Here is a 72,089-nt window from a genome sequence, read left to right on the forward strand (position 1 = left end):
TTTTGTCAGTATAATTAATGTCTCAGTCAGACAAGCTAACTAAGAGTTAACGAGATGGTATCATTAATCGATTGAGATTATCGTCTTTTATTTTTATGAATCGATATTTTTGTAAAATCATATTTATATTCATAAAATTTAAAAATATATACGCATAAATATCTAAAAACTTTTCTGTAATCCGTAATGAATTATAATAATTTCAAAGGATATTATTAATTAGTGGTGTATTTTCTAATATTTCAAAATAAGGAAAACCCCTTTGATAATGACATTGCTCTTAGCAAAATCAATTAACTTAATTAGCTAAAACGTACTCTCAAAAAACATATAATTAATGTTAGTATAACATAATAAGAAATTCAAGCTCTGGTTGACAAATTACAAATTTAATTTGCTATTACATCATATATATATACATAAAATATATGTATGGTATGATTAAAACACACACGCCTTACTATATATTTGCAAAGCCATATACACAATAACAAAAATTCATCGTTAATTTTATTTTAACGACAAATCAACAATCTGTATAAGATGTTTACCTTTTACTCTTTTATAATCTCATATTTTATAAAATTACACTTAATATGGTATCATTAAATTAATCAACAGTCGTGTAAAAAAACAAAGTCTACTAGAATTATACCATAAAATAAGGCTCTTTTTCTCTTTTATTTTTTGTGCAAATTGGGTAAACATGACGTGTATTTTAATAAAAATTGCTTAAAATTAGCTGTATAACATTAATTACGTTATGACATTAATTAATTATAATGCCGTAGGGCTAAGATTGTGATAGTAGAGATTAAGTAGAATAAAAGAAATACATTATAAGTACGTAATCTTGACAAATGACAATGGCGGCATTCTTAATTATCTAACTAATATTAAAAAGGATTAGATTAAAAAATTCCTTTTGTTGAGAGTGTTATTGATCTTAAGAAACAAAACTTACATTGCGTCAATTCAAATTAGTCAAACTTCAATATATACATAAGTCCTAGTTTAACTGTCACAAGAACATTATTACCACTAATTACAACTTAGTACATAAAGCTTCTTGCTTTCGTGTAGGAAAACTAACTTAAAAGACTAGCTTAAAATAATGATGATTACTTTCACTAATTAAGTAAACATGTTCACACATGGACTATGTACTTGCTAAGTCAAAAAAATTTAAATTTTATAAAATCTTTTTAGTTAGGTTGTAATCATGATCTTGATCACTTCCACTAAATTACTAATACCACATTAAAAGGGTAGGATTATTACCACGTTTACATGTTTTTATCCTTTTCACCAAAGTGATAGCCATAATCATGGTAAATTCCACTAAAACCTTTATGGCTTTATCTTCTTATCACTTGATTTACTTACTAGAGTAGTAAAATAGGTTATTTTACCATTCACCGACGAAATAAGTGGATATTTTCTATTTTTATTAGATTTTTTATTTTGTTTGAGTTTTGAAAATGGAAGAAGTTTAGTTAGGAGGCGTTCAGAGGGGTGGAACTAGTATGTTAATTATGAATTTGACAGAATTCAATTTATTTGACGCAAATCATGTGTTTGTATTTAAAAAAATCACTTAATTATTAAGAATTCACTCAAATTATTTTATAATTTAAAATCCATAAATTCAAAATTATAGATCCACCTTTTGAAGGCGCTTTCCGATAAAATTAGTTCGCAGAAATATGTCTCGTGCAATTCACTTATGTTTGAGTTAATTAATGAATTGCTCATTCGTTAACTTGATTTATTTTGTCTCTTTCAATTCTGACTTGTTTTAAAATAGATTGAACTTTCTAAATATGTAGCTCAAAATTATCTTATAAGAAATCTAATTATAAATTTAAGCAAATACAAAAATTAAAACTTGATCCATTCCATCTCTCCCTAAGTAACCTTTGAACAACTTAATAATTCACTTAGATTATTAATCTACTCAATTTTAACTCTAATACAACTCAATTAACTTATTTAATAGTGTTAATTTATCATTTTATCAGCCTCTATATGATATTAATTTGAATTAATCTGACTACTTTCTGATTCTAAATAAATTCCAAAAGTACACACAATTAGTTTCTCTTCTAATTAGATTCCCCAAAGTACACATAATTAACATCTCTCACATGTCAACCTTAATGTGATTTACTAGCCCTAATGTTTAATAGATTCCTTGTGGGACAATATATTTTAAAATAGGGGACAACATAATCTTTTATTTTTCTATATAATTAATTAGTAATACAAATTTGTGATTAAGTTGGTAAACTACTCACCGATGTTGCATTTGAACATAACAAATCACTAATTAAAAAATTAATTAAAAGCAATTGAGACCAAAAATTGGCATTATCCTATGGTTCAATTATAATCTATTAAACTATAGTTTTTATTTACATTTTTTTATTCCATTATATGCCAAAAAATTCTAATTAAAGGTTCCTAGAATGTTTATAAAGTATCTGATTACTTTTTTTTATGTATAATAATAATAATAATTTGGAACTAATCATGTCTATCTTCTAATGATTTTAAGTGCTAGGAGACAAAATATATATATATATATGTAAATTATTTTAATAATTAAAAGAGTTTTAAGTATTATTATTATAATAATATAATGACGTTTGTTCTTTTGACTAATAAGTTGGCAAAAAGAATCAAGCAAGACGCAAGTTCTTATACATTGAGTTTTATTATTTATTTATTTTTCTAATTGAAATGTACAAAACATATATTTTGATAATAATTATAATAAAAGATAACTAGCTTGTTGTAATTAGAAAACAAAAGATACATTGAACTATGATTTCTAGGGACGATTTGAAATTTATTGATTTTGAAATACTACATTTTTAAAGTTATTGAATTAAGATAATTATAAGCTTTTACATATGCAGTATATTAATATTAATAGTAGTAGTAGGTTTTTTTTTTTCTAAAACAAATTGAAAAAATGCGAAGTAAATGTATGTACATTTGACAAACTTTGAATCAACATAGAGTACACTGTATTTTTATACAATACTGTATTTTATGTACTTTTTTATTTCTTTATTTAAGATTTTTCTTTTCTTTATTTATAATATTTTTCTTTTTTAAAATAGCACAAGAATCCATAAATAGCCGGCCTCCAGCTTGCCACCACGTGTACAGAATGAACAAAATTTCTTGAAAATTACGTAAATTTAAAATATAGTTTGGAAAAAAAATTGTTATATTTTGTTTGGCACTATAGCATAAGATAAATTTATACGATCATCTAATTGAAGTTCGTATTTTAAAAAAATTGAACGTAAAATTTCTGATTTATTTTTTTTATCTTAATTTAATTTGACAAAGTAAAATTAGATCAAATAATATGAAATCATAGAAATATAAGTTACTTGCGTCGGTAGTCTATTTTTGATAATTAATGAAACGAAGAGGACACTGTAATTACAACTTGTCAACACGTGTCAATTAAAATGCCACACCATTTAGCTTATTTGACTTTTTGTCATAATATTTTTTACCTATTTATTTCATTCTGAGTTAACGAGGATTATGATGGAATGATAATAATTATAGGGAAAATTTTAGGTAATAATAAATTATTAATTTAATAATTATAGTTTCATTTAGTTGTGTCTAATAGTGAATTGTTGTCAATTGCTTGTCTTCATGAAATTTTGGCTCGTTATTTTCTCTCGCTTTATATAATCAGAAATGTATAAATTGTGTCTTTGTTGGTATAAAGCGAGAGAAAATTGTATATATACACATACATATATATATATTTTTGTCATATATATTCATAGTTATATAATACAAATATTCTTTTATCGAGTTCTCTTTTGTCTTTGTCTCTTTCTCGCTTTATACGAATACAAATTATACAAAACAATGTATAATTTATGTATACAAAGCGCGAGAGAGAGGGTTTTAATATATTCCCTCCGTTTCAAAAAGAATAACCTTTTTTTTTTAGCATGTTTCAAAAATAATGACATCTTTCTTTTTTTTGGTATCAACTTTCTACGTAGAATATTTAAAGGCCACAAATTAAAGGACAATTTTGTACATTTGACATAACATTAATTTAGAACCACATGATCAAAAGTCTTTTTTATTTTCTTAAATTTCGTGTCAAGTCAAACTAGACCATTCTTTGTGAAACGGAGGAAGTATAAGCGTTTTACTTCGATTTAATTGTGTACAAGTTCAAATTTTATACAGATATACAAACACATAAAATTGAATTGAAAAGCTGCCGACGATTTAAACATACGAGAGATTGAAACTAATTTATATAAATAATCTTTTAACGAAATTATACAAATATAAAGATGAGTCAATAAATTATATAATTATTTTATATATATATATATATATAGCGCAATAGACATAAAATATTTTTTATGAAGCGCAATCAAATAAATTGAAGTTATAACTTATAAATATATATTTTTTGCGCTCGTTAGAGGTAAAAGCTAGCTCTTAATAATTAGATGAATAACTATAAAGTCTTTTTGAAGATTATAAAATAAGCTTTAACTAAAATTATTTTTAAAAACTATTTTTATTATTCGATTTTTAAAAACCTACTTTTATTATTCGATAAGTGTAGTAGTAATTTTCAGCAATAAGTATTTATTGTGACTAATTAATTTTGGTATATTTGAAAAATAAACTGGTCCACGTAAAGTGAGAGTGACTTAATTGAGTGGTACGACGTCACTTCATTCTTCTTCACCGACGTTCTATTAAAGCAAAAAAAAAAAAAAACGCACTGTACAAAAAGCAAGCTGCTAATATCACACCCCTCTTCTCTTTTTTTTTCTTATCCCGCTCGATATTTGGTTTCTATATTAGTATCTAATTAAATTCATAATTATGTTGAAATATTTCATATTGAAAATTAAATGCTCTTTGCTAACAAAAGTTGATATTTCATATTCATAAAAAATCAAATCTAAAATCTCTGATTAAAAAAAATAATTTACCATCGCCTCTTTAAAATCATTTTGTTTATTTTTATTCTGACTTCACCTACTTTCCAAGTCGAAAATGGGATGAATATAGGGCCCGTTTGGATGGGCTTAATAAAAGCAACTTTAAAAAAGTACTTTTGAAAATACTGAAACTTATTTTTAAAATAAGCAGTTATGCTAGGTCAAACCAAACTCCAAGTTGCTATGCCAAACGTGAAAAGGGAAAAATGGAAGAAAGAGATGTTAGGGTTATGTTGTAATTTGAAGATTGTATAAAAATATTAAGGGCAAAAAGATAAAAATGTGGTCAACTTAAAACAGCTTATAAGCTAAAAAAAAAAAGCAGCTCTACCCCAGCTTTTAACTTTTGGCTTAAAATAAGTTTTTTTTAAACTTAAAATAAGCTATTTTGAGTATTGCCAAACAGCTAAATAAGTCAAAAATCAGCTTTTAAGTCAGTTTGACCAGCTTTTAAGCTGAGCCAAACAGCCTCATAGTGTGGTTATTTATATTTAGCTATTGTTTGATTATAGATTTTTTAAATATTCTATATAAATATTATTTGAGTTAAAAAATGGGTGAAATTCATCATATTTAGGAAACATATTTAATTTTTTTAGAAAAATATATTTTTTATGCATAAATTTTAAAAATTATCAAATCTATGCCCAAACGAATCCTCAGGTTTATAATTTTTTGATACATAAATTTATTATATTGATAAATTATATATCTTAATAAGAGAAAATTAATTTTTAAAAAAATTCTTTTTATTATATGGTTTTTCAATACAAAAGCTCGAATTTGGGGGTTCTAATTTTAAAATTGATAAGTTTTATTATATTATAGACTAAATCAAATGGTTTTATTTATGCTTTCGTTTAATTATAAATTTTAAAGTCGAAACTTATAATTTAAATAACTTAAAATGTAATGGTTGTGATGCTAAATAGACATCACAGACACGTTATTTTAGCACAAAATCTAAAAATCCATAGTCACCATTCTACTCTTCCTATAAAAATCCGCCATTTTTATCATTTCTCCAAAGCTCTCTTCTCAAAATCCGCCATTAAAGCTCACCATAAAAAGCATGAAATTATCATCTTAACAAACACCCATTTCACAAATTTCAATCTTTTTTTCATCTTCTCCGGTTTGTGATTCTCAAAAAATGGTTTCACTTGAAGATTCTAATTCTCATAACAGTGTTTCTTCTAGTGCCCATTTTGGCCAAACACGGCCTTATTACTACACCCCACCGCCGCCGTCTTCCATTAAAATCAACCGTGCAATGGGTCGTTCTATGAGAACTATCCGGTCAACTATTTTCCGTACTGATTGCTCTGGTTCTGAACATTCCGGCGCTATTTCTGAAAACATGACAGACTCTGTTATCGATATTCGTCTAGGTGAGCTCGCTAAGAAGCCGCCGGTGAATAACAAAGGTTCTTCTTCCGATGAAGATTATCTACAACTTTCTCAAGTTTTCAGTGATTTTTCAGCTTGTAGTAGTGATATCTCCGGCGAGTTACAACGATTAGCAAGTGTTCCTGTTTCGGATCTGGTATTAACCCAGAACCCAAATTCTAAACCCGAACCTGAACCCGAACCCTGTTTAGGGTTTCTAGAAAGAGAGAAATTTTCAACGGAGATAATCGAAAGTATCTCCCCGGAGGATCTTCAACCGACGGTGAAGCTTTGTGTTGACAGCTTACATTCTCCATCTGTTGCAGTGAAAAGATCAGCGGCAGCTAAATTAAGACTATTAGCAAAGAATCGAGCTGATAATCGAGCGTTAATCGGAGAATCCGGTGCAATTCCGGTGCTTATACCTCTTCTCCGGTGTACGGATCCATGGACACAAGAACACGCAGTTACAGCCCTGTTAAATCTCTCACTTCACGAACCGAATAAGGTTTTAATCACTTCCTCCGGAGCTATAAAATCTTTAATTTACGTTCTGAAAACCGGCACCGACACTTCGAAACAAAACGCTGCTTGTGGGTTATTAAGCTTAGCTTTGATTGATGAAAACAAGCTTTCCATTGGTGCTTGTGGTGCTATTCCACCATTAGTATGTTTACTTATCAATGGAACAAATAGAGGTAAAAAAGATGCATTAACAACCCTTTACAAACTTTGTTCAATGAAATTAAATAAAGAGCGAGCAATTAGTGCTGGTGCAGTAAAGCCACTTGTTGGACTTGTTTGTGAAGAGGGGAATGGTTTAGCTGAAAAAGCTATGGTTGTTTTGAGTTTATTAACAGGGATTGATTCGGGTAAAGAAGCCATTGTTGAAGAAGGTGGAATTGCTGCACTTGTTGAAGCTATTGAAGATGGTTCTGATAAAGGAAAAGAATTTGCTGTGTTGACATTGTTGCAGCTTTGTATGGATAGTGTTAGAAACAGAGGGCTTCTTGTTAGAGAAGGTGGAATTCCTCCTCTTGTTGCCTTGTCTCAGAATGGTACTGCCAAAGCTAAACACAAGGTGAGTTTTCGAATTCTTGATTTAACACGCATCCATCGGCATTTTTGAAGAGTCCGAACTAATAGTATCTTTCAAATTATTACTAATGATTATTATAGTTTGTTATGTTATGAATGTTGTTTAACTTGTACCAGTAGTTAACTATGAGGTTAAAGATTGAATTTTTAATGGCTAATATAAACATGTAATATGCTGTGCTCTAATAATCTGATATATGAGTTTTGGAAGATGAGTAAGATATGAGGTTAAAAATTGAATTTTTTAATGGCTAATATGCCATTTTTTAGCTTGTATAATCATAACAGATCATGTCATATGGTGTGTCCTAATAATCTGATATATGAGTTTTGGAAGATGAGTAAGATATGAAGAAAGAAAGAAAGTGATATTTTTGGGATTACAATTGTATGGTTTGGGTTTGCGTTTTCGCTACCGTTCCTAGAATTCGCTCGTGGGATTACACTGAGTATGTTGTCGTAGTCGTAGTAACGCTATGGAATGAATACTGCTGCTATGTTGCTTTCAATGACTGTGATGTTGTAGTCTGCTTATGCGTTTTTGGTCCAAGAAATGAAGTTGTATTAAGGCCTTAATGTTTTGGTTTTTTCTTCTTTTTTGCAGGCAGAAACACTACTAGGATACTTGAGAGAACCAAGACAAGAAGCTTCAAGTTCAACTCCTTGAGTGAAAAATTATAGTGTTAGACTGGTATTTCTACTGTAATGGTTTTGTTCTGTGTATAGGAACAAGTGTTTTTAAGAGTTTGTACAGAGTGTTTTACTAAATAAAAAAAAATTATATGAGAAGGTAGTGAGGAAAAAACTGACCTTTTTTTGACTAGGTAAATTAGAGGAGGGGTTCTTTATGACCCTCTTTAAGTATTAACTGGTGCTGGTTTTTGTGGGAGCAGATGGTTGTTTGCCTAGTTTTATTGTTTTCTTTTTGGTTTGGTGAGAATTTGGGTTATAATCCTCTAGTTTTGTTTGTGAGGTCCAAGTTCTTGTAGAAAGGTTTTACTAATTTTCTTGATTTTTAGGGTGTGAATATCAACTATAGCATAGTATGCTAGAAGTTGTTTTTGTTCCCTCTTCTTGAATATGAATATATGTTTAAGTGTATGAAGCATCATATTTTTAGTTTCTTATAGTTCGATTTCTGTTACTATCTATTGTTTCTTGTACTTTCATTTGCTTTGAACTGTTTTGTCTTGAACGGTACCTTTGAGGTAGGAGTAAGGTTTGCATATACCTTATCATCCGAGTCTTGGTTGGACTGTAATGGTTATGTTGTTGTGTTTTGTTTGGACCAACATATTTGGTCAGTTGTGAGATATTTTCATGATTTGTGAACATTATTTTGTAGCTCTCTATGCAACTAGTGAGCATCAGATGCTTGTGTTTGGTTTTAGTAGAAGTTGTACAAAAAAAAACCCACCTCCCCCCACTGGACTTTGTACCATTCTTGTTGTAATAGTGTCTTTAGATTTTTGTCCACCATCCAGATTCTCTTTAAAAGGTTTCGGGTTTGAGATTTGAAGTCTTTGGGTTTCAGCTTTGTTTAAAATGTTATGCGATATAAATTTATCAGTAAATATTGAATACGAAATTATCATTAAAGAATAAAGAGGCTTCTATGCTCATCTTTGTCTTTGTCCTATGTCACTAAGTGACTTTTAGCTGGCAAGATTTGCTTAGAATTTAGTCAATCAAGGTGAATTCATATTAGTTGGTTAGCTAACCATTTATTGGTCCTCCCACCTTTGACCCCTTTTATCATGAATATCTTTTTAAGTAATCGTGGTGTTTTAGCTCAGCTTGCACACCTTGACTAATTTTACGAGAGATTTTATAACTTTAAACCAATACAAACATCACATAATCGTTATCTGTATTTGAAATTTGAACCCGAGACTTCACACTGAAACCATTCTTTAATCAATTTATGACCTTTTGAGCATTCCCCACCCCCCACCCTTCATGTGCTATGTGGTCCTCCCTTATTCTATTTTTCTCTAAAGTTTTGGCATGCTCTGATCTGAAACTGTTAGCTGATAAGTCACTGAAATGACTTGGACCTTTCTCCTTTTCATTATTGTTCTTGTTCCTTCTCCCATAAGGTGTACAGAGAGAGGTATTCAAGTATTATAAAGCGCGTTGCGATTTTAAACAAGTTATGATCGACTATATGAATCGGGATCGACTATATGAATCGGGATAGTTCTGGTCTCCTTATTGGAGACTAGTGAAGGGCAATGCTTTTATTACTAGTATAAGTGGCCATATGCTTTGATAGTTCATAAAATCAAATTGCCTAGTATAGAGAAGCTAGGTACAAGTTATTTGGTTTATGAAAATATGGTAAAGTTTTAAATAGGGTATAATAGGTAGCATTTAATTTAGCCTTATCAATAACTAAATTTTTGTCATCATAGGTTTTATAGTCACATGCTATTAATTTGCTCTTCATCACTTCTATAGAGAGGTATGAGGGAGGTAAGATGAAAATTGAAATGTTCAAACGAGTTTGAAGAATCGAAGGATCTCTTAATATATGCTTTTGCTCAGATTTTTCAAAAATGTTTTTGCTCATATCGAAATGTGATAATTTTGTTGTTCGGATCATATCGTGTTTATTAAAACTTGGACATAACGGAAGTGAATGAATATTTTTAAAGAGGAAAAATGACAAATATACCCCTGAACTATCGTAAATGGTATACAAATACCCTCCGTCATATTTTTGAGACATTAGTGCCCCTGTTTGTCCAAAAACTAAAGCATGTATACCCTTTATACTAACGGACATACACGTGTCACAATCTTATCCACCGATTTGACATTTATCAACGATAAGATAGCGCCACGTGTTTCTATTTAGTCTTCCGTTAGAGTGAATGACATATATACTCTAATTTTTTGACGGCAAGGACACCAATGTCCTCAAAGTATGACGAAAGGTATGCACATACTATTTACAACAGTTTAGAGATATATTTGTCGTATATCCCTTTTAAAGATTCCGAACAACCGAATGGATAACTATTAGTAGGATATAAGACTACTATTTTTTTTTTAATTTTTGGGCAAAGGGGATTGAAGGATGTGTAGGGTAGGGTCCTAGAAAGAAAGGGTTATTAGTGCATGCACAGAGATTTTTATATATGATGAATAATAATGGCAAGCACCAACCCCACAAGAGATTACCTTGTTTGGTAAAAAATAGTAGACATTGTCCCTTTTTTATTATATGATGAAATGCATTAGCTGGCTCAACACAAACAGCTTGTCATTTGTCTTCATGTTTGGATGGATTATTATTTCCCTCCTATTATATCTTTCAATTTTTCTCTCAATTATTTAACTACGTAAGACCATTATCAGACTCCATTTATGAAATTAGACTGAATATTTTTTTATTATTATTATAATAGGCTCTTTGTGTGGTTGTCTAAATTGTGAAAGTGTTGATTAGGTGAAATCACTCCATTTAGTTTGATTTTACACAACACGAATTCATATTAGTAAAATTCATATAAATGAAAAAGTGGCTACTCGCAAATTGCTACCATTTTATCTTAAGGAAAATTACGCGGTTTAGCAAACTTATGCTACTTAATTACTCATTATAGTTATAGTTTGCTATAATTACCATTCACGACTAACATTATGCATTAATTATGTGGGCTGACTTCGAGTTTGTATAAGTAGCCACATTTGTATATGTATAATTCGCTATAATATACAAACACATATGTACAATTATCTAATCAATATACATATATAATTCACCTCTCTCCCGTTCTCTGCCCTCTTTCGCTCGCCTCTCTCCTCCCTCTCACAATATAGCTCACCTTTCTCCTCCCTCTCCAATCTCGCTCTTTTTTCTCCTCTCTCTTCTAATCTCGCTTGTCATATATACAAATACATATGTGTAATATACAATTATATAATCAATAACATATACAATTTATCTCTCTCCCACTTTTTGCCCCTTTCTCTCCTCTCTCCTCTCTCTCCCAGTCTCACTGACTCTCTCGTCCATGTAACATGTAGCTACAAATTGTAATTATCAAATTATAGATACGGAGAGTAATTAGGCTATTTTTTAGTGACTATCCGTGAAAGTTCCCCTCTCTTAAAACCGACCCAAAATAAAATCCAACCGACCCAAAATAAAATCCATGGGCTTGAACTAATTTTTGCTTTATCTAGATTGTCTCTTATATGCACTTGGTAATTCAAAACATAACCACTTTTAAGTTCATCATTTAAATTTTGTCCTTTTAGAATAAAAATCTTACTAGAAATATTGAAAAATGAAAATGACTATTAAGAACGTTTTTGGCTAAAAATGAAATACTATGTCATATATAAAATCTCTAATTGAGAAACCAAAATATTTATACTCTCTGATCATCTTATACTATATAAAACATCAACTAAATACTCAGAGGTTTTTCACCATAATCAGACACAAATTATACACTAATTAAGATTATGGATTAAACTAAACTTAGCTCGTATCGGCTTTTTCGCCTGTTTTCTTGCGAAAATATTTCGGTTTATAGCCTTTCTCAAGCATTTTTTCAACTTGCTCAAATGGTAGGCCTTTAGTTTCAGGCACCAGAAAGTATATGGCTATTAAACCAATTGTTGAGAATCCAGCAAATAGAAGAAATGTACCAGATGAACCAATCGCCTCCGTTAACGTTAAGAACGTCTCACTAACGATAAGATTGGATACCCAATTGGAGACGGCCGCGATCCCACCACCAATGCCTCTGTATCTTAAGGGGTATATCTCAGAGTTAACGATCCACGGAGCTGTTCCCATTCCAGGAGAGTAGGCTATGATGTACAAACCAAGAAGCATCACTGCAAAGAACCCAAACTTGCTAGGACAACCTTTAGTGAACCATTCACGTTTTTCTGATCGACATAAACCTTTAACGTTGTCATTTAGAGACAAGCATGCACCAGGATGATACTGATCACAGAAACTTAACGTCAGTACCAATAGTAGATACGCGGAAGTAGAAAAAAGAAGGTCGAGCATGAAAATGCAATGCAATTGGCAACAAAAAATCCAATGTTATCCCACAAGTGGAGTCTGGGGAGGTACAGTGTATGGAGAAGTAGAAGGTAGAGAGGTTGTTTTGGCCCTCAGATGAGCGAACGATGAATAGCAATGCAATAAACGCAAGATTCCATATGCAAGAATTAGCGTTAGCAGTATTGGCCTATAGTCACAAATTTGACTTGTAGGCCGGTTTGAGTTAGGGAACGTCAGGTTCTAAACCTTTACTTCATGTTTCAAACTGACGTTTACTTCAGGCATTGACGTATTTTATACGGATTCAATAATGAAACGGCAACAGATAAGTAGAGCAAAGTATAACGACAGAATCAACAAAAAAACTTACTTTGTTGTTTCCATTAGAGCAGAAAGCACAATCTGTGGAAGCCTGCAAGCAACTCATGCAGTTCCAGGACGACGCTCCCGGAGCATTTAGAAACGCCGAGCATGTGGAGTTTGATCCAAAGTGATGGGATTCGAAAGCACTGATTCGTGGGGAGTGTATAGAAGCTTGCATGAAGAGCACAGACAACACCACTAGGCACGTTATGATACCAAACATGGAGACAATCATCAACCTTCTTCTTCCGTACCTATCGACAAAACACATACTGATAATGGAGCCAACAGCATTGAGACCAGACGTTATGAGCGAGAGAGCTAAAGCTGTCTTGTTAGAAGCAAATCCAGCCAGTTGCACAATAGTAGGACTGTAGTACATGACCGTGTTGATTCCGACAAATTGTTGTGCCACCTGGACTGTAATACCAGCATAGAGACCCCGACGAACAATAGTGTTGCTCCAAGCACTCTTGACTTTTGAAAACACACCATCCCCAAGGAACTCTTTGTCAGCCTTCTCTACTTCAATGGAAGTCTGCAATGCTTTCATCTCGTCTTCGACTTCATGAGCAGGATAAATCTTCTCTAATATAGCCCTAGCTTCGTCTTTCTTGTCCTGCAGAAGAAGTCAACGGACATGTACAAATCGATCATGGCAATGACAATAAAATCTACTAGACAAAATATGAGCAAAAAAGAGAAACTCTAAGAGGCGATAGGCTAACCGCTCTATACAACCATCGGGGTGACTCGGGCAGAGACAGCATTAGGATAAACTGAACAAGAGCAGGAATACTAGCTACGCCAAGCATCCATCGCCAGGTTCCTTTGGTCTAAAATGTGATCAATAATCAGTTAAAACATTCCGAAAAAAAAACATATCCAATGGACTAAAAAACTGCAAAAGAGATTCAACATGTATCATTACCCTTGTAAATGCTAAGTTGATAAGATAAGATAGAAACTGTCCTCCCGTAATTAGCAGACCATTCGTGCTAACTAAAGCTCCTCTAATCCGAGCAGGGGAAGCTTCTGATATATAAAGAGGTGAAGTCATAGAAGCCATTCCAACTCCTAAACCGACGAGTACTCTTCCAATAATTATCACCCAAGGTGCCGGGGCAACTGCCATGACGATGGCACCAATAAAGAACAGGATATCTGCTAAAAGAATCGATTTTCTCCGACCATACTTGTCATTGAACCATCCACCAAATGCTGCCCCGAAAATTGCCCCTGCAACAGCCATGCTTACTATGGTTTCCTACATAGTTATGAGGAAACAGCCCGACTTATTTCATTTTCACAATACAATCAAATTAATTTTAATGTACAAACCAGAGTAAACTACTTACTTGCAACCAAGTATGCTTATCAACAGATTTGAAATCATCGCGAATATAAAGCAATGCACCAGATATCACACCTGGTTTCCAAGAAAATAACATTAAGCCAAACTTTTGAAAAAAAATGACAAGAAACTGTACCAACAACATAGTGTTGAACACGAGCGGAGCTACAGACCGTGAAGGGTGCACAGTTAAGCACATCTATCGGGAAATTATTCAGTGTATTTAGGTCAAACATCACTTGTATATACATGTATACTAAATATTCGCGACTGGTAGTTAGAAAGTCAGTATAGCCTTATTGCGGTATCATAACCAAACAGCCTACGAAGAGTGACCAATTGACCACCCAGTGACAGAATACGACGTTCTATATATAGGTGAAATATCACTTTTATATATACATACATACTAAATCTTGAACACCATTAACGAAATTCTCCACTATAAAAACAAGAAAGTACCAAAAAAGGAGTAGTCTTTTACCAGTATCATAACCAAACAGCAGCCCTCCTATACCAGCAGAAAAGGCGAGACGCATAATGTAAGGCGTTTTCCATGAAGTCCTCCAACATTCTGTAAACTCCGTCTTCGCAGCTTTGTGAGGAGCACCCTCCATACTATCTCAAAAAAAATTCTCACAACACAAATCTACTCTGCAAACAACAACAAAAAAAAAAAAACCTTCAAATACTCTAAATCACATACATTATTCAATACAAAGCATCAAGTTCCTTTCTTTAATACAAATTGCAACAAAAAGGTAGCACTAGGACCAAAAAAAGTAAGATTCTTGATATAATAATTGATCAAATAAGGAAATTCTTTTACCCCGAATGAGCGATCCTCGAGCAGAATATAAATTAGTCAGACTCCAATGCAGGTAACATGACAAAATATGTGATTATGAGAGGGAAAAGAAAAAGAGAGAATCTTTTAGCACAAAAAATATCACCAATTTCTACAATAGATATACTTATTAAGTTCATTCATATTCCAACTTATCCATAAACAATACCAATTCTACAAAAGCAAAAATTGACAAAAAGTTCCAACTTTATTACTATTTATTAACAAAAAAAAACACCATTTTCTTTTCTAGACTTATATTTACACAGAAAATAAACAAAGATACCTATGAAATCAAATCAAATCAAAATACATCATAGAATCATGCACAATCAAAAAAAAAAAGCAGAGCCCAAAATTACAAATTTATTATTAAAAAACATAAATAAATTGAGAATTACAACAACAAAAAATCATATAAACACACAAAAAAAAGTACCTTAAGTTCAGTTTTCAACCTTTTTTTTTTTTTCTGAAAGAGAGTCCACAACTTTTTTTCTACTTTTTCATGATAAGATTATAAAAATGATGTTTTGTGTATACATATATATATGTAATGTGTAAAACTCAAGTCAAAAGGGAAAAGAAATTATGAGTCACTCAAATCTGATAAAGATTTTATTATATATTTATTCTTTCTTTTAATTATTGAAGAAATATCACAATTAGTTTAATAAAATTCCTAATATAGAATTCGGAAAGTAATTTGTTTTTAGAGCTAGAGGTTATCTTATAAAGTGTGTTGGATAATTACAAATTCATATTTAGAATAAAGTTTTTTTTTATAGAATTATTAATTTAAATATTATAAATTCATATTTAGAAAAAAAAACTTTTTTTTTATTGAATTACTTGTGAGTTCGCTTTTGATTTATTTTGTAGTTTTTTCTAATACTATAGATATGTGCCGTAAATTTTGGAACATACTAAATTACGTAACTCATTTTTTTATCACACGAAATTGTTAATTTGTGGAGATAAAAAAATATGTTAATGATTTATTTTTAAAATTATTTATTTCTTCTCTTTTCAATTTAAGATTTGACTCTGACGAAAACAGACATGAATCTTTAGAAGAAATTTATATAATTTTATATAAAAAAGTGATTAATTTAGAAATTTGTGTTACACTTCTATTCTTACTATTATTTCTATTTTATGAACATAGAGCTTGTATATGATCGAACAAAACACTTTTTTATTGATTAAAAAGAAAGTTAACATATATCTTAATTAATTTTATTATTAAATTAGCATATTAACGATCAATAATCAATAAATTAATTTAATAATATATAAAAAAACATACTAAATTGATCGATACATGATTTACTAATCAACCGTAACGACTTTTTTCCATGATTGGAGGAAAAAATGAGATTTTTTTCTATCATTTCATAAGAAAACAAAAGGAAAAAGATAAACTAACAAAGTTGATAATTGTTCACAACACAAAAGACCAAAACTAAAAAATAATTAATTGCTAGTCCATACTTTTAAAAAATTATTTCTAATTATTCATTTATTTTAATAAATCAACAAAAGGACAATTTTCTTCTATCTATTATATTCTTAATTAATTATTTTTAAAAAATATATTTTTTTTAATATTTTAAACTTTTAATTCATTAATTTTATAATTAATAGTATGGATAAAATAATATTTTCTTAATAAATGTATGAATTGATCACTTATGGGATAAGTATTGAGAACAAATTTAATGCATTTGATACTAGGAAACTGATGTTGCATTGGTGTTGATGCTATAAATTAAAGACTTTATTATGTTAGTATTGGAAAAAACAAAGAAAGATAAAGTAAATTAAAATTACCATTTGTTTCGTCACTCTCAAAGTGGAAGTTTTAAAATTATGAATTCAGATATTAATATTTATTTAGAAATTAGTATATGAAAGATATTTTCGGTCCTTAATTATTTTTTTTATTTTTTATATTTATTTTTAATTATTTGTTTATTATGACAATTAAGAAAGGGTAAATTTCTTTTATCTATTATAAGCTCAATTAAATAACTAAATATTTTTAAAAATATAAAACTTTTCATGCACTTCATAATTAATAGGGGTAAAATGGTAATCTCACTATGTTATTAATTATTTTCTTAATGGGTATGTCAATTAAATGGACATATAATTAAAGATAGAGGAAGTATTGAGTTTGAATAAGAGTCTGTTTGGATAGACTTAAAAGTTGATCAAACCTACTTTTAAATAGGTTTTTGACTTATGAAAGTATTTGACAAATATAAAAAATAACTTAAAATAAGTCTAAAATGACTTAAAATAAGTTAAGACGTGTTTGACAAGGTAAAAAATAACTTAAAATAAGTTAGAAACCAAAATTAGATCTCCTCCTGCTTTTACTTTTTTAATAAAAATTATTTTAATTTAATTTTTTATTTTTAACTTAAAAATTATTTTCTTTAGTCAATCCAATCGGACTCTAAATTTATTGTTGAGTAGATTCAACGATGTAACCATTCATGGAAGAGGAGCACATGTGTTGTTATTTGCGTGTTTGAGGTTTAAAAATCTATATAAAAAATCAGTTGTTAATTAAAAATGGGCTAAAATGACTTTATCAAATTTAAAAGTATTTATCATTTTGTCTAAAGCCATAGTATTTGATTATAAATGCATAATTTTACTTTTATATTTACTTTTTAGATTATATTTATCAAATAAACACCTTAATCGATCATGATTTCGATTTAATGTAAGACTAGACAAAATCTTATTATAAGCAAAATATTAACGTTATTCGAAAAAATTTAAAATAAAAAATTACCTTTTAATCAGTTATCGTATGAAAATATTTTTCTTTTTGTTAAGTGGGTGGTTGTTACTTGTTGACTACAAAAAGATTCTTTATTTAAAAACAAAAACATGATTAAGAACATACTATTTATTTTTATGTTCAAAATATTTATATCTAACTAATTGCACATTGTGTATTATTTTTAATAATTATTTCTTCCTTTTTCTTTTGGTTTTTGGTCCATATCATGTTGTTTTTCACATAATAAAAGGTAAAATTAGTCAAGAAAATGACATTTCTTCTGTCCTTTATTTAGGGGTTTATTGTGTTTTTTAGTATTTTTGACATTGATACTTTGTCCTTTGTAGCTTAAATTATTTAAAATATTATATTTTTATTTATTTAATTATATTTTTGATATCAACGTATCTAATTTATTGAAGTTATCACGACAAATATCCTTACTCTTTAACCTCAATATCTCAAATATTTAAATTAAAATAACATATCATTATTAAAGTAATATATATCTTTAATTGGAATAAATATAAATCCTTGCACTATCAATATAATTAATATATCTTTAATTGGAATAAATATAAATCCTTGCACTATCAATACAACTGTATTTTACAATAAAATAACCTAAGAGATGTATAATAATCATAGAACAACTAGACTAATGTGCATAGAATCTTCATATTTAATTGTTACTAAATTTGTGTAGAAGATAAGTAAAGTTATATTGCTATGTTTTTAAGAGAAATAATAACCTATTATTTTAGGGTACTTACTTGATTGAATATTGTAAATGTTTAATCATCTTTATTTGGTATAAGTAAAATTATGGTTTTTTTGTTTTAGAAGAATTTTAGGTATGCCAATAATCGTAAAATAAGGTAAACATCGTTGATTGCTTAACAATAACAATAATGACATCTTATAAGTAGGGTTTAGGAGGATAGAATGTACATGAATCTTACAATTAACTCGTAGAGATAGAGAGGTTATTTTCGAAACTATGTAATTATAAAAAGATAACTTTCACATATAGCAAACAAACAATTCATATTTGTATGCTATAACAAAGTTTACATAATTGCGCTCCATAGCAAACATATAACTGTATAATTCGCTATACATATACAACTATATAATGTTATCGATATTATCCTTTTGTGCAAATTATACACATCCATAAGGGCCCAAAATAGAGAAAGCAAAAGGCCCAAAAAATCTAGCCCATTATATACATATTATGGAGTTATGTGTATACAAATATTTTTTATTATTCCACAATTTATGTTAATTTTAATAAATACAAAATTGAACCGATAAGTTCATAATTTTAAAAATATAATGAATTCAATATTAACGATTTTAAAGATAAAATACATTAAGGTCTAGAAATAAATTTCATATCATTAAATGTATGTAGCAGTAATAAGACAACATGGCCAGTATTGCAGGTACATTTATTTGCTAGGCAACATGCATGTGTCTTGCTAGGGATCGTCCTTTCGAATTCGATTCATAAAATTTAAATTTTGAATATTTATTTTTATTTTTGAATATGAGTGATATATAAAAGTGCATTTATAATTGAAATATAAAGTCGATTTTCAAATTCTTATAACTGAATATATTAGTATTTTTGAATTATAAGGTATAAAATTATTATTTGTTAAAATTATAGCAGCGTTAACATAAAATTATTTAAGTTTTATGATTAATGTTGATTCTTACCACTTTTTAATTTAAGTTTATATATTTAAGATTGTAAGATTTAAAAGTATCTTAATACATACTATACATCATTAGTATCATTAATTTAAGACCACGTGATTTATTTTTTTTACTTTCTGAAACTTCGAGTGAAATCATAACTAGACAAACAAATTAAAACAGAGAAAGTATAATCTAACAAACAAAAAAAAGTTACAAATATTTTAATAAGATTTCTCGTGGATTAAATTGACTGAATTAATAAACAAGCAAATTAATGATTTCTTCTTCTATGATCGATCAATATAAACATCAACAACTGCGAATTATATCAGTTTCTTCTTAACTTCACTAGAATGATGTGAAATTATACTAGTTGGATCACATAGCAGATATCAAATATTTCACATCGGGAGCAACTTGTCTATTCTTCTGGTGCACTTATTCTCATTACGATAATGAAATGATGTCCGGACTTAAATCGAGATCAAAACTCCTTATAACTCGCACCAATCACGATACTGAACGACCAAAGATTAATTAAAAAAGCAAGCCTAGTGACCCCTCCCCCCACCCCAACGACATATCTACTCGTGTTCATAGCTCGATCGGAGGTCAAGACTGTGATCGATAAAGCTCATGTATGTACATTTAATTGGGCCAACTAAAAAAGATCCGACCCATTTAGAAAAGCCCATTTAATGTGACCATCTGTTCCTTCCAAATTTGCACAGTTTGTAGAATCTTGGTTTTCTTCCCCCTTTTGGCCCCTTCTCTTTCTCTCTCTCTCCCTCTCCTGCTCTTTCTTCTTCTTCTTTCTTCCCCTGGATCTTCAAACCCAACCCAATCTCTCCAAAAATCATAAAAAATCGAAACAATCCTTTAATTTCTGTGTTTCTTTAACACATTTTTCTCAAAATCTTTCTTTTTAACTTTTTTTTTTTTGGACTGATCTGGTTTAGAAACGGGTCTGATTTGATCACATCGTGGGAGATTGATAAAAGGGGAAGATCCTTTCGTCATATAAAGAAGTGGGTATGTGTCAAAATTGTTTCTTTTTATTGATTGCTTTGTTTATTTTGTAGTTACATTATGCTGGTTTATAAGCTTGTTATGGTGAAAACTGAAAACAATTCCCTTTTTGTGTTGGAACTTGTAGAAAAATGTCATGAAAAGGAAATATTGAAACTTCTTTTTTTTTTTATTTGGGAGGATTATGAGAATGGTGGAAACTAAGGGGTCGTTTGGTAGCTGGTTAGAATTACGTAGGTATTTTGTTATTCCATCTTTTACTTATCCACATATGGTAATACATCAATTCGGTCATAATTCATACATGTATTAGTTATTCGTGTTTCTAAATGGCTAAACAAACTAGTTAATCTTACATGAATAAGTTACTTATTTACTAGCTACCAAACAACCCGTAATTGTACTTAGTGTAGCATGTGTCTTTTCTATCTTTAATGGGTAAATGACAAATATAATGTCATTTCTCATTGTGATTATGTCTGGTAGATATATTTGTTTATGTTGGTACTTAAATATTGTTTTGCGATGTCAGAGAAAAAACTGTTTATTTTTGGGATTGTGTGGTGTCATGTACAATGTTGAGTCTTTCAAATCATTATGAGATAAGGGGTAATTATGATCAGTTAGGATATGTTTACCAACACATTTTGTGTGGCATGATCAAATGGAGGATTACATATTGACCTGACATTTTCAAAGTCTACTTGCTAAAAGTCTTTGTTTATCTGACCTCATTAACTTTGTTGTAGATGTCTATGCAAGTGCAGCTTATTATTGAAATTACCAACTACGTGGGTCCCGCATAGGAAATCGCTTCACCTGTTAATATATAGTCTTTGTGACTAGCGATCAAGGGTGTGGTTTAGCTGGCCATGTTGAGACCGGTGTTAATATCCCAACTTATGCACTACGTGATTTCTTCCCATTTGTCTAAGCTTAGCTAGATAGAATTAGCTGATACTTGTAATTACTGGAAGTAGCGGGTAAGTGGTGGATTAGTCAAGTTGCACACAAGTTGGCCTGGATTAAAAAACTACATGGTCTTTGTGACCCATCTCACAAGCTTGATTTTTGCCTTCAGGTCACCAGAATGTCCCTCAATTTATAGCCTTTATCGAGTGAAGTCAATAAAATGCATTGTAGAATCCTACTTTCCCTTGGATCAATTTCCCTTCTTGGTCAACATATTTTACATGTTGATAGTGAATGTTTTTGTATTCATGAATGTTGGGGTCTTCTGATGGTGTATTTTGTGGATGAGGTGTATGCAGCTACCTTGATAAAAAGACGTCTTATTTTATACTATCTGTTAGTTCTTTCTGAACTCTGAAGGTTGTATTTGCATATTTTTTTGACTTGAAAAGGCTTTATCCATCATAGAATCTAAACTAGGGCAATCAACATCTAGTGACCAGGTTCTACTTTTCAGGCGTGAGGAAATGGAAAACTACAATATCACTGTACGATACTTGTCAAAAACTAGTAACACAGTGTAATACTGCACTTGAATATTAACAATTATAGCTCAAAGTTAGATCTTTGACATCTCGCAAGACTAGCGAGAGAGCACTTTGTGAACTGTGAAAGTCGTTTTTCAAGGTACAGGTGTCATCATTAAGTACATTGTAGAGATAAAATGTGGCTTAACGGATATTACCACTGGTCAATTTTTTGTTATATAACAAATATTTAGGCAAATATTCTTGATTTTTCATAGACGATGTTTAGACTATATAAGTGAAATTGGAGTATTTTGTTTGCTTCAACCTATGGGCATTATATGTTCTTCTGGTGTCATCAGATCTTGTATACCCTGTATGTTGTTAAAAGCCCTTACTGCATGACAACTTTAGTAATTTGGTTTGCAGTTTTATCCCTTTCTATTGAATGCTATACACTTAGCTTCCCGTTTCAAGTATCCATTTCCGTTTTTGAGAGCGAACCTCCTCAACTCCTCCCCTTCCCTGCTGCTGGAGAGCAAGAGGAAATATTAATCTTCTTCTGTTGACACTTACCTTTCTGTTGTGTGTATCTTTCTCCTGTGGTTTCTGACAGTTAGCAAACTTTTTGAGCATCAGTGTTTAATGATCATTGTTTGCAATCCGTACATGTTACTATTTCCCTGAGAATTATCTCCCATCTCTCTCAAATTCCACCCTTTCCCCTCTTTATTCAAACCCCCTTAGCCTTAACAAGTGGCAAAAGAGAAAAGAATAAAAAGCCAATGCAGATAGTGTACACAATAACTAGTTGACCTTTTGCATTATTAGGGATTAATTTGTCTTTGGTGTGACTTGGTTTTGAATTAGTGGAATATTTTGGAGATAAAAGTTTTCGGTTTCTTATATTATGTTAACAACCAGAAATGATTTCTGCAAGCACAATTTTGTGTTAAGTCTTATGGTAGTACTTCCCTTCATTTTTCTTCTAGGTTTGCGTTTAAAAGGTCTGCAAAAGAAGCAAGGGAAGTGAGAGGCGGCAAGGACGGGGCACTAGATGAGCGACAGCTAATTAGTCTTGTATAATTTCCTTTCCCTTACATATGTTAATTATAATCAGACTATATCCTATTGAAGAACGTTGCAGAAGAATGACTCATTGTTTTATGGGAAAGCCTAAGTGTAGACTGGATGCTTTGCTGATGTTTCAAGTTTCTATCTTTTTTTCTTCTTATGCAGGTACTTTTTTATAAGCTGTCCGTTAGAGGGCTGTTGAATAAAATAGGAAAGAGTTACCCAGTGGTGCAGCGGCTGGAAGAAGTTTAGTACAGGGTTGATAGAAAATCCTTATTCTATATTACCTAGTCCTTCTTCACCTTCATTATACAACTTTTATTATCTGAGATTCCTTTCTTCTCTTCTTAAACCAATTCCTAAGTGGAAGTGCTTTGTCTTATATATGCTTGTATTGCCTTGCACGTTTCCTTGAGGGCCTTCTGCCTATTTGTGCTTTAAGTTTCTTGTTTTTGGTGTTTAGCTACAAAATAAGCAAATATGATGTTTTAGCTTGCCATTTTACACATAGAAGATGGCGTTTCGTTCTGAGGAAACACAAACGGAGGATTACCTTTTCAAGATTGTTTTGATTGGTGATTCAGCTGTTGGGAAATCAAATTTGCTTGCTAGATTTGCTCGTGACGAATTCTATCCCAACTCAAAATCAACAATTGGAGTAGAGTTCCAGACCCAAAAGCTGGACATAAATGGGAAGGAGGTCAAAGCGCAGATATGGGACACAGCAGGTCAAGAACGGTTTAGGGCAGTAACTTCTGCATATTACAGAGGTGCAGTTGGAGCTCTTCTGGTTTATGATATTAGTAGACGGCTAACTTTCGAAAATATTGGTCGATGGCTTAATGAACTTCAGAGTAAGTTTTACGACAACGTTGTTTACTCCTTTGTCTATTAATAGTTTGACTTGCATACTCTGCAGTTAAAATTTGATAAACGCTTATTTGAGCTATTTCCATGTCGATATGTTGTGCAATTTGTATATTTTGCTGATCTTCTTTATTTTGTGGACAGCTCATTCTGACATGAACGTAGTTACAATACTCGTTGGAAATAAATCCGATCTCAAAGATGCGAGGGAGGTGACAACAGCTGAAGGCAAATCCCTAGCAGAGGCACAAGGTCTATTCTTTATAGAAACATCAGCTTTGGATTCTTCAAATGTAGCTGTAGCTTTTCAAACAGTTGTTAAAGAGATCTATAATATCTTGAGCCGGAAAGTCATGCAATCGCAAGAACTTCAAAAAAAGGATTCCGGGCGTCTGGCAAATGGTAAAACTGTGGTTTTGCAGGCAGACGAAAACCAAGAAGCCGAGACACAAGCGAAAAAAGGTGGGTGCTGTTCATCATAATCCCTGTTGTAATTCATTTTCTGTTGTTGCTTTTGAAATATTATGGGGGGAAAACAAACAAGTTTAGATTGATTTCTGTGCTATGGGAAAACAAACTTCCATTAGAAGGAAAAAAAAATGTAAATTATTCTAAGTGGAGAAGAACCCTTTTTTGAGCTGTTAGTTTTTTTTTTTGTATAATGCATTGCTACAGATTCTTCTCTTTTATCTGTGCTTTCAAATTTATGCTTATTCTCTAATATTATGTGTCAGAATCAGGCTCTTCGTGTTCGCTCACACGAAGATCCTGATTCTCATGAACTCGTAGCTTCTGGTGAAACTAAGAGGGGTGCTGAGGAAGGTCGGGGCAACTTCTCATATTTAGAATCTTTATTTATATTATATTCTCCGTTTACTATTCTTTTGTACTTTCTTTCATTTTACCACGTGATAGATCAGTTGTGTTATATTGAAGGTTTTTTTTTTTAAACACTAATATTGTTAAGTAATTCTCTACGGGGTCATTTGGTGTGATGGGTAAAGAAAAATAACCTTAGAATAACTTTTTAGTACCCCTCAATTCTTTATTTGGTTACGAAGTGTGGGATAAGTTATCCCAAGATTAATAATTATGGCTGGGATAAGTTTCCTTGTGATTTATACTAATTTCGGAATAACTTGTTTTGGGATAAAAATGTAAAATAACAAAGTTACCTCCTTAAACTTCCTTTTATAAATAAACAACTTATTCTTAGAATTCTTAGAGAGCATATATGTAAACGTACAACTGACCCTTCGGGGTGGCCCAGTGATTTGAGCTCGGGACTTCCACGTTGGAGGTCTCAAGTTTGAACCTCTTGCCAGTGAAAGCAAGGGTTTGCCTTCTGGGTCGAGCTCATCGCACCAAGCTTGTCTGGTGCGGGTTACTTTCTCCTATGTGGTTTGCGAGCTATTGCATAGGAGCGGAGGTTTTATCATGTGATAGCTACTGCGGGTTTCCCTTGTCATAAAAAAAAACTCACAACTTACTCTTAGAAATTATGTCATGCATATTTGACAAAACAAACAATCGTTAAAAAATAATCTCAATATAACTAATCACATCATAATTTATCCCATTATAATTAATCTTAATATAACTTGTTTTTGAAATCAAATTATTCTTTCAAACTCTCAAAAAAAAAAAAAAGGAAGAAAAATAAAATAAATTCTGGTCCTTATTCTGATGTTGAAACTTAGCAATATAGTAATATTTTATTTGCTTTCATTCAAAAATATGTCATGCATTCATGAATTTCCCTGTCATTTGTCAACTCATTTGATTTGTCACCCCCTCTTTAATTTGACATCGAAATTTAATTAAATTAAATTTGTTTTTTTTATATTCACAGTTTAAATTTAAATTTTTTGATTAAGAGGGAATGAATTTTATTTATTCCATCGTATCGTCTGATAATTAATAACACACTTGATTTTAAGTCCTTAGAGGAACTATATTAATGCCTTATAGTATTCATCTATCTTCTTTTTCCCCAAATATATTATAGTATTTGAGAGTTACAAATATTGCCTTATTTATTAAAGCAAGATTTAAAATTGTATAGTAGCTGCTTGGAATGTTTTTATTTACCATAAATGGTGATATACGATAAATAAAAATCTATATATCTGATTCTAACTTATTGCGACTAAGGCATAACTATTATTTCAGTATAGTTATTTTCACTTCTCCAAAATTGTTCTTGACTAAGATTTTCAACTTTTTGAATATGAAATAATAAATAAAAATATAGAAGTTACTATCTTTTTACGTACTTTTTGATTTAAAATTATATAAAAGGAAATAAATAAAAAGAAGACCAAGGTGTAAATGGAGCCACAAAATAAGGATAAGAATATATATTTGACCACACATTTTAGGGAATTTTTAAACTTTTTTTTCCCTTTACAGAAGTTGACAAAAAAAACAATATATATACAAAGGGAGTTACAGATATATATATACCATTCAACTAACTAGTTTAATTGTTGAAATAAAGACAATGTATAAACCATCAAATATATACATGTTGTTTATAATATATATTGATTTAGTATGAAGTTTATATAATTTCAAAAATATTTTATAAAATTAGATGATCGAATGATTCAGACACGTAATTATTTCGAGAAAAAACATGGCATACACAATCCACAAGATGCCCATTACGTAGTGTCGATTTGCTTATAATTCGTTAGTGGGCCACTTAGCCCATGGACCGCTATCAAATATGTGGGATCCACTCTTTATCCACATATCTTCATGGGCCTCTTAACATTTTTATTTTTTTATTTTATTTTAGGAAAATTTAGCTAAATAGTCAAAAAAATCAACTTATTTAGTGATAACCTCCATATTTTAATAATATTACTTCCTCTGTCCCTATTTAGTTGTCTATTTTATAAAAGACACACATATTAAGATAACAATAATTAACATAGTGAAATTACAATCTTACCCTTATTAAATATGTTTTCAAAAAGGATGAATTAAAACTATGAAATAATCAAGAAGTTTAAATGAGGGTATAATAGGAAAAATAAATTTGTCCTTTCTTGATTTGTCAAAATGGACAAGTAAATAGGGACATCTAAAAGATGAAATAGGGACAGAGAGAATAGTAAACATGTCAAAAATGTCATTATTTTAAAAATAAAAAAATATTCTGATACAAATCATGTTTTCTCTCTCATAGATTACAGGGGGCCCTATATTTCGATAATTGGCTAGATATTAAAGTCCTTTAATTATGCTTTTTTCAATTTCTCTCTCTAAGATTAATCCAAATCAAATATCCCCAGATATTCAGATTCAATATATTTTTATTTTCGATTATTTTCCTTTACTTTCGTTTCAAGATTGGATTTGAAGATTAACATTGATTTGGGTATTCATATTTATCTATTCTTTATTATTTGCTTAATGATTTTACTGTTTTTTAAAATCTTTTTGATTTGTTGTTGTTCTTAAAACCTCTTTTAGGGATTGATTCTTCAAAATTCTCTCTTCAATAGATGATTTCAAAGACAGTTACTAAAGGTATCAGACAGAATAACAAAATGTATCCACATTTTTTTACTTCAAAACAATTTTACACATACGATATTCGTAATGTATGAACAAGACTTTTGAAATTTGCAATCCAAAGTACGATTGAGCGATTGAACTTCAACCATATGAAATCTTATATATTACATAATTAAAATTTTTCCAAAAATGAGAACAAAAGATGATGGTCCCATAATTGGATATTTATGCAAAATTCCTAAGTTCCAATGAATTAAGGCCAATATTACTTAGATAATCGCTAATCTAATACTTTTTTTGTTTCGATTTATGTGACATAATTTAACTTAATATTTAGTTTAAGAAAAAACAAAACTTTTAAAATTTGCAATCCAAAATACTCAGGTATTTTAGTGGCTATAAATAATTTTATTAAGGATAAGGAAGGAATGTGATATTCTTTTCGAAACAGACTAAAAAACATGTCATATAAATTTGAACAGAGAGAGAAGTTATTATCTCAAAAAGCAAAAGTCGTATTTCTTTTCATTCTAACTGTTACTCACCAAACAAAGCGACTTTTTGAAATAATAACTATTCAGTGAATGACCATCCGAAAAATCAAAGCCTCAACCATAAAACAAGACTTGGACATACAATGAATAAACACATGAGGGATGGTTATGCATGAATTGTCTACTTCAATAATTGAGTAAGACCTTTCCAATATCTCTATAACAATATTTCGTTATAACGTTCGAATATTTTTCATGTTATGTTACATTACATGTTTGCTATAGCAGCAAAAAAAAATATCCGAACAAACGACGTTATAATAGTCAAACCTCTATGTGGACAAGCAAGAAGGGATGTACAAAAAGTATGTGGGATAAAAATGAGATTATAAGAGATAAAAATATCATTTAAGAACATAGATAGAAAGCATTTGTCACACAAGTTTGCTACACTAAATAAGCTGAAAAATTGATAGAAATTGAGATAAATTTCAACAACCACCAGCAAGTTTGCTGGAGCATTACAGTATGAAAACAAAGAAAAGAATAAAGAAGAAAAGAATCCGATGAAGGGACGAACAATCTACTTTTACGTTGCATTGTTTTTCATCAGATAATGTAATGGAACAATTATCTCGTAAGTATATTCCGCTATCCAATTTTACATCTCAACCATATGCAAGGGACAAGGAAAAAAGGCGAAGAAAATGAAAAGTTCTATACTAAACAATCTACGTTCAAACCTTACACGAGAAGTCCCTTTCTTTTGTAAACGTCGATTGGGAGAAGTTCTTTCTATAGCAGGTACTGAATTAGCTCTAAGTGAATGTACCTCTAGACTGAAGTATTTCTTCAAACAGAATACGAGTAGTAATCCACATCCACAACTTTAGCTCAAGCTGTATTTTCCACCTATATTAAGCATTCTTAAATCCAAGCTTCCATACGATAAATCTTCCTAGGCAGCAATTCCTGAATCACAAATCATGAGCATATGTAAGTTAACTGTTATGCAAATGAAACAAATCGGTCAATGCATACGTATAAGCATAGCAAGAAACAAAATCATCATTGTGTGTTCTTTGGTTCTAGATTAGTTCATGGTGTGTCATTACCAAATTGCAGCTCAGATTAGGATTGCTAAAACCAACTTGAGCCCATGAATGGTTAAGAATGTGGGTACGCTCGGGTTAGCCTGTCAGGGTGAATGCAGGAGAAATGCAAGGTAAGGCTGCATCTGATAGACCCTTAATGCACATACCCCGTGCATAGGGGAGCTAAGTACTCCGGGCTGCGCTTTTTTCAGTAGGAGCAATGATGTGTGAGTAAGTTTTGTGGCAGACTGTTTAGTGCATGCATTAGAAAGACATCATGACAATTAACTAAAAGTTAAAAATGAGGAGTTTCTTACCTTTATTTGATCTATTTGCAACACTACAACCACCAACATAACCAAGTGACTCTGCGTTCCCAAGTCCATAACCAAAGGATGCAGAGTCATCTAGTTCTGGAGATGTTGAACGCCAGGCTGAGTCCTCATAGAACGAAGCACCTACAGTATTACCATACAAGTTCCCAAAAGCTCCAGCAGGAATGTCTTTTGCTGAGGAATAAGGTGAAGTATTGACAGCATTGCTTCCTGAGTTTCGTCCATACCCTGTCCCAACTGCTTCGCCACTGTTAGCAATGTTGCCACTTCCAAAAGAACCATTTCCTCCACCTTGACCCGAAATTGAGGAGGAACCCCAGATTGTTCCGAGACCCCCCAACGTACCATATCCCGCAGCCCCACTTCCAGAACCAACGAAATCAGTAGAGTTGGCAGAATTTGTTCCATAATTAAGACTCTCATTGTCCCACAGGTTCCATCCTACTGAATTCAACATTGAACTGCTTCCAACCCTTCCAGGGGCAACCCCGACAGGACCGTTGAACCTGTTTGAATTCCCATTGTATAAGGAATTGAATCCACGTCCATAATTAGAACCAAAATTTCCATTTCCACCATAATTTAGGTTCAATGTGGAGTCTATGCCTGACGGCAAGTTAAAGTCAGCAGGATTAAAGGATGAATATCCATTTCGACCAGCAGTAAGAGGACTGTATCTACCTTCCATTCTCATTCCATAATTTCCAATCGAGCTTGGAACGTAACCTTGGGTATATGCATTAAGCAAATTGTTAACCCTATTAAGACCATAGTTCTGTCCATTAAATGGGCTTCGGGCTGGACTAGGTGACAGCTCTTTGGGTACTGCACGTTTAACCTCAACCATCTTACCGTTAAGTTCATGAAACGCCTTGTATAGAACTTTATCAACTGCCTCCTCTGAGTCAAAAGTAATAAATCCAAAGCCTCTAGGCCTTTGTGTGTTGTGATCATACATTACTACAACATCGGTGATCGTCCCAAATTGATCAAAGTAATTCTTGAAGTCACTCTCGGTGACTGAGGATGCCAAACCTCCAACAAAAATCTTTTTAGTGCGAGCTGGACCTGGAGAACCCTGCATACTACCATTGTTTCTGGTAATGTGTTGATCATCTCTCGGAACAGCCTTCTTTGCCTCTACCTGGAGATCAAAGGGAAACAGTAAAAATGTTTACATTCGTTTTCAATAACAGTTAGCAAGTTATCGTAAGTCCTTAAGCAGAAGCTCATTCTTATAACTTTCATTAACTTACTACACATACAAGTTTTTTGGTAATTGATAAGAAACTCCAAGAAGAATGAAAAAGGGTCATAGCTAAATTCCTACAACTAAATCTGCTTGCTTGCATTAGCCGTGCTTCTTGTCTACATCTCCATGTACTATTTCAAAGATTAAATTATTTCCATCATTTCATTTCATGCAACATTTGATAGTTTGAACTGTCGATTCAGTTAAGCTCATCTCAAGCTAGTCAACTTAACAAGTTCAATTTAAAACATATAGAGCCAATTACATTAACTGTGGTGATATTGAACACTGATCAAATTGAATCAATCAAAGGGGAGACTCGGAGCAACGGTGAAGTTGCCTCTGTGACATATAGGTCAGTGGTTTGAGCCGTGGAGGTGGCCATAAAAATGCTTGCATTAGGGTGCATCACATCCTTGAAGTTTGCTAATGCGGAAAGCTTTATGCACCGGGCTGCCCTATTAGATTGAATCATCAATTTCTTCATTGGCAGTGCTGTTACGTCATTGTTCATGAACTAATAACAGTTTGCACATCACATTGATCATAATCATCAGAAAACATCACAAGTAAAATTCGAAGTTAAGCCTAAATTATTTTCTGACAAACCATCAGAGAGCCTTCATCATAAATCGTTCAACAGTTTCAATATCAATAAATCCAAATGAACAAAGTACTGAACATACTCCAGATATTAGGCACATGTAACTTACAGTTCTACCATCAATTATGTGTTTTTCCTTCACAACTCTTTCGGCAACAGAAGGGTCTGCAAAAACAACAAAACCAAAACCACGAGCACGACCAGTGATCCGATCTTTCATGATCACAGCTTCAATCACATCACCAAAAGCTTGGAAATATTCTTTAAGACGATCTTCATTAGTGTCCCAAGAAATTCCACCAACAAACAATTTTCCAGGCTCCATTTCCATTCTACACATCAAAAGGTACCACCACTCATAATCATTATTATAAAACTAAACATAAATCATATCAATAGATCAATACTCCAAAGTGTTAAAAACAACTCTCTTCAAACCAAACATCTGATCACTAACTTTTCACAAAGTAAAAAGCATAACAAAGGATCTCAACAACAAACTTACAATTGGATAATTCAAGTTCAGCTATTCTAACAACCTTACCAATCAAGAATCCATTACTTTACCCCCATCAATACAACAATTCAATATGAAACATCAAAATGCAGATTAAGTAAACATCAAAAAGAAAACTGTGTCTAAACAACAGATTCCAATACAACAATAGATCATCTGATCTTCAACAGATCAAAGATCAATCCATCCAAAAGCCATAAAGATCAAAACTTTTCATAAAAACATGAACAATAAACCAAGAATCAACAGACCCACAATCCAGAATTCTCTACAAAGCCATAAAGATCAAAACTTTATAAGATAAAACATGAAACTATACAGTATAGAACCATAAATCAACACACCCACAAGCCAAAATTCTCAAATAAAGTCAAAAAGATTAAAACTTTAAACATAAAACATGAATCAAAGATTGAATTTTTACCAATAGATGATGAAAGAAGGCTACAGAAGAGAAATGGATGTTATTCAAGATCGATTAGAGAGGCATATATAGAAAGAGGGGCTTGAAAGGCCCTCTCTTTTTCCTCTCTAAACGTTCTAAATTCACCAAAACACAAAAATGGAGTTTTTATTTTTTAGCAAAAGAGAGAGAGGAAGGAGAAGAAGGGAATGAGAGGAAAAAGGCAAGAGAGAAAAGAGAGTGTGGTGTAAGAAAGATTGATTTACATCTGAAATGGCTAACACTCTCTATCTCTATATATATATTTATATATATATATATATTTTATATATATACATTTTTTTTTTTTGTATAATATATTGTGTGTGAGAGAAAATATAGAAAGCTCAGAGGAGACAATGGAAGATGATGATGACTTTTTATATTGTTTTATACAAATATATTTTTGAATTTAGAAAATATTTTTTTTTATATGACATCCTTAATTAGAGATTTCAAATTTGAGTTTCAAGTATGAAAGAATCATATTGCGAGCATTACCCTCAAATTAACTCATGTTATGCGTGAGTTCAAATTTGTCGGACTCTAATAGAAATATCGAATGTCGAGTGAGAAAACATGAGTAACACCCTTCACTAGAAAACTCATATTTGAGTACAAAAAAAAAATCCTATTGCTTGAGTCACCTCCAAAAAAATATACAAACCAAAAAATGAAATTAACTTAACCACACCCTTATTCAAAAATCTCTAATTTGAATTTTGAGTATGAAAAAATTATATTGGGTTGCCTTAAATAACTTATGCAATGCGTGAATTCAGATTAATCGGATTTTAATGTGAGTACTGTACGTGGGGTGAGAAAATATGAACAGCACCGTTAATTTAAAAATCTCAAACCTAAGTTATGAGTATGAAAAGAATCATATTAAAAAATGTCGCTCTAAAAAATAACCAATATGATACATAAATTTGAATTAATCAAATTTGAACTAATAAACCAAATAAAAAAGAAGAAATTAACTAGCTAACAAATACACATTTACTTCAAGTAAAATTTCTTTCTTTTTTTTCATTATTACGGATTAATTAATTATTTATCAGATACTTTTGATATTGAGTCCACTGATTTTCAATATTTCAGAAAATTTGTCTTATATTCTTCTTATTACCATTTCTTTTTTCCTTTCATATTTTTACCTTTATTTTCTTCTATATATATATAGGAACAAATAAGAGAAATTTTCAACTCCTATGGTGTGTGTGTGTATATATATTTGGTTTTTTCTTAATAGTACTAAAGAACTTATTTATTTTTAATGATCATTTTGTAACTTTTAATATTTAAAATTTACTAATTTAACTAATTTAAATTCATTTTAAATATATTTACTAAGGATGATATTTTTAATTTTCAAGATTTGAATCGAAATATCTCTAGTTATGATACCAATCATGCCATCTCCAATGTGATGTAATTCATAAATAATTACCATAACAGAAGTACCAAAAATTTTATTATCCCTAAATTACTTGACATATGTTATATAATATCTTGAAAATCTTATCCACTAACAATAATTAATATAATAGTAATTGCCTAAGAACCTTGAGAATTAGCTTCTAAATTAGGCACAAATTGCTTCTTTAACAATTAATCATTTACAAGAGGTACCTTTATATGGTAAAAAGATCAAATTTTAGAAACATAAATAATCAAAATCTCCACGAATTTGTTCTTTTTTTAATTATATCATCATTGAAAATCTAAAAACATATGTATCATATTAATTTATGTGATACTTTATAGATATAAAATTCGCTTAACATATTATAAGCCAATATTTACCAACGTAAAAATATTATTTTTTTTAAAAAGGGGCAAAGCAAGACTTATAAATTTTATGCTCTTTATTTAATTATAAATAAAAAGAAATTAATTAATTAAAAAATATTGCAATTATACCAAGCTTCCATTATCCCTTCATGTGGTGGAAAGGCATGAACCGCAACACAAAAAATATGGACCAAGTCACATGCTACGTCAAAAACCTTTTTTTTTAAAACAATAATAACATTATATATACATATATCATACAAAAAAAAGAATAACACTTCTGCTTTTGAAAAAAATATATTCGCATCGGATGTTTACATGAAAATCTATTATTACGTGATTTAATGAAGTAAAACACATGTGACATGCATGTACTGAATGATGTAAACATCTGGTGCAAATAAGTTTTACCCTTTTTGCTATATCATGGTTTTTTTACAAAATTATTGAGTTATCGTAAATTATTTAAAGTGAAGTTTGTATTGTTACTTAAAATTTGACGATAATATTATTTTTAAAATAATATAAATTTAACCTTGATATTTTTATATTCTTTTTAACTAATTGAAGATAGATGGACCAGTAACTTAATACTACTACTAATAATTAAGGAATCAAGATTAGAATTTAAATATAACAGATATATGACAAAAGCTATAATATTTAAAAAATGAAATAGCTTTTATACTGCGTTTGGAATAAGATAAGAATTTTGTTTAATTAACATGAAAACTCACTTATTTATCTCAACTTTTTGAATAAAAAAATGTGAAGAAAGTGGGAAATGTGTGTTGGACAGATTGGATTCCTTGTTTGCCTATTCATCTAAAAAAGGAATAAAAACAGGTAGACTTAGATTTAATAAAAAAAAACAAAAAAAAACAGAATATTATACTTATATTTATATTTTATATATGAGTACTATATATATGTATATGTATATATTAAGAAACTCAAAATGACAACTAATTTAGAGTAACTTACCAACCGTCCCTTCATTTTAGTGACAACTTTTTTTTTAAAAAAAAAATAAAGAAATTCTGAGTATTGTTAAGACTTTCTAATCTTACAAGTCAACAACTATTTTATGCAATTTGTCGTTATCGTCGAGAGTATTGTGGTGAAATGATAAATATTTTTCTAGAATTATTTTGATAATCTATAATTTTATTATTTTAAGTTCTTAAAAAGATTTAATAATAGTTTCATTGTTTTTTGAACATATCATATATGAGAAGTACTCGAATGAAATGCCCTCGAAGGATGTACTTAATGACTAGTGGATAATAAAGTGATTGAAAATAAGAGTTTGGAGCTAAAAGAGTAAAAGAAATTATCAAAAATTCCAAAAGGACATATCAATTTTTTTTAAACCAAAACGGCAAAATCGCTCATGATGTAGCGATTTTGTTCGTCAGAAAAAGCAAAATCGTTGTTATAGCAGCGTTTGCTTTTTAAAAAAAAATATTTAAACAAGTCGCTCCAAATGGAGCAATTTTCAAAATTAAAAAAAAATTATAATTTTTTTAATTTGCAGCTACTTACAGTAAATTATTTATTTATTTTTTATTTTTTGCTTTATTTAAAAAAAATTAAAATCAATCGCTGCCTTTGACAGCGATTTTGAATCAATTTTTTTTAAATCAAATCGCTGCAAAGGCAAAAATTTACACTTAATTTTTTTTTTTGAAAACTTAATTAAATTGGGTAATTTTTTTTGCAGCAATTTAATTAAATTTTCAAAAAAAAATAAAAATTAACTGTAAATTGCTGCCTTTGCAGCGATTTGATTTTTAAAAAAATATTAAAAAAATTAATTAAGGAAAAATTATAAAAAAAATTAAGTGTAACATTTTATTTATATTATTTTATCTTTTTAAATATTTTATTTATATTATTTTATCTTTTTAAATATTTTTACTATTTTAATTTTAATATTTTTTAATTAAAAAGTAGAAAAAAAGATTATTTATTTTAAATTAAAAAAATATTATAGATTTTTTAATTTTATGATCTAATTCTGACCAAATTTTCTGGCCATTTAGCATTGTTTTTTACAAAAATGCCCGAGAAATCAAAAAGAATAATTGCTGGAAGCAAACATTTGGAGAATTAAAGATGGTTAAATTTTAAGGTCCTTTAAATAGCTTTTTTCCGTTATATTAAATTAAGAATATTGAGATGACATTGAAGATTATCGAGTGTTAAGTATATTTTCATCCTTAATAGAAAGTTTGAATATGAAATTGATTTTGATAAAAAAAAATTATAGTCACGTAAAATTATTTTTGACTTAAATTTAAATTAGACGAAGATCAAAATTGTATAGTAATTTCTTAGATAATGTCTTGGTGACCAAGAATGTACCGCAATTTACGCACTTTCTTTTTTATTTATTTTTTCTTCCCTTTTATAGGGTTAGAAAATTAATTATTGTGTGCCCAAGAAAGAATTTTAGTAATTTGCCGTTGCCTTTTTAAAATTTTTTTTGAGATATATTACTTATTTGAAGTTTAGAACTGATTTTTATTAATTTATTTTTGAAGCATTTTTTCAAAATATCCATTACAATAATACTAAAAATTGTGATCACAATTACAAAATCCGACTAAATTATACTAACATAAAAAAAAAGTAGTATGGTATATAAGATATTTTATATTCACATAAAATTTGTAAAAGAATTGCTTTCAAGAAGTGTGATGTATATAATTTATAATAATATAAATATCAATAATTACTTTTACAGTCAGAACTCGTAAATTAAGAATCGGAGGAAAATTTTCTAGTAAATTAATATAAAACTTCACTTTTAGGGGATATAAAAAAGTACAACTTTGATATTTGTGCTTTATACTTTCAAAAACAACTTGGAAATATTTCATAAAATATCTTCCTAAAAAAACCTATATAATATGTTTGTGCTTCCATTAAAAGTTTTTATCTTAAATTAGCTATAATTATAATGGTATGAATATAATTTTTTTATTTTTAATTATAAATTTTGAGTACAAATTAATCTGTAAAAATATTTAAATAAAAAAAATATTTATTCTTATACCACACAAATTCAAAACAAAGGGGAGAAATTTGCCAACCGTTGATCAATGCATATAATGAATATATGGCTTTTGGACACAATTATATTCACTGAATGAATAATATAACACATGCAAAAGCTAATAATATAAATCACCACTACAAACATCTTATAAAATTATTTATTTCTTTTCGCAACTTATTTTTGAGAATTTAAAGTTTTAAGTTAAAATTTTCTTTTAGATCATAATTCTCGAGTTGAAAGTTGATTAAAAATAATATATAGCGAGTATTATAATCTTCTAAGAAGATTACTAGAGGAGAGTGATCAGAGGATACTCTAAGCAAATAGTCAACTCTGATGGAAGCAAAACAACTTTTATATAGAAGCTGACAGTCTAAGGTAAGAATAAAGCTTGTACATATTTACTCTTTTGAATATGTATTTTTTAATATAATTTTTGTTATTTTATATATTTTTATTTCATAATTTAAGATATTATATTCATTTTCTTTTTCTTTAATTAAACTAACCTATCGGATAAAGATCAAATTCATTATATGACATACACTTAATCTGCACATCACGTATTGTGATCTTATTATTAAATCAGAGCTCTACAACCTATTACTATTTGCCAGTAACATAGTTAGGTATTTTGACTTAGCGTGCTTTCATATATATGGAGAAAAAACAATTATTAAACAATCTAATTCATTTATTATTTAATTTCATTGTCAACAATAATCAATATCGACTTGTGACACTATTGAGTGAAGAAGTGTTTTGCCATCAATTTTTAGTTTTTTATTTTGAGGTCGCAAATATTACATACTTTTATAATAAATAATCCAATTTGCTAGTTCCTTATTATAATTGATAACAAATAAAATTATTCTTAATTAATACTAACTATTGTTGACAAAAACAATTATCAAAATTATCATATTAAGTTTTAGATAATGTATAATCAAGAAATCCACCCTTTTACAACATACCATTGGTAGGTAAGTTTGGTAGCTCACATACATCTCTCAAATCGAGTTGCTTGAAAATTAATTTTAAAAAAAAGTTATTAAATTATGTATAAATTGATTCGAATAAAAAATTATTAAATTGCACGAAAATTAATTTAAACCTATAAAATTAAATTAATTCAAAAAAAATTATTGAGTTGCACGAAAATTGGTCGAACAAAATCTCTTGTAGGTAAGTTGTATTTTCCATCCTCCTTGGTTCCATCTTCCCTCCAAGAACTTAAAACCCTCAAAACCCTGCCCCCTTTTCTCATATCATATACTTTTATCATCATTTGGACTCAATTTCCCATGAAATTATATCTACAAACAATCTTTATGTGATTAAATTTGAAGAATTTCAGCCCAAAAAACCCAAAAAGAATCAATTTTTATGTTACCATTATCAAGAATGAAATCACTCCTTTCCCCAGTACTTTCAAGACCCACCACCATGTTTGTATGCAGGGGATATGGGGTTCTTAGCACTTTCAAGAACCTTAATTCTGCTCAAACAATGAACCCCATGAGTAAAGTTTCTTCCTTTAGGTGTTCTACTGTGCAAAACCATAGTCAAATTCGGGTCTTGAGTAGTGAGGCATCGGGTTCTAGTTCTGGTTCTGGTTCTGGTGAGGTTCATGTGATTGTGGGTCCTATGTTTGCTGGAAAAACTACTACACTTTTGAAGAGGATTAAGTCTGAAAGAAGCAATGGCAGGTTAGTTTTATCAATCTGTTTCTCATTTGGTTGTGTAATGAAATGCTGTGCATATTTAAAGTTTAAATCTTTTTATACTATTCATCTGTTGGAGTAGAAATATTCTGGTAGTTTCTGGTTCTTGGTTATTACCTGTGTTTGTTTTATGCTTGGTTATCCCCTTATTTCGTTGTTGCTGCTGTTCTTTCTTCTGTATGTTGTGTACTGTTTTCCATTTCACATTATTTCGATGTTGTTACTGTTCTTCAAAGCCAAAGGTCTATCAGGAACAACTTGGGGGTAGGGGTAAGGGTAAGGTTAGCGTGCACTCTAACTTACCCATACTCCACTTGTGGTACTTACACGGGGTATGATGTTGTTGGAGCAGAAAGTGTGCCTCAGCTGTTTTTTGGGGCCATCCTATAAATAAACTGGTATCTGTTTGGTTTCCTCTCATGAGGATTATCTACTTAGCTACTTACTTTATAGTGTCTTATACCTCACACAAGCTTTGTAGAACTTATATAAGTAGGACTTTTGGCTAAATCTCAAGACTTTGATGCACTATATAGACCTTATAATGAAACATGGAAGATGATGCATTGAGTCCAATGATTGTAAGTGTTTTTTTCTTGCCTCAGAATTTGTTTTGGTCAATAGCTTAATAGTGGCAGGGAGAGAATGATATGGTATTCAGTAACATAACAAATCATCTTTTCAGCAGTGTGTTGCCATATTGTGCTATTTTTATCGAAGACCAACTTTCTGGTTGATGGTTTATTTGGTTGAATATAACCGTAAAGATATCTTTCATGAGTTTAAGAACATGGTTGGGCAAGAGTTCAACGTGAGAGTCCTGACTTAGTCATTTATATCATCTCCTGTGAGGGTGCTCTTTTCTTAGTTCGATTTCACACTTGGCGTTCAAATAAGCAACTTGTTGGTACTTGTTAAAAGAAAAACCAAGTTGTTGCAGCACTAAATTCAATTGCTCCAAGACACCAAGTGTCCTTGATGCTATTTGGACCTGGTTTCTCTGCAGTTCTAGTTGTTAAAAGTTTAGGAATTTTTCTTGTTACTCAACCTTTCATCTTTCTCATTGAATGATTGTGCCTTTCTTCTGAATTTTGTTGTTCTTGAATCGGATTTTTTCTGTTTCCTTTCCTTTCTTCCCTGGGGTGTTGAAATCTCCATGCTCTTTGGCTCGCTCATGTAGAGGATGTAAAAGTTGGACCATGTTATTCCAATGACATTTGAATTGAAATCATGATTGGTAATATTCCCAGTTTTCAGGCCAATGGAGTAAAGAATTTCCTCTATTTGGATGAGACGATAAAAGGTCTCTGCTTCTCAGGAAGGGTGGCTGAAGCAGTTGGAATATTGTGCCGCTCTGGTGTACAGGTGGAGGCAGAAACTTATTCCCTTGTTTTACAAGAGTGCATTTTCCGCCAAGCGTATAGGAAAGGCAAAAGAGTCCATTGGCAAATGATTACTGCCGGCTTTTTTCCAAATGAATATCTGACTGTTAAGTTGTTAATTTTGTATGCAAAAGCAGGAGACTTGGATACATCACACATTATATTTGATAAGTTACAATTCAAAAGCTTGGTTTCGTGGAACGCTATGATTGCTGGGTATGTGCAGAAGGGCATGGAGGAAGTAGGCCTGAGTCTGTACCATGATATGAAACAGAGAGATGTACTTCCAGATCAGTATACCTTTTCATCAGTCTTTAGAGCCTGTGCCTCTTTAGCTGTCCTGGAGCAGGGCAAGCAAGCACATGCTTTGTTGATTAAAAGCCAAATTAGTGGAAATATTGTAGTTAATAGTGCACTTATGGACATGTATTTCAAGTGTAGTTCTCCATCTGATGGCTATCTCGTGTTTAGTGAGTCCTTGGAAAGGAATGTGATAACATGGACTGCTCTGATATCAGGGTATGGACAAAATGGAAGAATAAAAGATGTTCTAGAATCATTTCATAGGATGATAGTTGAAGGATATAGGCCAAACCATGTTACGTTTCTTGCAGTTCTTTCTGCTTGTAGCCATGGAGGTCTGGTAGATAGAGGTAAGGAGTACTTTTCATCTATGGTGAGAGATTATGGGCTTCAACCGAGAGGAAAACACTATGCAGCTATTGTGGATCTTCTAGGCCGTGCTGGAAGATTACAAGAGGCTCATGAGTTTGTCAAAAACTCACGTTGTGAGGAGCACCCAGTATTATGGGGCGCTTTACTTGGGGCTTGTAAGATTCATGGTGATATCGAGATGGTAAAACTTGCTGCTAGAAATTTCTTCGACTTGGAGCCTGAGAATGCAGGCAAATATGTTGTCTTATCTAATGCTTATGCTTCTTTTGGTTTGTGGAACAATGTTGCGGAGATAAGGAGACTGATGAAAGACTCAGGGGTGAAAAAGGAGCCTGGTTATAGTATGATTGAGGTTCAAAGACAAGCACATTTCTTCTTTATGGAACATAATGCTCATGAACAGACTGCTGAGATATATAAATTGGTCAAAGATATGGCAGGTATCTTAAAAGATGCTGGCGATGTTCAAGATTTACTGAGTTAAAGAGAAAGGACAAAAGACAATATAGGATGAACATTTGATTGAATCCTCAACCACTTAGCTGCAAAGAGTCTTATTAAACGGGCAATTGCTCTATCTCAAAAAGTGCCATGCATGTTACACTCCAGCTGTATGCTCGTATCCTTTTAAGCTATAAAAGTGGAAAGACTTTCAAACATAGAAAGAGAAACAGGCTTCAGCCTTTGTGCTACAAGTCAGGAATGCACTTTCCAGACACAAGCAATGGTTTCCTGGAATTTGTGATCCTTCGACAGAAATCTTCTGGGGAGATGCCATTTGCCTTTGAATGCAAAAATTGGATTGCGATCTCCCCACAGTTTCAACTGTTAGTTTGGCAAGCAGGGGCTTGCTATTTGCTTCTATGAGGAACATGTATGTGAACAAACAGATAAATTGCCTTATTACCAAGTAATGTGACGGCCTCGGTTTAGTGGATACAATCCTTGATAAAATAAGTTTACCATAGAAAACATATTCTCTTAAGATCATTTTTTACTATATTGCAGTAACAGTGGAGTTGAGTAGTTTCCAATAGAATGCTTAAAAAGCCATACTTCATCATAATTTGAACCTATAGCAAATGAGTTTACTTCTTCTACGATACTGTATACTAACCAATGCTGCCAGGGAATGATGAATTTTGGGCATTCTAGGAAATCTATTTGTATTTCTTTTCTTATGCTATATTGCTATGTCTGGTGGTCAAGCAGATCATTCTATGCTGTTGCCAAAATGCATTTAGGCAATGCATTTATAAGTGTTGGTAGTGTTTGAAAAGATGTTGGAATCTTTACTAACCTATGAATGTTACTCTGGAAGTGACATAATTCCATCTACCTGGCACATCAAGAGCTGCAATTCTGTGAACAAGCACAAAAAAGTGGGTGGAAATTTATGTCTTCATATAGTGGAAATATTAATGACCACTTCTCGGATAAATCAGGATAAACGAGTCATTTAACGGTTTACTTTTGTGTTAGACTATGCAATCCTTATTTTAGTTGCAGTTGCAGTTTGCATGGCTCTCTATCTTCACTGCATACTTTTGTTGTCCTTTCTAATGCATCCTGTTGAACACAAACATACTTTGAGCCTTCAGTTCCTTCCCAGTTGAACTGCAGTTCGTGTACGGATCAATCTCGTGTAGCTAGCCGCGCAGAGAAGTAGAACCAGCATATTCTGTTTCCTTTTGTTCAATTGATGGTACCATTGCGAAGGAGATTGGTCCTATCTTGCGTGGATAAATGATAACAGTATAATACATTTTGTTCTGACTTCTGAGATTGTTCCTGATTCTTTACATCAAAATTTACCAAGTTATTAATTACCATGAAGATATCAAAAGTTTGATAATATGATTATGGACATATAATTTGGATTCACAAAGCATGCTATTTCTGAGTTTTGAAGTGCTGCTTGAACTTTGATGATCTTGATAGATATTTAAGGCTTCCTGATGTTCTCGTATCATTGACTGATTTAGCTTTTGTGCTATTTCCCCTCGCTGCAGAAGTGTAGCAATTTTAAAATCAGACAAGGATACAAGATATGGGTTAGATTCCGTTGTGACACATGATGGAGATAGATTGCCGTGCTGGCCTTTAGCTAATCTATCATCATTTAAACAGAGATGTGGTCTTGAAGCATACAGTAAGGTAATACTTCAATGGGAAACTATTGAGATATGATAATTTAGTCAGGGTGCTAGCAACATAAAATATTCTCAAATATAGGGCAAAGAAGTCTATTTCTGAGTGCGTTCTTCTGAAAATTTTCAATTTTCCGGGTCAAATTTTGATTCTTGAGAAGTTAGGGGCTCCACCCCTCCAAATCTACCCCTAGTTGTGAAGGGAAATAATATAATCATGAAGCAGTCTTTTGTAAGTTGGCCACTGAACTTTCTTTGCTAGTATGCACTCTTTTGTAAGTTGGCCACTGAACTTTCTTTGATAGTATGTAACGATACTGTATTATTACTTTTATCATGATCATTTTTCTTTGTATATGTGATTACCTTTTTTTGTGACTGTTACGTGGTTTCAGTTAGAGGTCATTGGCATTGACGAAGCTCAGTTTTTTGAGGATCTATATGATTTCTGTACGGAAGTTGCTGATCATGATGGCAAGATTGTGATAGTTGCTGGGTTAGATGGTGACTATCTAAGGTACTACTTCCATTTAGTCTCTGTGCGCTCTAATGTATTCATAATTGATACGTTTTTTTGTGAGACAGATATTCTGCTTATTCTTCCAAAGATTTCTTATGTACTGAATGTGATTCTCTATTGCAAAAACTCGTGTAATGATCTGTATTGGATCATATTTTGGATTTTGCAGAAGGAGCTTTGGTTCAGTTCTTGACGTAATACCAATTGCTGATTCCGTGACCAAACTTAATGCCCGATGTGAACTTTGTGGTGAACGTGCTTCTTTCACCTTGAGGAAGACAGAAGAGACGAGAACAGAGTTGATTGCAGGAGCAGAAGTATATATGCCCGTCTGCCGCAAGCATTATGTGAGTGGACAAGTAGTCAAAGAGGCTGCTAGAAGTGTTCTGGAGTCCCAGAAAGTTGAATGCAGCTCTATTTTGTAATATCTCAAGCTCTAAGTACATAGAATATTGTCTTAGAAATATTAACCAACTATTGTACTTACAAGTTCCAAGTGTGTCAACTGGCCAAGCCTTTCTGCTGGTGGAAGGTTGCTAGTAGAATTATCGAGGTGCGAGCAAGCGGGCTCGAACACCATTTTAAAAGAAAAATACTATTGTACTTTCAAGTCATATTTTGTGGGGAGTTGCTCTTTCAAAGTGTTAGTCTATGATTATTCTAGCATATTTAATTTCCGTATGTAATGAATATACTTCTGAATCTAAGGAATAAAATTCCTGACTCAACAACGTAGCATATACCAAACATAAAAAAACAAAGATGTCTTGAATCTATAAAGTAAAAAGTGTCTCAATGAAAAACTAAATATAGATGGTTGATCGTTGAGATGACATCTTTCCCAAGTTTGGCGTCAACAAGATTCGACCTATATGCCGAGCTATATGCGATTAAAACTTTTATTAGATCTTGATGACGCGCTTTCACAAATGAATTGTTTTCCAGGCTTGGTGTCAATAAGATCTGGGCTATGTGCCATTAAAACTTTAACTAATCTTGATGGCACGCTTCCTGTCCATATGCCTATCAATATAGACACCGATGAATCGTACAATATTTTGCTATAGCAGTAAAAAAAACATTGTTATTAAGAGATTATTAAAGGACATAATGATGTTTGGCAAGTCGAACTACTATTTTTGCATCATTAATTAAAAGAACATTAACTAAAAGCGTTTCAGATTTTGATAACTCTATGCAAATTTCTGAACAACACTTTTACCAATTCTTTTGAAGGCTAGTGCGAAGTACTCCTTCTCAAAGTATTTTGATAATTGAAATCTACCTAAGTTTATATCGCACCTTGATTAAAGTCAAAGAGCAAATACGAAACGATTTGCAATAGAGAAGGGAAACTATATGTTATTACTTATCCCATGATCACGGGCAAAGTATAGGGGTTTACAATTTTTTTTTAAGTAGTTTCCTTTCTGAGAGGGTTAGTGATATGGTTGATGCAAACATCTAAAGATATACATCCATTTTCATAGTTTGTAGCCAAATGTCATGAGAGTGGAAGAAATTAGAGTTGTCGAGAGGTTTTGCATAAGACTTTAGAAATCACTAGAATATAGAATAAATCTTAGAAAGACTATAATTCTCCAAGAGTTTATAGAGAATTTTAGAAGAAAAACTGAGGGTGTTTGGATTCACTTAGAAGTTGGTCAAACTACTTTTAAATCATCTTTTGACTTCTTAAAATGTTTGGTAAATATAAAAAATAACTTAAAATAAGTTCAAAATGACTTAAATAAGTTAGGAAGTGTTTGACAAGTTCAGAAATGACTTAAAATAAGTTTAAAATGACTTAAAACAAGTCAAAAATCAAAGTGGGTCTCCCCTATTTTATATTTTTTTGACTTAAAAAGTCATTTTAGTTTGTCTTTTTATTTTTGACGTTTATTTTTTTTAAGTCAATCCAAACATACTTTAAATTAAAAATAAGTAGGAACTTGTATATAATTTGTTTTTCATACTTTGGTCCCTAATTGTGTAGTATAAATAGACGGAACATTCATTTGTAACTCAACCAAGCAAGTTGTAAAGCAACACCTTTCGTGTGCCGCAAGGAGCGTTAGTCGAAGCTAAATCTGTGACATCGTTAGGTTGAATGGTGGAAAGAAGCACAACAATGCTTGATCTTATACCAAGCAACGCGCTAACATCTTACTGACCAACTTTGACCACTGAAGCAAGTGATGATGAACGTGTTGAGGAGTTCATTGATGTCACGCCCGGCTAGAGTGGATCGCGAGGGTTGAAAGAAAAAAATCATAATATTGTCAACTTTATACTTGCTTGCATTGTTGAGTTTGTAATAATAAGCCCAAATATTTGAAGAACTTGTTGATGAAAATTTTGAATCAGTAATTTCATCATATGTTAAATTTTCTTCCAAATTAAAATCTTGAAAAGAAAGAAGAAAATCGTCATCATACATTGGAGATTTCTTGTTTGAATTCTTTATCACAAACAGAGAAAATGAAAAACTTTTTTTTTATCAAGTGTTATTGGACTTGTTTTGGGTTTATAATAGGGGTGTGCACTATTTGAATTAGACCAAAAAATTGGATCAAATCAAATCAAATCGAATTCTAATTTAGATTGATTTTTTGGATTCTTGGTTTGATTTTAAATTTATAATTTACTTTGTTTGATTTTTTGGTTTAATTTCGGATTTAGAAAAATGAAAACCGAAAAATCGGAATTATATATATATTTCTATTATATAGAAGAGTGAAGTGGGAGGATGACCAAGGGCAAAACTGTAATTTCACTCTAACAAAAATCTATGAAGAAAGATAATAAATAATTCTAGAATTATCTTTCTATATATGAAGTGATAATGATCAAGGGCAAAAATGTAATTTCACGCTAACAAAAATCTACCAAGAATGATAACAAAAAATTTCTATTATCTATTATATAGAAGAGTGAAGTGGGAGGACGATCAAGAGCAAAACTGTAATTTCACTCTAACAAAAATCTATGAAAAAAGATAATAAATAATTCTAGAATTATCTTTCTATATATGAAGTCAATAATGATCAAGGACAAAAATATAATTTCACACTAATAAAAATCTACCAAGAATGATAAAAAAATAAATTAAAGAAACATTTTAAGTTATTGTTATTACCATTAACTTATTTTGTTATTACTTCATTTCCTTTTTATTTCTTTTGTGAGTTATTGTGATATCTATTTTATTATTACTCTATTTTACTATTACTTTAATTTAATTTTTAATATTTTTTCTATTCATTATACTTATAAAAAAAGTCTACTTTTTCTATAAAAATATCATGAATTAATTATTTCAATCTTTATTTTGGCTCTAATTAATATACTTGAATATAAATTAGTGTGATAAAATTAATAATATATATTAGATTGAAATTAAAGAAAAAGATGTTAAAAGTAACTTTACAAATAAAAATGAATAGGATAATATATTTGTGTTAAAGATGACCAAGAATAAAAATGTAATTCATTCTAACAAAAATCTATCAAGAATAAATAATTTTAGAAATATGTTTCTATGTATGAAGTGAATGATGATTAAAGGTAAAAATATAACTTATGCAAGCAAAAATCTACCAAGAATAATAACAAGAAAATTAAATAGTTCTATAAACATCTTTAGGTATTATTATCAGTATTACCTCATTTTTGTTATTACTTCATTTTTTATGAGGTATTGTGATATCTATTTATTATATGAAAGTTAATGAACAATGATTACGCTTAGCTTTTAGTAATTATATATCAAGTATAATATTAGGTGGAACTAATAAAAATTAAAATTAAAATTTATATGTATATGAAATTTTGTGTATTGAAATATTTTTAGATCTTTAATATGCTATATAAAAAAAATTAAAATTCAATAGTTACTTTTTTTTGAAATGAAATAAAAAATAAGTTCATATAAAATCAAAAAGGAGGGAGTCATATATAAAAATTGAAATATATATGTGTTATTATTGAAATGAGCTTTCATATGTTATTATTTTTTTTAAAAAAATTGTTTGACTTCCTTCTATTAATTTGTGCATATATGTGGAGTTTTAAAGGTATGAACATTTTAATATAGAAATATAACGATTTGAAAACTTTAATTCTTCGTTTTAATTTCTAATTTGATACATATTTGAAAATTACATAAAAAAAAAGAAGCTTAAAAGCGCAATGTAATAATTTAAGATATTTTTAGAAAAACATATTTAAAAAACATAATGAAATTTGATTGACTCCTTTATTTTTATCGAAACAAAAAAAGTTGCATATATTGTTTGAAAATAACGTAAGAACTAAAAAGTACTATGAATCACAATAAAATGACAACTAAAAATATGTGAGAATCATATAAGAAATTTCGTTTACTTTCATAAAATCACTTGTATCACATAAAATAAAGCAGATGGAGTAACATATATTATTCGAATATAACATAAAAAGTACTCCATAAATTAACAATTTAAAATATTTTTTAGAAAACACATAAAAAATTTAGTTCACCTTTTCAAATTTCATTTGTATCACATGAATTAGAAGGAAAAAAACTAACATACATTGGGTCTGCGCTGACGCGGGCACATGATATCTAGTATATGTAGAATTAAGTTGGAGTGAACCATTTTTGTCCCTTTTAAATTATTTTCATTGTGATTTAGTTTATTTTCTTATGTTTGGACATCTATAATTGATATACTTTTAAGTATTGTGTTTTACGTTTTACTTATGATTTATATTTAAAAATATATTTAAGAAATTTAATATATATATATATCTATCTATATATATATATATTTAAATTGCAAATATAGCTTTGTTATGTTTTCAATTATTGACATAACCGATTAACTAAAGAAAAAACAAATCAAAAAGAGAAAAACCAAACCAAATTTTTTTTAGTTCGAATTGGGTTACACTTCTTTAACACTAAAAATTGAAAACTCAAACCGAATAATATAAAAACCGAACCGAAAAATGGCACATCGTACCTCTAAACTACGAAGTATTATAATGTATTTTCTAAATTTTGAGTAACTGTAGGATTGAAAATTTTCCGCCTACCTTAGTTATTTATTGAGGAATAATATATTTTACATTTTTTTGTTATTTTTATCACTAATATTTTCCTCAAATATAAACATTGGAAATTTGTAGCAAGTAAAATAAAGCCTTTTGCTTGTTCGGAAAATAAATTTCTCAGAAACTATATTATTAATATTAATTATGATGTAAGAATTTAAATTTATACTAAACAAAAAATTTACTTATCTCAATGAGTAAAAATAAAAGGCAAACAAAAAATACAAAAAATATAAACACGAACGTAATTTTACCAATCTAGTAAAATTTGCAAAATCAAAATTACCAAACTATATAACAGTAACACAAATATACCTAATTTTTTTTAAAAAAAAAAAAAGTGAGTAAATTTTTTCTATTTGTTTCTCAATCGTATATAACTAGTATTTTAATTAAGGAAAATCAAAAAAAAAATTAACACAATTTTGATTATATTTTAGTAAAATTATTTAAATAAATGTTAAAAAAGAAATCACAATCAAACTAGGTCACTTTGTTTGTACGCAATGTATTAGGAGTTGTACCGATTAAATCTATAAATACCCAAACCCAAATCTTCAATTTTTGCGGGTTAAAGTTCATCTCTTTCGTTCCTTGCAAAACCCTAACAATGGCGAGACCTCCTCCTCATGTCCCTTGTCCAGATTGCAATGGAGATCCTCCTTGTCATCCTTGTTCCGATTGCGGTAGATGTATTCACAATCAATTTTTGGAATCTGAATTGGAAAAATGGTTTCAGAATCGAGATTTGGAAGATGAATTACATACTTGTGACGATCCAATAGAACTAGAAGATCTTAAGCTTCAGGAACGGAGTAATGTGATTAATTTTGTGAATTCATTGTTATTATTGTTGTTGAATGTTTAGTTTGCTTCGATTTCGTATAACTAAACACTCTAACTCGTCAAGTTATAAGCTGATTAATAATGAGTTGAGTTGTATATATGATTTACCACTTAAGGCCAAGTTTTGAATGTTATGTCTTCTTTTTTTTTTCATCATCTCGTGTTGTATCTGCATTGGTGCTCAACTAAATAAAAAATCGTTCTAGGCATTGGAGTTCCTCCATACTCGAGGAAATCGAATTCAAGAAGGACGATTGGGCGCAAAAAATAAATTTTTGACATCAATTTACGCAATTTCATTAAAAAAGTAACAACGGATTAACCCTTCGGAGTGGCTCTGTGGTTTGAGCTTGGAACTTCCATGTTGGAGGTCTCAAGTTTGAAACCCCTTGTCAGCGAAAACAAGGGGTTTGCCTTCTGGGTGGTGCGGATTAGTGCTCCTATGTGGTTTCCGTAGACTTTATATTTGTAATCGAAAATTAATTAAATATATATGTATATTAATTTGTGAACCCCTAATAAAATAGATTAGATTGACAACAGATTGACTACTATTGAAGAAATTTAGAACTCCCAAATTCTTAATTCTCGCAATATAAATTTTCGAGGTCAATTTCACACAACTTCATTAGAAATAATCAAATAACAGGTTGATTGAGTGTGTTTTCTACTGCTTTTTCCTTTTAATTTAGATTTTTTATTAAATGGATGTTGGGTCTAACTCGTATCCCAAAAGCTTTCTCGAAGGGAAGAAAATTGCCTAAGCCATATTAGGATCCTCGGGATCTTGTACTAGTTCTATGGGGGACATTTCTTTTGTCATTTTTCAGTCGGAATAACATTTTGACCTGGTTTGTCCCTATCTTTATTCTACAGAAAAATTGAGGCTCAAGACCCAGAAATTGAGCGTCTTGACAGACTAATTGAGTCTCAAGACAGAGAAATTGAGCGTCTTCACAGACAATGGACTCATCTGGTTACCGACTTTGCTAAGAAGGTGCCATTGTGAAATAGACAAGAAGGAGCTTGCTGAAATAATAGCTAAGAGGCCCTGTTCTATGTAAAACGGGAAGCAGCTTCTTGAAATACTTAAGAAGCATTTTCCTGAATGGCGAAATGCAGGAGGCTTCATGGAATCGTAGGAGCACAATGACGTTCATCATCAGGTTCGATCTTCCTCTCAATGTATTGATAACAACATTCATTTGCCTTTCATTTGTTTCCGTTTTGTACAATTTTTGTTATCAAGAGATGTGTCTACTGAGAGGAATTATGTGGTAGTGAGTTATGTTCTCCTTTTAACTGCTAGATAATATGGATAATACATATTATTCATGGTTCGAGAAACAGTCACGTGAGAGCACAAACACGCTAGTATTGATATTGAAACTTGGTGTGCTTAGCGTTGTTTGCTAAATGTGGTGTGTTGGTCAGTTTGATGGTGATGATTCTCTAGTGTCTCTACGATTCTTGCTTACATAGTTGAATTCCATATTGTTCTAACGGTTGTAGACATATCAAGAATACTTGGAGTTTCTTGATATTTGTTGTTTGTAACTTGGTTTAATGCATACCTAGGCCTATCTTTACTTATCCTTTTCTTTTGCTGAATTAACCCTATTACCAATGCCATTTTAAGCATGGTACTGATTTTCTTTTTGTTGCAATTTTTTGAAACAGGTAAGTCGTGGAAACCAAGCCTGCATAATTCAACTATTTTTTCATTGATAGCACATTAGTTAGAGCGTTGAGGTAGCAGTAAGAGTTCTGGAAGAACAATGAATTTACAACTTACTACTAAGTTTACTTCTCTTTGTCACTTGTAAACACTGGTTGTCTTCTTACCAATGGTTAATGCAATCTTTTTGTGTTTTTCTCTTTATATGTCGAATTCATTTAGTTAAAATTCTAGCTCTTATCACTGGGTTGCAATAGCATAAACAGTCGTGGATGTTTGCTTCATGTCTTTGGCCCCTGGACTCTCTGGTCATGATCGTAGAATGCACGTAAACCTAAGAAAATAATTATGTACTATACCAAGAAAAGATCAACATTAACAAACAAAAAACTGCAGTTGAATCCTTAATGTTATTACCAACAACAACAATGCAGCTAATATAATGAGAAAACAATCTTCAATTTGAATTAAGCGTTCGTGCCAGACGCTTAACATCAATTAACCTTATGCCTCTTCGCGATCTACCTGAATATCAGTTAAAATTCAGCGCGATAGAAAGACAACGAATCAAAAAAAAAAAAAAAAGACATGAAAAAAGTTTGTGTTAGAAACTTACTCTCTGTATTCACATTGTCCTTAGTCCCAATTTCTTGATTGTTACTTGAAAAAGAATTCAATAATCTAGCAAGATGTCTTATCTGATATAATGGCATAGTGTTTTGAATTCTCTGTACTTTATAACTCCTTTCTTCAACTCCTATTCAATCACAAAAGAAAAAAAAATGAATCTTTTCAAAAAAGGTAAAAAAGACGACAACCTATGCTGGTATCAAGTGGAATAGTCGAGGTGTAAACAAGTAGGTCCAGACACCACCTAACCAAAAATTTACTTATACTTTATATCGCCTCAAACTCTCCAAAGTGTTGTGTTGTATTTGAAGAAGGATCGACAACATTTTTGAAGAGTTTGAGTAAAGTAACCATTATAATAGTAGAGGCGCGCCCTCAACACCACTATTATAGTATAAGTTCATATGTCTAAATTATACAAAATATACCTTTGTGCAATGTACTTGATGCATCTTCTTGTGATTTATATAATTCAGGATGAAATGTAACATCAGATAACTGAACCCCAAGTTCAGAAACAGGAACAGTTGCTTGATTTTCGTCTTCATTAGAGTACCCTGCAACGACCAGAGATGAACCCAGGATTTTAAAGTAACGTATTAATAATAGAGTGAATTTCATAACACGAATACCTGCACTAGTAGTACTGTCACAGTTTTGACAAATTGAAGATGAAGAATTGTTCAAAACTTTTTGTCTTCTCAATTGATAGTTTCTTCGACGTCTAGCTAAGTGTTTTTCCCTCTCCTCATTGCTCATTGTTTGTCTTCTCAATCTATCGCGTATTCTACGACGTTCTCTCTCTTTTTCTTTCTGTGCATTCCTCCAGTTCTTTACTACATGCCATTCTTTAGACTCTTCAGTAGCCATTGAACCAAATATTCTTCAAGTTTCTGATCCCGTCTTGCAACACAAATGTTCTGTAGTTTGTACGATTTAATTTAAACCAAATTGACAATAACAAACAAACAAACAACATACCAGTGTAATCTCATACGTGGAGTCTGGGGAGGGCAAAGTGTATGCACTATACCGACTGAATCACTCTTTTTTACTCTAATTTCATTTTAGATGTAAAATGAAACGCAAATTATATGTTGGCGTGTAGCACTATGAATCAACATTTATAATAGACCTTCGATGATCAATAATAAGCTTCAAATAAAATAAACCCTATATAAAAGATGCAAATATCAATACACAATCATAACATCGAATGAGAATCGAAAAAAAAAATTATCTCAGGTTCTTAATAACCCATAACATACAAATCTTCATCCATTAAAAAACAAAGAAAAAAATTGATTTAATTTCACCATAATCACGAAAATTATAAAAAAGGAAAACACTAGTTGTTTATTTGAAAAAAATCCCACAAAAATGAAAAATTAAAAAAATTAATTCACTGAAAAACCTACCTCTGTTGATGGTGACTGAGGGGAAGAATTTGTAATTTCAGATTCAAAGAATAGAAAATTGAGCTGTTTTTTTTTTCAATAGAGAAAATAAAAATGAAATCTTTTAAATGTTCTTTTTGGTAATTAGTTAAATGTTTGTAGTTTTTACAAATTATAATTTGCCACCTGTACATAAAAGGAAGGAAAAAAGATTTTAACAAAAATTATTTTAGAAATTTAGGGATATGTTTGATCCATTTGGCTTTAATTACTCGGTCCTCATCCAAATTTTGGATTTAGTAAAATTACTATACCACAAAAGTTAAAGACATGAATCTTCATTGATCGTGTTGCTTTATTCAAATACGAGCTAAGTATTTAAAAAATGTATAAAGTTCTTCATATTTCTTTTTGACGTATGAAGCTTGACTTCGATTCACGTTATATGCAGACCTTTAACCTTACTATATTCAATTTTTCTCATAGCAATTAGTTGAGAACTAAAGATTTGATAGGAAGGATACTTCACCTTTAACCTTACTACATTCAATTTTTCTCATAGCAATTAGTTGAGAACTAAAGATTTGATAGGAAGGACACGAAGTATCGTATTATTTATTCCATTCATGCCTTTAAATGGTTGTACATAAGCTTCGGTTAACCAAATATGAACCCGTGCATAACAAAAATGTACAACTAAAAAAAAAAGCATTCAAATACAAAGGGAAATGACAATAACCAAATGGAGTCTATTTCAAACTCACAGTATTCCTCCCTATGGTAGCATGTAGAAACCTAAACATTCCATACTCCAAGCTCTGTATATATGAAACGAAAAGTTTTGAAGATGAAACGACGAGATCATAGGGCAAAAAATGTCATCTCCAGGCAGAAGAAGTTGCTAAAGCTCTATTTTTCCATCCAAGATAGAGTGCTCCTTCGCTTTCTGCATACCGATAATTGGGGTTGTACTCTTTCAACATGTGCTTGATGGTCTCACCAACTGATGGACTCATTTGACATTGAGTAAATCCAGCCATCATAAGTCTTAACCTCCATTTTCCGAAAAGTTCATGTCTTTCCACTCTGTCAGCTCCCTCACATGCTATTATGTTCACAACATCTCGTGCCACACAATGCTCCTCTGCACTGATCCTCTCCTTGTCATCCCTAGGACGAGCTGCATCAATTGACTCGAACATTGCTGTATAGTAATCAAGAGTTTCACGGAACCTTGGAAGGAAAGGGGCGGTGTTGGTGTTTGATTCTTGTTCAACTAAGGTCACAATTTTGGGGGATAAACTCTTAACTAGTCTTAATAAGCGGTCACGATGATTGATAGTACTTACACTCTCGTCTGGCATGTGGTGCAGCATATAAGGGAAGTTTACTGCCAGAGCTTCTCCATGTTTAACCCGAAGATTCTCTAGTTGGACCTCACAGCCTGATAGTGCAGCACCATGGAATTCAAAAGGCACTCCACATGATTTGGCAACTTCTGCTAGCCTTTCGCCTACTAGCTGAAGTCCTCCACCCCGAGCATAAGCTGATTCCTCATCATCAACACCTGTGATGCGGACAAATGGGGGTCCACCAGGACGATGAGCAAGATCGTGGAGGAGGAACATCCATTGACTTCCCTGTGCAATCTGAAAATCAATGATATGGATTCTGTTTTCATTCATCATGGCTTCCCTGATGATGACATTCGCAGACATATAAGCAAATTTGTAGTATGGACACATGTTAAAGATGACTTGCATGTAAGACAATAATTCCGAGCCAGTTGGTTCTTTGCACTTCAATTTTTTATATATGATGCTTCCTGACGATAGTAGTCGTGCTCTAATCCCTTCCAACACGTATGCTCCCAACCGTTCCATCGGTTCCCCAGACACAGACACCCGTTGCTCTAAAGCACTCATAAGAGCTTCAGCAGTAGAGATATCAGCATCTGACACTGCTTCAGCACAGGCATCGAGCAACTCTTTCAAATTCAAGCTAGGGGCCATGTCCAACACTCGGTTCCACCTTGTTATGGAAGACGGTTTTGAGACCATATCGTTCAAGGAGCAACTGCAGCTGTCGTCAGTATCAGATTCAGGCCCCAGTAATTTATTCTCCAGCTCCCGAAGCACATGTCTCAAGTCACCATCATCAATTCCTGAACACCCACTCAAAGGCGAACCACACGTGTTATCAGAGGAGTGATGCAGATCAGACATGTATGACTGTGAACATTGAGGAGAAAAGGGACTCCTGTTGGAAGAAACACTCAAGGCAGGAGGTGAATCGTTGACAACATAGTCGGTAGCTGGTGATGAGTCCAGAGTGAAGAATTGTTCGTCTTGTGCCTGAAAAGAGAATTGCATCCCTGAGCTACGACTATCCTTACAACTGTTCTTAAGAACATTGTAAGGGGCGTAATACTGCTCAACTTGCTGCATTTGCTGATTGTACAATCCGTGAACACTTCCAGACATTTGTGTTCTCTGAGATGCTTGCATCTCAAAATGACTATCGGAGTTTCAAGCAACCGTTGCAGACAAAAGCTATCTTAGATCTCAGCAAATCTCTCTCGACTAAAAGTAGTCATTCACAACATCTCAAGCAACAACAACTCTTTCAACATCGTGTCACAATGTAAACTCGAAAAGAAATTTGCAACTCTGATGATGCCTAATAGAACCTGCCAAGAACGAAAAATCACCATCAGTATGATTGTCACAAAAGCATAAAGAAGCTAATTTACAGAACAAAAGACAGCATATAATTTGATCAGTCAAAGCATACAACGATTAATACATGATGCTCCTTAATTAGCTAAACATAGATGGTTGTGATTCAACGGGTTAATTTTGCCATCGATAAACTGAAAAACCAACCATATACTAAAGAATTGACTAACTAGAGTTATAACCTAGCATTTACATCAATTTTTGAGAACTTAAGCAAACTACGAAAATGAAAAACCATAGAGACCTAAAACAAACACAAAAGAAAGTCAAAAATTACAATCAAAAGACAAACTTCTTATCAAACAACATAAAAATCAAAACTTCATAAAAAAACAAATGGAAAAATACTACTTATACCATCATCAACTCCCCCCCCCCTCCCCCCCCAAAAAAAAAAAAAAAGATTAGGAATTGCAAATAATCTCTTACACAACAGCATAAAAATCAAAACTTTATGCAAAAGGAGAGGAGGAACTTGCATATTAACTGCATACATAAACTCAAAATTTCATCTTAAGATGCTTTCAAGATAAACACCAAAACCTTAAACCATAAACTAAACAAAGTCAATAATTTGCATTAATTAAGCAACTCCTCAAGACTAATCAAAATTCAAAAGAAAAACAAAGAATTGCAACTAATATATAGACCAACAACATAAAAACCAAAACTTTATATAAAATACATAGAAAAATCAGTAGTTATATACCCCCAACAACATGAAGATCAAAACTTCATACAAAAAAAACAAAAACTAAAAGAATTACAAATAAAATCTTACCTAACAACATAAAAATCAAAACTTTATACAGAAAAATCACAACTTTATACTCTAATCACCCAAAAAAAAAGGGAAAAAATGAGAAAAAGGTAAGTGCATAAAATAGAAGAACATAATTCAACTTAAGATACTTTCAAGATCAACCATAAACTAAACAAAATCAAGAATTAACATTAATTAATTAAACTAGTAGTACTAATTACCACAAAAAAGAACAAACCTTGAAAATTAAGAGGATGTAATTTTTGTATTTTTGTGATGAATTGAGACTTTTTTGTTCAAAGATCAGCTCTTATGTCTATTGTTGATTGTTGAAAACAAAGAATGAAGTGTTAGGTACTCCTAATAAAGCCTTTATTATATAGTCAAAATATTAGAAAAATAGACAAATAAAATGCCCTCATTTCTTGGGAATAACTACCTTAAATGCCACTTCCATTGATATATGTAAGACCAAAAAACTATTTTTATGGGATCACATGTTTTCGTACTCGATGATCGATATTTATATTTATGTTAAAATTAATAATTGAAATTAGCCTCGTGTATAGTTTATTTTGGAAAAAAAACATTGTTAATAAAGATATTTTCATATTAGGACGTGATAACAAAACTTCTACTAATTAAGAAAAAAATAATTTCATTTACTGTCATCATATTTTTTGACGGTATTCTACTTATTAATTTAGTGGGATCACATGCTTATGGTATTTGATGATCGATATTTATGTTGAATTTATAATTGAAATTAATCTTGTGTAATGTTCATTCTGATAAAAACATTGTCAATAGATATATTTTCATATTAGGATATAATAACTAAACTAAATAATTAAGAAAAAAATAGTTTCATTTATTATCATCATATTTTTTGACGGTTTTCTACCTACTATTTTAATAGGACCATAAGCTCATGATATTCGGTAATCGATATTGTGTTGAAATTCATAATTGAAGTTAACATTGTTTAAGGTTCATTCTGATAAAAACATTGTCAATAAAGATAATTTCATATTAAGACATAATAATGAAACTTCTACTAATTAAGAAAAAAAAATAATTTCATTTATTATCACCTTACTTTTTGACGATATTCTACCTATAAATTTTATGGGACCACGTGCTTATGGTATTTGGTGATCGATATTTGTGTTGAAATTCATAATTGAAATTAACCTTGTGTAAGGTTCATTCTGATAAAAATGTTATCAATAAAGATATTTTCATAATAGGACATAATAACGTGAGTTCTACTAATTAAGAAAAAAAATGATTTCATTTGTTATCACCATACCTACTATTTTAATGGGACCACATGCTATGGTATTCTGTGATCGATATTTTTGTTGAAATTCATAATTGAAATTAACTTCGTGTAAGGTTCAAAAACGTTGCCAATAAAGATATTTTCATAATAGGACATAATAACGTAAGTTCTACTAATTAAGAAAAAAGTTGATTTCATTTATTATCACCATATTTTTTGATGGTACTCTACCTACAATTTTAATGGGACCACATACTCATGATATTCGATGATCGATATTTGTGTTGAAATTCATAATTGAAATTAATCTTGTGTAATGTACATTCTAGTAAAACATTGTCAATAAAGATATTATTATATTAGGACACAATAACAAAACTTTTACTAATTATGAAAAATAGTATCATTTATTATCACCATATTTTTTGACGGTATTCTACCTACAATTTTAATGGGACCACATGCTCATGATATTCGGTGATCGATATTTGTGTTGAAATTCATAATTGATATTAATCTTGTGTAATGTACATTCTAGTAAAAACATTGTCAATAAAGATATTATTATATTAGGACATAATAACAAAACTTTTACTAATTATGAAAAATAGTATTATTTATTATCACCATATTTTTTGACGGTATTCTACCTACTATTTTAAGGGGACCACATGCTTATAGTATTCGGTGATCGATGTTTGTACTGAATTCATAATTAAAATTAATCTTGTGTAATGTTCATTTTGGTAAAAACATTATCAATAAAGATATTTTTATATTAGGACATAATAACGAAACTTCTACTAATTAAGAAAAAAATAATTTCATTTATTATCATCATATTTTTTGACGGTATTCTACCATCTATTTTAATGGGACCACATACTTATGGTATTTGGTGATCGATATATTTATTAAAATTCATAATTGAAATTAACCTCGTGCAAGGTTCATTCTAGAAAAAAACATTGCCAATAAAATATTTCCATATTAGGATATAATAACAAAAACTTTTACTAATTAAGAAAAATAATAATTTCATTTATTATCATCATATTTTTTGACCGTATTGTACCTGCTATTTTAATAGGACTACATACTTATGATTTTCGGTGATCGATGTTTATATTGAAATTAACCTCGTGTAAGGTTCATTCTAAAAAAAACATTGTCAATAAAATATTTTCATATTAGAATATAATAATAAAATTTTTACTAATTTAAAAATAATAATTTCATTTAATATCACCATACTTTTTAACGGTATGCTACCAACTATTTTAATACACATTTTTCCTGTTTTTTGGGTTTACGAAGAATATTCATATTCTCTCCGCGGTGAATTACGCGAACTCAAAGTGAGAATTTGACTATTTGTTGACTTATAACATGTTTTAACACTTATTAAAAGATATTATTTAAAAAAAAAACAATTATTTTAAAATAAATATCGTTTATGTGTAAAATTATATTTCATTACATTAAAGATACATTCAATTTATTTCCATTTAATGTTTATATTAGGACTAACTAATGTAGGAAACACGTCTTTCATAAATATTATACGTGTTGCTTAATCATGATTAATTAGGTAATTAATGTTTTTACTCTAATCTTAATCGTTAACATTAAAATACTTTTAAATATTGAGTATGAATAATTTCTTCTTCGTTATATGAACTATTACTAGTGAATTTTGAATATAGTTGTGATTACATGGCTTAGCAAATGATTATGTAATAAATCACGTCACGCTATATATGATTGATTTAAAGTCAAATGGTTCAAATTATAAATTGTTAAAGATCAAATTATTTTAAATTTATTTCAACTTATATTTAATATCAATAATATATATTTTTGTCATAATTTTGACCTTGAAGTGCTATTTTCACATTACCTCCATTCCTTTCGCTATATCAAATTAATATTCAAGTAAAAAATTAGTGAAAATATTATTAATCTTAGATAAAGTAGATTGAGGTGAAAAAACAAATTATGGCTAATGATTTTTTGGATTTCTTGAACTTAACTATAAATAAAAAAAAAAAAACTATCATAAAAATATAAAAAAAGGATATTGAAAATCTTCAATAAATACTAGAGACAAAGTGATCCAAATAGTATAAAAAAAATCTTATAAAATTTTATTTGCTTTGCCATAATTCAAATCCATAAGAAGTAATTCTCACCATTTTAGAATGAGTCGTACATTATATTATACAATTTTGAAGCCTCAAATCACTTTAATTAATTAGACAAAAATTTTAAGAATTAAAGATTCAAAAACATATTTATAGTATCTTAATTTTGTTTAGTTATATATCTGAATTATTAGGTGTGTGTGGATTTCTTATTTGAATTATCATAAACTATTTATCAAGAGATACTCAAACTTTGTTGTATAGCATTAATGATATATCACCATCAATCAAATAAGAAAATGTGAATAATTGATCATCGATATGCTTTATTGATAAATAAATGATAATAGTTCAGATATAAAACTCGATAAATCGAGATATTGTAGGTGTGGAAATGGCAATTTGAGTAAATAAGCGATGCAATGAAGGGCAATAAGTTGACGCCAAAAGACCGCGTTTGGTTTGATATTTGTTTGTTCCTGGAAGGTGTCTATTTCCCATATGTTTTTTAAGTTTTAATTAATTCCACAAATCATTATTTAATTTTGTGTGTTTTGGAGAAACATTAAATTATTAAATTAAAATCTCAAACACATTATAAAATATATCTAGCAGTAAATAATTGAACATGATTTTAATTTTATGTTCATATAATATACATATATAGACATGGATTTGAAATATATATAATAATAAAAATGAAATTTGTAAAATTCTCTAATTTTATTTATTTAATATTTTTTTCCTCTAATACATTATGTCAAATGAGAGTTACATAAGGTTGACAATAATGTATTATTCCGTACAAATTTAAAACTAGTTTAGTAGTTTGGTGAAAAATGTTTTTTTTTGAGATGTTGGAATGTTTCTAAAAAGGACGAAAATAAATAATTGCAAGTGATAATAAAATACTCTTTCCCTCCGTTTGAAATTATTTGTCATGTTTCGCTTATTAAAAGTCAATTTGATTAATTTTTAAAGGTAAATTAGATCACATTAATCCGATATTTTAAACAAAAAAATTAGATATTCTAAAACTATATGAAAAGTACTATAAATTACAATTTTTTACATATTAATATGATGAAAAAATACATCTTAAAATATTAGTAAAAGTTTTTTTAGTTTGACTTTAAAAATGAAACTATGACAAACAATATCATACGAATGGAGTAATCGCCAGAGGAGTGATTTTTCAAGTTGGAGTAAATTAAAGTTTAATTTCAAGATAATTTTTGCCTTATTATTTCCGAGCTTGTAAAGTTGTAATTGTTGGAAATAAATTTATATATGGCATTTTCTTTAGCCTTTTTTTTTTTATCATATAATTATTCGATATTTGGAAGACCGCTTTACTAATTTATGTTTGTATCATGTAGTGTTATAAAAAGAATAAATTTTGTTTTTATTGATATATATTTGGAAGACCGCTCTACTAATTTATGTTTGTATCATGTAGTGTTATAAAAAGAATAAATTTTATTTTTATTGATATGTTTTTTCATTCACAAAGTTTATATCCCGATAACTAATAGTGAAATAATTTCATTAGCCTGCGGTTCTTCTCATCGAACACGTACCTACCTTATGATTAGAGTAATTTAAATTCATACCAAAAAGTCTAATTTAGAGTAACAATATATTTTCTGTTAAAAACAATTTTATATTTAGAATACGAAACTTCTTATTAATAATTAAATGGTAAATATATTTGACAAAAAACGAGTAGGGTAAAAAGATTTCATTCATATGTTTGTGGATAAAAAGAAGATAAAAGAATTCTTATCTTATCGTAAATGTTTAGACGGTGCACAAAGTTGTGACTAATTACTAATTAAAGTTGATATAATGATCATCATTATAAAAAAAAAAGGTAAGTTCAAGAAAGAATAAAACAAAAGGAGAATCTTGCTTTTTTTCTATTCTTTTAACTCACATGAAAATTACATAATATACAGATCCTCAAAATGATTTTAAGTTATATTTATCATGAATAAATTAAAATTTTATATTATAAATCTTTAATTTTTTTATTGTATTTGATAAATTTTTCTACTTAAAAGATTATGCATATATTGTTTAAGAGAATTTTGTATGAAATATTTTGAGCAGAAGAGTTTTGATTCTACGTTAATCTCTTTATTTACGTAATACTTCTGTCAATAATATAGCGAATGAAACAAAAAAAAGGTACTAAATCATGTGGGGAAAAAAATAGCAAAGGAATTTAACTAGTATAAGATTAAAAAAAATGATTTTGTTCTACCTTTTACTATATTAATTAATTCCTCTTGTCTCCCATTTGAATAAAATGAAATCAAACAATTTAGACGTGTGTAATTGGAAAAATAGACTAAGGGAACAAACTTCTCCTTTTTCTTTCTCTTTAAAATAAAATAGATTTAAACTCATCTTTTTGAGATCTTTTGTCAAAATTCAACAAATCTGCTTACGTAAAAGTATCATGTAAATTTTGCATGGTTCTAAAATTTTTATCTTTTTTATATTTATATTCTTCTCTTCTTTCTTTCGCCAAGATTGTTCTAGACTTAATTATGCTAATTATTTAAATTTGGCATAAATCATTAGTTTCATTTTTAAATTATTAACAGTCTTAAAAAATAATCATTTATTTAATTAATTAAACTTAAATACACCCCAATCCCCAAATGACAAGGAGCGAGAGACTCTTAATAAAAAATTGAGAGAAGTTCTGAAAATTTACAATGTACTCTTTCATCCATATAGCAAGATCAAGAGTATTTTAGTTTAGTTAGTTAAATAGACGAATGTGTAGACATTGAAATTTTGTAGGACTCTACCGTTGAATTCGAGTTGGGACTCTACAAATTGTGTTCAACTCAGATAATGATTCTTGGAGGCTACTCAACTCTAAACCCTAGTTTATGCCTATATAAAGGGTACTAAATTCCCTTAAAAGTCATCTCGAAAATCCACAAAGAGATCAAGATCTCGAATACTCCACAAATTAATGGATAAATTAATGGATTATTCATGTAGAGAAATCTAAATCATCCTTGTTCGAGAAATACGTCATTAACGGCCCTCGAATCATGGATAAATCATCTTAGAGAGTAGAATGAAGGGAGGAACAGATTTGTACTCACAATCTTGATGAATAAAATTACGTTTCTTCATATTTTATTTGTATGGTTTATTTATTTTTCATATATTTAAAATTTGTTGCAAACAGAATATTTTTAAAACAGTCAATTCGAAGATAAAATTAGCCATTCACACCCTAATTCACGAGTATTTTTAATACTTTTGTCATTGTGGGTTCCATTTTGGCAAAAAGAAAATTATTATCTTCTTAAGTACCATCTCTTTCACCTTTATTCATTTTTCTTCCTTTTATGGACGTGCAGAAAAATTCTCCTTTTTTATTTTTTCTTTGTAATTTTGAGTTTTCCTTTTTTCCTTTTTACTATTCAAGACCCTACGAGAATAATGAATATTAAAAATAAATAAATTGATGTGATGTGTCTACTTTTCAACATCTATTGAACTTATCAAATAATATTACTTAATAGAATTAGAAAATATAATTCAAATTAATTTTATCCATTTGAAATAAAATATGGTATAATGAGAACTTGTTTAATTTATTATATTCATGTTTTAGATCTATATAGTGTGACACCTTATAAAAAGTCTATTTTACTATTTTAATTAAACGTGTAGAAGACTATATATGAACTTCTGAGCGGGGAGATTTTTAAATTGTAATATTCTCAAATTATAATTCCTTAAGAAATTTTTTAAACTTTATTTGAGTATAATATTATTGGTTAATTCCTTTATTATGAGCTATAGCTAAATCGTATTTGATATTCACTGATATGATTAATTAAATTTGCATTGTGTAGAAATCATTAAAGAAGAATGCACACTTAACAGAGGGAAAATGCAGCAGTTGATCTCAGAGATACACCTTAACTAAACTAAGGTCCTATTACCCTTCTGAACTTATTTTTTTTGGTAGTTTTATACACTTTTTGTCTTACATGGCACAATTCGTGATTTCACGCAATTGATGTGCGTAGGAGATATTTGAATGTCACGTAAGCCAAAAAGGTGCACAAAGTTACCAAAAAAATAAGTTCGGGGGAGGGGGGGAGGGAGAGGGTAATAAGACCTTAGTTTAGTTAAGTTGTATCTCTGGAATTTCGATCATAACCCAGGGGTACTTTGCATTTTCCCCTTAACAAATAATATCTCTCTTTCTTTTCGTGTAACTCAACTAATCGCGATTCATATCATACGTGTAGAGTCCATTAAATTGAAGCGCTCCTATCATGAATATCTCTAATCATCTGGTATTCGATATTTATTATGACAAAAAAGAGAAACTTATTTTAAGATTTTACAAAAACAGAAGCCAAATAAGATTATTAAAAAGGGAAGAAAGAAATAGAATATCAAAAGTATTCTTGGTAAAACCTTCAAATTTAGATGGGCCAAACAAGCATACAAATCTTGGGCTAGCCCGCTCTAGCCCAGTACACATTACCATGAAGCTACTTCGGGTCGGGCCCAACAAGAATCTTATGGTTGATTATACTTAAAAAATCATTTTCTGGTTGATTATAAATTAATTTTCCTAATTGTATTAGTTAAGCATAGAGTTTCTTTATTTCTTTCCAAACATATCTTTGAATATAATATTTCTCTTCACTTCACCAGTTAGGTTGGAGTAAAGTTTGTGTATGTTTCACCTTTCCCTATACCTCAATCGTGGGATTATATCTGATATGTTGTTGTAATCATTGGAAAACCGTAAAAAGAGAGAAAAAAATTTTCATTTTAAGCATTTGATAATCACTCTTAATTAGCTAAGATCATTATAATTAGGTTAATTTGCTATGATAAATTTTTTTGATTATCCCATATAAACATGCATGATTTAAGAACCCATTCATATTATACATACATACATACTCCTAAGAGAAATTGCACTTTGACAACTACTCCAAGATATTTAAACCATACAATTCCCCCTTTCTTTAATTTTTGAAGGGATCGTGGGGGTTGCTAGATGAGCGTATTGAAGATATAATATTAGAAAATAATTAAAAACGCATCTTCTCTAACAACTTAATCAAGCTTTCAAATAAAATGATTGCACACTTCATCAGTTGCCATTTACAAAACTCTCTCTCGCCCCACTTTTTATTTTGGTTCAAAGATGAAGAGAAGTATCAACATCTGAATGTGAACCATCAAATTTGATCTTAGTCAAGTTAGTAGTGTTACTAACCCGCGACTTATCCAAAGATCGCGAATGAATTTCCGGCCATAGGGAGAGAGAAAGTTGTGAAGATGACTCAGGTTTTTGTGGAGAAAATAGCTTGTTATCATTGAGTGACTGGTAATAATGATGATGATCGCGATCAATATTATAATTATGCATTGGCATAGTAATAGAAGGATGATTGCATTGATCATAACTATGTGACAATATTTTCAAAAGCTCTTTCTCTTGTCTCATTTCTTTCACTCTTTCCAATTGTTTAAACCTTTCTTGCAACAAAGCAATAGAGGAACAAATGGCCATTTTTTGTTATATAGAAACTAATAAGGTAAGATAGGGAAATATTTTGTACGTGGGATGAGTACATTTCAAGGTGTGCATGGGTATTTATTTGGAAAGTAAGTAGGGATATTTTGGTCATTTTACTAGTTATTTTAGAGTGTAGTATATGATTTGTATGAAGAAATTAAAAAGAAGAATCATCAAAGAAAGCATAAAGTCCAAAAGGAAAAAGATGTAAAATCAATCTAAGGAGTAATAGTTTTTATTTTTTATTTTTATGAGAGGCCAAAGTGGGAGCTAAAGAGGAAAAGAGTAAGAAGAAAAATCCAAATAACAGATAAAAAGTAGCACATGGAATTGTGTGTTTGGAGGAATATTAATAGGTTATGTTGATGCATGTTCTGTCTACATTGTCCCCTTAAAAGGCCCCTCTTTTAGCTTTAGGAGAAGATGGTGCCCTTTTTTAGTGCCCTTTAATTTGGGTGCTCATGATCAAACCTTTATCCCCACCCCTCCCCCACCCAACCCCAACAAACCCAACTTTAACTTATAAATACATATCATGCATGTTTAAAAAAGACAGATCAATACACAAAACATTCTGAATTTATATATACTTGATATGCATACACATGCGATGTGAGCATAAATAATTGATTCCGTAATTTGAATTTGTGGCATATAGGGCCATGTGATGATTCAAGTTTGTGGTCGGCATAAGAGATGGGTGGAGCGATAAATAAGCTCAGGTGGTAAGGCAAGTACGTGGTGAGCGTAGTATCCCCTTGAGCATGCTCTTTGTACAAGCAAGTAAATAGTGTGAGCTAGAATGGTATATCGTATGTAATAGCGTTGAATCCAATCTAAGCTCTTTCGAACAAGCAAGGAACATTTAAGTGCTTCATACGCAGTTAGCTTAAAACATATTCATTATATAGTTGAGCGAAACACGAAGTTGTCTATCATCATGTTATATAGGAGCAGAATGAATGACTTAAATGTAAGTTCTCCGAAATGAAAATGATTTTATTGTTCTTTCAAGACTCCCGGCCCTTCACAATGCATGTTATACATACAAAAAAAAAAAACTTTCTTTTATTTAAATTTCGTGTCTAGTCAAACACTCCGCGCCAAAAGAAAAAGAAATGTAGAAGTATTAGTTTTCTCTTTATGAAACTTTTTTTTATGTTGTTGTTAAGTTGGAAGGTAGTGTTTGTTATAGGAGAAAGAGAGAGAAAGAAACCAAAAAAGGACAATCATATAGAAGTGGGAATAATCTTAAAGGGTCATGATTCTTTGATTGAACTATGATACAATTTTATAAAAACAATAAATAATATCTACCCCAACATTCTCCTATTGAAAAAATACAAAACCAAACCAACATTCTTTAGAATGTTAATTATTTTGTCTTCAAGTCATTGGATGATAGTGGCATGTAGATGAATGTTGTTGATGATATAGAATATTGTTATTATTATTGTTTTTTTTAAAAATAACTTAATTTTGTTGGAGCCTTTTGGCCTTGAAGAAAGAGTTTTAAAATGTGTATTCAATTGAGATAGCAACTATATGTGCATTATCTAATGTGTACAAAAAAATACACACATAGTTTTACATTTGGGAAGAAAGGAAGCGCAATATATGGGGGGTTTGTCACTTGATTGTGTCCAAATTCTTCTAACATAGAGCGAGAAGTGCTGAAAACTCATGACTTCTTCGTTTTTGTATCGAGGTCTTTTGTCGTGATACTTTGATATTCGTATCCTAAAATTATTGTCATCATAATATTTTAACTGTCTAATATCACGTGAATTCATTAGACTCTTTAATCAATAATAGTGTTCCATAATTTGACATTTCCTCAAATATGGAGGAAATATTTATTTTTATTCAATTGAGCACTCCAAATATATAATAAAATATTTTCTCTCTTTCTTTTCAACAGCTAAATAAATTGCTCTTTCAATACAAAGAGTCCATAAGTCGCATTGACAATCATTGTTGGGTAATTCACTTGCATATGATATAGTAAAAATAGAACTAATAAGAGTATTATGAGGTTGTAACATGGTAAATAAAAAGTGTCTCGATCATACATAAACAAACATTAAATAAGCGATTTAGGAGAGATTAAGCTTTCTGTAAAAGTGATTTCATTCTTGAGGAAAGGTATATCTCTTTGTATATTTCGTTAGAAATACTAAATGAAACCACTGAATAATTACTCGAATCCTTAGAATATTTCCCAAAAGTACCGATCCAATGTAATGCCTCATTTACAAATGGCAAACAATGCATACCCATGCGGCCATGTCATAAGTGCAAATGCCACAACGATTTTTATCAATATTTCTCCAGGAATCACTTTTCAATGCGAGAATTTTCCTAGAACTATCTATGTCACGGAGAATATGTAGGATCTAATAGTCACCAAAAGTTGAGTCATAACACAATCCCATAAGACCACTTTGATCCGATGAAAGTTGTGCATCAGAAAGTACAATTGATTTCCCCGTGGAGGGGTTCCATAGCAAATATATGTCGTCTCTGCCCTCAATATTTTCGTTTACCATCATAACAACCAAGCCATCACAAGAGCAAGTGATTGAACACATATATGGTGTAGAGATTAAAGGGAAATCAAGTTTTCTACGATAAATTCAAACAATACATGTGATATTTACGATCTTTAGGGCAACGTCGATAAATAAGGAGTTTTTGAGAATTCGGAACTTTTTTGTCGCGATTGAGATGCTTCATTATAAAGTAAATGTCAGAAATCAATGTTTTCCATGGTTTTGAAAAATACATTTGAATTGAATAAAAAGAGCGCGCACATAGTTTGATGAGGATGTTCATAAGTATTTCGTCTAGCAAATGAATTGTCATGGACTAGATAAATAGATGATAAATGTTATGTCCAAAACATATATACATAGAGATGTAATGTAAGTAAAACAATCGTAGGTAACACACCTGATCAACAATATTCATTTGCTTTTTGTAATTGAAAACGATTTACTTTTGTTTAACTTTGAAAAGTTGTCTATTTGCTAATAATTTCAACTTCGTTCTTTGTTGTCATTTTCATAATTGATATGATATGTTTCAAAGTTTTCATCGAAAAAAATTATGATTTTGATATTCTTGCTAGGGTTTTTGTTGATTTAGGGGGAATTGGTTGATTGGGCCGGGTTGGGTCCATCAATCCTATCCTGTATGTGAATGATTTACCCATATCTTCCCCTTTTAAATTTGGGAAATTTTGGCATATAGCCACATGAATAAATTTAATTAGGTTTTTTAGCTATAATTTACATATTTACAGGCTGTAGCTATTATTTTAATGGTTATAGGAAAGTGTATTTGTATAGTTTGCTATTATTTTAATACAAAGTGAAAATTCAAACTTTTAGAAAGATAATGACGATAATTTTAATTGAAAAAAGGTAAACAATTTTTTTAATTCATGCAATATCTCTTTAGACTTTATACGAAATATGACTTTCTTTCCTTACGTAAATATATGAATTGATTTCTATTTGTTATTGTATAAATAATTATTGATTGATTCAATTCATCGATGACTCTAGTTATGTGAAATGATGATTGTATAAATTAGTTATTTCTGTACATAATTCTATAAACAGATTCTTCAAAGGTGGTTTGTATTTGTATATTTTGTATATGTATAGGTCAGTTTTATTTTTGATGAAATTAGTGTTTGTATATGTATAATTGATTGATGATGGCAGTTTATGTGGAATTAGAGTTTGTAGCCATTTATTTGTAATTGTATAGTAGTGACATGCCTGATTTAAATTTGTATATTTTGTATATGTATAATTCACATATTCTATTTTCCTTTGTGAAATTAATGTTTGTATATGTATAATTGATTACGTGAAATTATTGTCTTTATCAATGAACTATTTTCATCTGTAATTGTATAAAAGGAGTAGTGACAATTCATTTGTACTTAAATATGTCAGTATGTATAATTCATAGTTGATTTGTACTCATATATGTGTCATAATCTTTTAAAGCTATTTTGGATGATTCTTCATCCATAAATTTGATTGTATCTAATTATAAATCAGAAAAGTCACATAAAACTGCAGACATATACAAATCCAAAGGACAAAAATGAAACCACAAAAAAAGAAGAAATGTAACTGCATATTGCCCTGAAAATCAGGAAGCGTGATTTGACAAGAAAAAATTGATTTTTTAAAATTTTGAAATCAATTTTTGTTGAGGAATTTAAGGAGAAAATAAGGTAAAGGATTATGAGAAAGAGAAGGGATCATTTGTATATATGGAAAAAGAACATCTACACACACTTATACAAACCGAAAAAGTAAGCAACGTAATTATAACCAAGAATTGGTGGCGAGTGGCAATAAAAATAAACTCTGGCTATAATAACTTACTAACTAGTATAAGTTTGCTTAACCGTGTAATTTTCCTTTCAAATTTTCTACACTACAACAATAATATACGTGGTCCAGTCACACAAAATAAAGTTTACGAGTATAGAGTGTGTATATATATATGTCTTATCATTATTTTAAGGAAAAATTATGTGGTTAAATAAACTTATGAGTACTATTTAATTACTTATTTTATAGTTTGCTATAATTACCGCTCGCGACTATCATTAACATTAATTATGTGGGTTGACTGCCATATATATATATATGTATGTATGTATGTATGTATGTATGTACGTACGTATGTATTTATGTATATTACGCCATAATGTACAAATACATATGTATAATATACAATTATCTAACTGATATACATATACAATTCACCTCTTTCCCACCCTCTTCCCTCTCTCGCTCGCCTCTCTCCCCCTCTCCCAATCTCGCTTGCCATATATACAAATGCATATGTAGAATATACAATTATTTAACTAATATACATATACAATTCACCTCTTTCCCACTCTCTGCCCTCTCTCACTCGCCTCTCTCCTCACTCTCCCAATCTCGCTCGCCTCTCTCTTACCTCTCCCAATCTTGCTTTCCATATATACAAATACATATGCACATACACAATTATCTAATCGATATACATACAATTTCACCTCTCTCCCACTCTCTGCCATCTCTCGCTCACCTCTCTCCTTTCTCTCCCAATCTCACTTTCCTTATATACAAATACATATGTATGATATACAATTATCTAACCTATATGCATATACAATTCACCTTTCTCCCACTCTTTTCCTTCTCCCTCGTGCCTCTCTCATCTCGCTCGCCTCTCTCCTCCCTATAACATGTACCTCACGAATTGTAATTATTAAACTATAGCTATGGAGAAGAATTAGATTATTTTTAAGTGGCTATATGTGAAAGCTTCTCTTTTATTTTAAAGTATGTTTTCGATAAATTTTTGAGTTAAAAGAAGTCCAATATAGTATGAAATAAAGTAATAACTGAAGTATAGGAAACAACAAATAATATCGAAAATAATAGATAATAACATAATGAAAACTACCAATCGAGATACAAGAAACAATCCATAGTAACATAAATCAAACAACAAAATTGTGTGAGACGTACATACCCTTTTATCTAGGGTCATGTTCTTATTAAGCTAAATATGCATCGTATCGAGCCTATAAGACTCCAGATGCGAGCCTCCCTCTTATCCATCCTGCACAAATACGATAAGTGACATTATTGTCAATTTTTCTGATTCTCTTAATAAAATTAAAAATACTTTGAATTTTTTTTCTAGTAATACCTTTACATCAAGCCTTATTTCTACATAATTCTCATGCATTACGCCACTTTATTTTCACCCTAAATATTTTGCATGGATCATGCTCAATCTAAGCCCTTTCGACTCCAATATTTATCTCAAAGTAAACCAAAATTACGTAACAAAAGATTGAAAAGAATCGGACCCAAGGGAGATAAGAGCTTGGGTAACCCGACCCGCATATCTCTCAATCCTTCTGCCATACAAAATGCCCTAAAATTCAAATTGAATTCGGAAATTGCAGAAATTTTTTCAATTGAAGCAGAGTCTTCAAAGCTCAACAAAAGAAGCAATCTTTTCACAAAAAAAGGCAAAGCTTTTCAATGAGATAATGTTAGATATAGAGAAGATGCGAACCATAATTTGGGTGAGGCAACAAATAATAATTTGGGTGAGTTTTGAATTCTGGGTCGTGTTGCTTACTTTACTGTTGAGTTATTGTTGAACTTAGATTCCGGTGTGATGTGATAGGTATCCCGTGAAATTGGTGTACGCCCAAGCTGGCACGAAGGATGCCGTGGTTATCAAAAAGAATCAGTGGAATTATTGATCATGTGAGTTCAGGGTGTTACTTACAATTG

The 72,089-nt window shown here is 30.5% G+C and overlaps 8 protein-coding genes and 1 pseudogene across 20 annotated transcripts in view; 5 read left to right on the forward strand and 4 right to left on the reverse strand.

Moving 5' to 3' along the window:
* The first annotated feature begins 6,015 nt into the window (after positions 1-6,015).
* Positions 6,016-8,629, forward strand: LOC107004959 (U-box domain-containing protein 4). The gene is made up of 2 exons (XM_015203396.2): positions 6,016-7,485; positions 8,107-8,629. Exons 1-2 carry the CDS (start codon positions 6,169-6,171, stop codon positions 8,167-8,169), a joined length of 1,380 nt encoding a protein of 459 aa, XP_015058882.1. The 5' UTR covers positions 6,016-6,168; the 3' UTR covers positions 8,170-8,629.
* Positions 8,630-11,830: 3,201 nt separating this feature from the next.
* On the reverse strand, positions 11,831-15,615 carry LOC107005074 (inositol transporter 4). Of its 4 annotated transcripts, none has more exons than XM_015203560.2 (7): positions 15,541-15,615; positions 14,739-14,908; positions 14,259-14,329; positions 13,832-14,167; positions 13,629-13,736; positions 12,908-13,519; positions 11,831-12,471 (listed from the first exon to the last, which is right to left on the reverse strand). In XM_015203560.2, the coding sequence occupies exons 2-7, from the start codon at positions 14,869-14,871 to the stop codon at positions 11,998-12,000; spliced, it is 1,734 nt and encodes a 577-aa protein (XP_015059046.1). In that variant the 5' UTR covers positions 14,872-14,908; positions 15,541-15,615; the 3' UTR covers positions 11,831-11,997. The 4 variants fall into 4 exon arrangements, with proteins under 4 accessions (XP_015059046.1, XP_015059048.1, XP_027768597.1 ...); XM_015203562.2 differs by having other exon boundaries at positions 15,560-15,583; XM_027912796.1 differs by having other exon boundaries at positions 14,739-14,903; positions 15,541-15,559.
* Positions 15,616-20,327: 4,712 nt separating this feature from the next.
* Positions 20,328-24,706, forward strand: LOC107005107 (ras-related protein RABA5a). 2 transcript variants are annotated; one of them, XM_015203603.2, is made up of 4 exons: positions 20,328-20,640; positions 23,069-23,156; positions 23,316-24,004; positions 24,162-24,706. In XM_015203603.2, the coding sequence occupies exons 3-4, from the start codon at positions 23,665-23,667 to the stop codon at positions 24,497-24,499; spliced, it is 678 nt and encodes a 225-aa protein (XP_015059089.1). In that variant the 5' UTR covers positions 20,328-20,640; positions 23,069-23,156; positions 23,316-23,664; the 3' UTR covers positions 24,500-24,706. The 2 variants fall into 2 exon arrangements, with proteins under 2 accessions (XP_015059089.1, XP_027768900.1); XM_027913099.1 differs by lacking the exon at positions 23,069-23,156.
* Positions 24,707-28,496: 3,790 nt separating this feature from the next.
* LOC107004789 (heterogeneous nuclear ribonucleoprotein 1-like) lies at positions 28,497-32,536 on the reverse strand. The gene is made up of 4 exons (XM_015203140.2): positions 32,266-32,536; positions 31,434-31,656; positions 29,451-30,612; positions 28,497-29,011 (listed from the first exon to the last, which is right to left on the reverse strand). Exons 2-4 carry the CDS (start codon positions 31,653-31,655, stop codon positions 28,998-29,000), a joined length of 1,398 nt encoding a protein of 465 aa, XP_015058626.1. The 5' UTR covers position 31,656; positions 32,266-32,536; the 3' UTR covers positions 28,497-28,997.
* Positions 32,537-38,305: 5,769 nt separating this feature from the next.
* On the forward strand, positions 38,306-44,261 carry LOC107003065 (thymidine kinase a-like). Of its 2 annotated transcripts, XM_015201312.2 has the most exons (4): positions 38,334-38,853; positions 42,938-43,082; positions 43,471-43,592; positions 43,765-44,261. In XM_015201312.2, exons 1-4 carry the CDS (start codon positions 38,531-38,533, stop codon positions 44,018-44,020), a joined length of 846 nt encoding a protein of 281 aa, XP_015056798.1. In that variant the 5' UTR covers positions 38,334-38,530; the 3' UTR covers positions 44,021-44,261. The 2 variants fall into 2 exon arrangements, with proteins under 2 accessions (XP_027769046.1, XP_015056798.1); XM_027913245.1 differs by lacking the exons at positions 43,471-43,592; positions 43,765-44,261 and adding an exon at positions 40,119-41,799 and having other exon boundaries at positions 38,306-38,853; positions 42,938-43,071.
* A 5,005-nt stretch (positions 44,262-49,266) lies between these two features.
* LOC107004223 lies at positions 49,267-50,700 on the forward strand (annotated as a pseudogene).
* A 1,052-nt stretch (positions 50,701-51,752) lies between these two features.
* On the reverse strand, positions 51,753-52,740 carry LOC107004425. Its single transcript, XM_027912810.1, has 2 exons — positions 52,275-52,740; positions 51,753-51,973 (listed from the first exon to the last, which is right to left on the reverse strand). Exons 1-2 carry the CDS (start codon positions 52,714-52,716, stop codon positions 51,753-51,755), a joined length of 663 nt encoding a protein of 220 aa, XP_027768611.1. The 5' UTR covers positions 52,717-52,740.
* Positions 52,741-53,826: 1,086 nt separating this feature from the next.
* LOC107005119 (scarecrow-like protein 13) lies at positions 53,827-57,122 on the reverse strand. The gene is made up of 2 exons (XM_015203618.2): positions 56,983-57,122; positions 53,827-55,932 (listed from the first exon to the last, which is right to left on the reverse strand). The coding sequence occupies exon 2, from the start codon at positions 55,748-55,750 to the stop codon at positions 54,122-54,124; it is 1,629 nt and encodes a 542-aa protein (XP_015059104.1). The 5' UTR covers positions 55,751-55,932; positions 56,983-57,122; the 3' UTR covers positions 53,827-54,121.
* A 14,512-nt stretch (positions 57,123-71,634) lies between these two features.
* Positions 71,635-72,089, forward strand: part of LOC107003430 (F-box protein CPR1-like) — a 9,526-nt gene continuing 9,071 nt past the window's right edge. For 7 of the 8 annotated variants that reach the window (XM_027912638.1, XM_027912639.1, XM_027912635.1 and 4 more), the window contains exons 1-2: positions 71,635-71,899; positions 71,980-72,062. The gene's annotated coding sequence lies outside the window, so the exon portion shown is untranslated. The remainder of the gene's footprint in view (positions 71,900-71,979; positions 72,063-72,089) is intronic. The other variant, XM_027912642.1, reaches the window with a different exon arrangement.

This window comes from Solanum pennellii, chromosome 11 (genome assembly GCF_001406875.1).
Source record: "Solanum pennellii chromosome 11, SPENNV200".
NCBI lineage: Eukaryota > Viridiplantae > Streptophyta > Magnoliopsida > Solanales > Solanaceae > Solanum > Solanum pennellii.

Bases quoted from the DNA above. Each gene is read 5' to 3' on its own strand.
- LOC107004959 (XM_015203396.2), top strand. From the start codon at position 6,169: ATGGTTTCACTTGAAGATTCTAATTCTCATAACAGTGTTTCTTCTAGT. The intron at 7,486-8,106 runs GTGAGTTTTCGA...TCTTTTTTGCAG, and splicing joins CTGCCAAAGCTAAACACAAG to GCAGAAACACTACTAGGATA.
- LOC107005074 (XM_015203560.2), bottom strand. From the start codon at position 14,871: ATGGAGGGTGCTCCTCACAAAGCTGCGAAGACGGAGTTTACAGAATGT. The intron at 14,330-14,738 runs GTAAAAGACTAC...CTTGGAAACCAG, and splicing joins GCTGTTTGGTTATGATACTG to GTGTGATATCTGGTGCATTG. The intron at 12,472-12,907 runs GTAAGTTTTTTT...TTCTGTGATCAG, and splicing joins GCTCTAATGGAAACAACAAA to TATCATCCTGGTGCATGCTT.
- LOC107005107 (XM_015203603.2), top strand. From the start codon at position 23,665: ATGGCGTTTCGTTCTGAGGAAACACAAACGGAGGATTACCTTTTCAAG. The intron at 24,005-24,161 runs GTAAGTTTTACG...TTTTGTGGACAG, and splicing joins ATGGCTTAATGAACTTCAGA to CTCATTCTGACATGAACGTA.
- LOC107004789 (XM_015203140.2), bottom strand. From the start codon at position 31,655: ATGGAAATGGAGCCTGGAAAATTGTTTGTTGGTGGAATTTCTTGGGAC. The intron at 30,613-31,433 runs GTAAGTTACATG...TTTGATCTCCAG, and splicing joins ACATAATTGATGGTAGAACT to GTAGAGGCAAAGAAGGCTGT.
- LOC107003065 (XM_027913245.1), top strand. From the start codon at position 38,531: ATGTTACCATTATCAAGAATGAAATCACTCCTTTCCCCAGTACTTTCA. The intron at 38,854-40,118 runs GTTAGTTTTATC...TAATATTCCCAG, and splicing joins TCTGAAAGAAGCAATGGCAG to TTTTCAGGCCAATGGAGTAA.
- LOC107004425 (XM_027912810.1), bottom strand. From the start codon at position 52,716: ATGGCTACTGAAGAGTCTAAAGAATGGCATGTAGTAAAGAACTGGAGG. The intron at 51,974-52,274 runs GTATATTTTGTA...GTGATTGAATAG, and splicing joins ATCAAGTACATTGCACAAAG to GAGTTGAAGAAAGGAGTTAT.
- LOC107005119 (XM_015203618.2), bottom strand. From the start codon at position 55,750: ATGCAAGCATCTCAGAGAACACAAATGTCTGGAAGTGTTCACGGATTG.